Below are 72,089 nucleotides of genomic sequence, written 5' to 3' on the forward strand. Positions count from 1 at the left end.
TTTCGGTTACATACATAACCATAAAAGTACATAAAAAAATGTTAAAATTATTTGAAAAACATATAGTTATATTTTCTGTAAAATAATGGACCAGATACATAAACATTATTTCATTTCTCATATTGTCACGTCAATATCGATTTCCTACACTAAAAAATATTATTTTTAAATGTGGTTACAGAAGCTATCACAAATTCTGTCTCTAGCTGTTGTAGGGCCATGAGTGCTGGGCGGCATTGCCTCGTACCATATGTTTTTTAAAACAGGGATAATCCATAATTTCCTCTGTACAGAGTAAAATTTACAAAAAAATACCACATGTATAGTTGATTGTCCAGAGGTATCATCGCATGGGCATTTACACAGTTCTTTCGATCAATCATTTAAGGAAAGCCTATTGATCTGTGCGGGATGCCCAAGCGGAAGCGCATTATTAAAAATCTGTCAAAATCATGTTATTAAACGTAGGTATGCCTGCAATTTAAAAGTTGTCAGTGTGACTTAACCAATAATTGGCTCATCGCATTCTGGGAAAGAATTCAGATTTTCCTTTTCATTTCAAACGACTGAAATTGGAACATTTCCTAAAATTGACACTTTCGTTAGAAAAGCATGGCCTTCTAAACCCTTGTAGGGGATTGAATTGTATGAACAAACTCGTTTTGGACTTTGACTTAAGGAACAATTCAAAAAACTAATTTTCAGAAAAGTTTTTTCCCCTTTTTTCACTATTTTTTAAAAGAGTTTAATGTTTTAAAAATGTTTGTACTGGCTCACTGATAATTTTCTGTGCTGCAACCTAGTAAAAATTAGTGTTGACTATTGGAAGAAGAGTGGGTGTTATGTTTCATGTAGGTATCTCCTAATATAGGCCCGGGTAACATCTTACCCTTTCGCCTACATCACCTCCCCTACACTACACAGTAACGAGCCTTTTAGGATTCAACCTTAACCTAGTTCTAGTCCTGGGCGCAGAAGGAGGATTTCCCTAAACAATAGCGTTCTATGACTTCTTCTCTATACTGACCCAGTATGAATGAATATTCATAAGAGTTCTTGGAAACCAGGCTGGGGCTACATCCACCTTCATAATATCTACGTACAAGGTTCATCCCTTAAGTCATCCTCAAACCCAACAATGGCTAATACAAGAAACAAGGGACAAAGGAGCCCTAGATACTTTTCTTTTTCTGTGTAAATACAGCACCTCTTGCTAGTATTAGTCAGAGGGAACCGAGACTTCCAGGCCGACACACTGACTAGAGACTCAGGCTCCTGCATGCAGACGCTCCAGCTGACAGTGGTCTAAACATCCCTTGCAGGGTGTCCAACTTGAGACCAGGACAGGGTCCCGCACTCTCTTGCTTCAGGTAATGGGGTCAGATTAAATACAGAGGGATTCTTGGCTTTACACCTGCTCACATGCTAGGTACACTTAGATACATCTAGATAGGCATCATAGGAGTATGCGCACTTTCTTTTATCATGCATTTTATATCCATGTATGTGTTCATGACTATTGCAAAATGGTGGAACTGAGCTATCCTTTTATATTCACTGTACTACTGATCATATATCTCTGCTACTGTCTAACGGATGTTACAGCACATATATTATACACTAGAAGAACAACTGTGCAATGAATACTTATTGTAAACACGCCCAACTTTTTCTTCTATGTAACTCTCTGAGGGAAACTAAGTGAGCACGAGTGACTGAGCGAAAGGTAGTAAAGGTAGTACATTGTTTCCACGATCCTGGGGGATCAGGGGTGTCATGTTCCAAAGTTGCCAGAACCTATTCTCTCCCCGATAAGAGGAGATTCTAGTGGCACTTTGAGCTAGCTAATGCAAATAGGCTAACATATTCGGTGGGGGTCCTACAGTTTATGTTATCCAAATGTGCAGGTCCTGCAAGGGTACTATAGGAACTACATGACAGTTTCCCTGGCCTGTCAACCTCATATGCTGATGACACTCAGCGACTCTGGACTAATCTAGTCACTCTGCCTGTGATTCTGCTATTTCTACTGGATGAAAAACAATCTTCTCTAGTGCAATAGTAACAGAATCAAACTTCCTAACCTTGTCACCTCTCTCTACAGCTTCTGCTTGTGGCAGGTTGCGTCACATCATTCTCACACCCTTCATCCAATTCCCATACATTTGTTGCTTTGCATTTCTCATAAAATGCGAGCACAAACACATCATGACTTCTTTATCAAGGCATTGGTATACCTTACACATAGTAACCATTTGTGAATCGGCAATTAAAAAGGGTGATGGGGCTAATCTGTTTCACTTTCCTTTAGCTCCTTTATGGCGATACGTGTAGCGCCACATGTTGACACAAGATGGCATCTGGCACAGTGGTTGAAGGTGGTGGGATCTATTTAGAATAACATTCCTAATATTATTTTTTTAATATATTTACAAGAACAGATCCCTTACTTTTTGTTGAAAAACAAACATTCCAGAATGGTTAATGCTGACCTTGAGGTGCCTCTCCCTGAAAGGGCAGGGTGGGGATGTCCTGTACTGTGAAGACAAGGGATAAGCATTCAACTAAAAAACAACAAGCCTTCTTATCAGGGTGCCTGCTACCTGAAAGACAGGTAAATGTGTGCAATTGGTTAATCAATAAATGTAAAGGCTGCCTAGGGGTCGTAATACTACTTCATTTGTTGGAATCATTTGAATCTTCATGTTGACAAAAATGCATTATTTTTGGGAGCTAATGTAAGAGTGTTACCAGCGGAGTTCTGGGTAATGTCCCTCTGAATTGGGACTTTAAGAAAAAAGGTTTGCACTCGGTGCAGTCTGGCTGTATAACACAAAAAAATATATATATGGAAGCACTTGTTTTTACAAAGGCTAAAAACGTTTTGCTCAATTTGCAGCAGCCTATCTTATATTGTGTGAAACACAATTTTAAAATAATGAGTTGCATATTCATAATGGTTTCAATCGCAGCGCTATACATACACATATCACTATTCCCCACTGCAGTAAGCAAGATTCAGTACTGTGACTGACACACAGTCACAGGCATCTCCTGTGATCGCATTAACCAACTGAGCTTTCATAACCTAATGGAGGTGCATTTCTGAAAGATGACAATAACTTGCATTTATTTTCCATATACAGCATGTGTGTGTTGTATGATATGCATTTACCTCCAGGTGAAAGGCCAACAAGACAGTCACAGAACATCTTGTTATTTTTAACCAACTATCTCAAGCACACGGAAGCCGCCCCCACTGCACTCAGGAGGATCACAGTTTTCATACTACGTTTTTTTACGCCCGCTTCAACCGCTGATCTGGTAGCAGATGAAATAAAATGGCTGCTCTGTACCACCACTTGAATTATATTCTCATCTATACGGGCTCCTTACAGCTCTCTTACGCGCTCGCTAAATGAAAGCTCTCTTCAGAGAGGACATTTTCAAAGAGAATCTTTCAATCTTCAAGTAACAGAAGACCCCTTCTGTTCGTTGTGAATGACATGTATCCTCTAAGAGTATTTCAACTCACTTCTTATGTTCTGAATCACTAAAAATGTTCTTGCTGTATGTTTTGCCCCTTGTTGACCTTGTTCAAAATAAATACTTTTTTTTAAATGCGATAGCAATAAAAGCATTTCTGAATTGTAAGTTTACGATTTCACTTTTAAATTCCCAGTCACATTCAATATTTGTATTTAATAATGCATTGCTTACTTGTTCTCTCTAGGTTACAAACAGGAAGTTATGCTCGTTGTCGTTATTTACTACGAAAAGCCGGCCAGCCAACTTAACTAGTGTTGAATACATACTCAATACAGTCAGCGTTTGGAGTTATGAAATCACATAAACGAAATGTCCACGTTTCTTCCGAGTGCCATATTCTTTAGTGATTCTTATAGAAAAATAATAATAATGTATAATCTCGTTGTAATGTTGTTCCTTGCTCTCCCCTTCACAGATGACAGTACATATCCCTGAGCCAAACCTTTTATTAAGGTAAACAGGTCGCGCTATAAACAGAGCGCCGAGCGTGTAACATGCCCCAGCTCCGGTCGCTTCTCGCTCCCGTCTGTCCTTCGCGCTCTTTCTCTCCCTCTTGCGCGCATGCACTAGTGTTCCGCCCAGGTTCCGGCGCGCCACGTCATGACGTCGGGCGTCGGAGTCTAGAGCGCAACACTACATATCTCCTTCTTTTCCAATAACAGAACCAGGACAAAGCCCAACCATCAATAGTCACTCATATCATAGTCCTTGAATCGAGGTGGCATGGTGACCGCCCTTCCGACTCGGGTTCGCCTTACCGGTGTGAGCTCTTCTCTGTTGTCATCACAGGGAAGACCTTTTTCTCTCTTGGATGCGTCCGCTTCCTTTTCTCCAGCTGGGGTCGCGCTCACCTCGGTTTCATCTGACCGTGCTTCTTCCTTCTCTTCTCTGCTTCCTAGGGTAGGTCTTTCCTTAATTCCCTCATTCCCTATCACACTCTCTTCATCATAGTAGGCTGGCTCCTGGCCTTCTTCCTCTTCTTCCTTGGCCACGGGCCACTGCATGATCTTGTTAACTTTTGCCATGCGGTCTTGGGACCACACTCTCCCATCACTGAGCAAGGCAGCTCTTCCATGTACTTCTTGCACTTGTAGAGGCTTGCTGTACTTGCTTTCGCCTTTTCTTTGGAGAGTCGCTAGCTTGACCCTAACCCACTCCCCTTTCTCCAGAGCCGTGTCCATTGTGTTGTGTCTTTTATTGTAATGGGCGGCATACACCCTTTGAGCCCTCTCCATGTTGTGCTGGACTACTGCCGGTGACCATTTGCTCGTCACGGTTTTTTCTCTCCATGCCACATTGTCTCTCGTGAAGGGGAGCCTGCCTCTCAGGATTTGGAAGGGGCTGTACCCTAGCGCTGTAGGGGTGATCCTGTACGCCCACAGCATGCTCTGCACTTCTACTTCCCAGTCTTTTCCTTGCATTATGGCTGCCTGTATGGATCCCATTAGTACACGGTTAAACCGTTCCACCTGACCATTACAAGCAGGGTGATACACTGCCGTGTGTTTCGACTTTATTCCGTTCCTCTCCATATACTCGTTCCATTTGGCCGATGTGAACTGCGGCCCATTGTCGCTTAATATTGTTCTCGGTATCCCTTCCCTCAAGAACAGTGAGGTGAGGAATCTCAGTACCGTGTCCGTGTCCATAGTTTCATGCACATCCGTCTCGGGCCATTTAGAGTATTTGTCTATGACTACACATACATACTTGGCTATGCCCTTGTTGTCGAGTATGGGTCCCAAAATGTCTACTGCTATGTCCTCCCATGGATTCTGGGGTTGTTCGAATTTTCCCAATGCTGGTCTCAAGGGTCTTAGGATTTTATCAGCTCCTTGGCACTGGCCACATTCCCTCACTTGTCTTTCGATATGGTTGTCCAACCCCGGCCACCAATACATTTGTTTCGCTCTCAACTTTGTTTTGACAATGCCAAGATGACCCTCGTGGAGTTGCTTCAGAAGTAGGGGAATTAAAGCCATCGGAGGAATCACCTTGTCCCCCCTGTACATGAAAATGCCTGAGTCACTCATCGACAATTCCTCCCGTATTTCATAGTACTTCCTCAGGTCCTCTTTGAGGCGTCTTTTCTCTGGCCATCCCGAGATCAAGTATTGCTTTACCTCCTCCATTTCTCCGTCTTTCTCATATGCCAGGGCCCACTCCTGCCTGCTGATGGCCTTCTCTGCGTCCTCCATCACTGCCACCATCTCGTCAGAGTCAGGAGGAACCGCCGGTGCATCCTCCATGGCTGAGGCTCGGCTCAGATAATCCGCAACCTTATTACGTGTCCCTGGTAGGTATTCCACATCATAGGTGTAGTCGAGGAACTTGAGTGTCATCTTTGCGATGCGCGGAGTGGCCGTGTCATGTCCACTTGAGGTCAACACCTTGACAAGAGGCTTGTAGTCAGTTTGCAATTTGAAGCGGGTGCCCCAGACAAATTGTCTAAATTTTCCCATGGCCCAAGAGACCGCCAGCATTTCTTTCTCGATGACACTGTATTTTTGCTCCGTGGGTGACCGCACTCTGGACGCGAAACTGAGCGTCTCCACAGTACCATCCGCTCTCTCTTGAGCCAGCACTGCTCCCAGACCTTTTTCGCTGGCATCCGTGGTGAGGATGGTGTTGCTCTTGGGGTCAAAGCCGTGCAGCGGCACTGCGCCACTGATGTCAAGCTTCAACCTTTCAAATTCACTTTGTGCCTCTTCATCTCATGCGAATTGTGACTTGTCCCTGATGAGCTGGCGGAGTTTGTGAGTCTTGGTGGCGAAGTGTCTTACGAATTTACTATAGTACTCCGCCATCCTGAGGAATGACCTCACTTCTTCCTTGTTGACCGGGGCTCTCGCATCACAAATGGCTTTCACATTTTGTCGTTTGGGAGATATTCCTTCGTTTCCAATTTCATGCCCTAAGTATGTGACTGATGACATGCCCAGCCTGCACTTACTCCACTCAGCCGTGAGACCTCTCTCCTGAAGTACCGTGAGCACTTTTGTTAGTTTCTCATCATGATCTTCTTGACTGGTGCCCATGATCAGGATGTCGTCCTGAAAGTACTGGACACCCGGTGAGTCCTTAAACAGACGGTGCATCAATTTTTGGAACACCGCTGCTGCAGAGGCCCGCCCAAACGGCATGCGTCGAAATTGATAACACCCAAATGGTGTGATGAACGAGGTTAGTTTCCTGCTCGACGGGTGCAAGTCGATCTAATGATACGCCGACGTAAGGTCGATTGTGGAGAACCAGGATACCCGCTTTGTTCTGGCCAACATTTCCTCAATCCTTGGTAGGGGGAACTTTTCTACAATTAAGCATTTGTTGAGCTCGCGAAGGTCCACACATAAGCGTACCTTGCCATTGGGTTTCCTGGCCACGACTAGAGGGGCCAACCATTCGGAGCTGTCTATTGGTTCTATAATCCCTTGTTCTTCCAATCTTTGGAGTTCCAGCCGGACTGCCTCTTTCACAGCAGTGGGAATGTTTCTGACTTTGTGGGAAACAGGTCGGGCCCCTTCCTTGAGGAGTATTTTGTGCACAAACTTGTCCAGCTTGCCAACCGTCCCTCCGAATACTTTAGGGAAGGCCTGCTTCAGTTTGTCTTGCAGTGGCCATGGGTAGTCTTCCGTCAGTAGGATTTGCTCTTTGCCACCCGGATCCAACTTGATGCCCAAGTCGCCTTGGTCTCTCCAGCCTAGCACTGAGGGACCCCTCTCTGCCACATACAGCTTGCAGTTCGCAGATCTGCCTCTGAATTCAAACTTCAAGGTGCGGAAGCCAAGCATGGGGATCGCATTCTCTGTGTACGAAATGGGACGTATGTCCGGAGGATCCAGTCGGGCACCCAGGGTAGGTACAAAGTCTTCTTCCCATACTGACCGTTGGACAATGGAGTACGGGGAACCTGAATCGATTGCAATGTGAACTTTCACTCCCCCTATCAACATATCTGTGCGAGGCTTGTCTGAGCGTCCGCCTGCTACCTCCAACACGTGTTCCTCGATGCACAGGATCATGTCGTTTTCCACCAGGTCGTCCTCATCTGGGGCCTCCAACGAGGACTGCCCTATGTATTTCACCACAGTTCTTTTTCCTTTCTTGCGGCACACTTTCTCAAAATGTCCGACAATGCCGCAGAAAGAGCATCTGGCGCGAAACGCAGGACATCTTTTGTCTTGTGCTGAATGATCTGTACTCCCGCACCTGTAGCAGGAAAATTTGCTTTCCGAGTGTTGTCTACTAGGCGTAGCTTGCTCTCCTGCCCATCTTGGGTCTTGCCTTCCTTCTCCTGTTGCGCCTTTGTACCTCGTGGATGAGGATGCGTCATCTATCTTGTTCACCATCTGTCTCTGCGCGCACTCTTTTTTTGCGGAGTCTGCACATCGCTTCGAAAGTTCAGCCTTCTTTACCATGGCGATGACTTCTTTGAGTGACGTCTCTCCCTGTGCCCACAACTTGTCCTGAACTGACCTGTTCGTGGTGGGCATGACTATCTGGTCTTTGATATATTCATCCTGTAGCTGCCCATATTTGCACGTGATGGCTAGTCGTCTCAGAGCTGTCACATAATCATCTATTGACTCTCCGTGCTCTTGTTTCCTTTGTTGGAAGTTGTACCGGTCAACCGACACGCAGACCGCCGGGCAAAAGTGGTGGTCTAGGTCTTCTAAGGCATTCTTGAAGTCGTCATCGGCCGCAGCTGGCCTCTCTGCCGGCACTATGTTCGTGTACACTCGCACCCCTTCTGGACCCAGGTTGTGCAGCAGTAATCTTTTCTTCCTAGCATTGGAGAACGGCTCACCATTTTCATCCTCTAAGGCCTCCACGTAGTTCTTGAAATACTCCCTCCAGTCCTCCCATTTCATTAGGGGTTCTCCTGGTCTGGGTAGGAAAGGGACAGGGGCTGTGAGGGATGACATTTGGTTGCTCATTCTGGGCGCTGTTTCTGGCTCTCCGTCCCTGTTCCCTGGGCTGCCGGGAGCGCTGGGATTACTTTCTCTATCTGCGTTGTCCCCTTGGCTATTGGGACTGCCTGGTGCATCGATTGGGTTGTCTTGTGAGGTGCTGGGGAGGTGCACTTCTCCTTCCTCCCTATCACTGTCTCTTTTTTCTGCCAGGGTCTCAGCTGTGTTATCTGCTGCACAGTGCTGGCCTTGTACTGCCCTGAGGTGGCAGGGCTAATTACTATGCTGGGTACTGGCGTGTCGTGCTGCTGCCACGCTCTGTTGTGAATAGCGCTATTTTCTGGGCCTGCTTTCAGGCTTATGGCTCTCTTCTCCCTCTCTGACCTGTGGCTCCTTGTGCTCCTGAAGCAGCTTCCTCGGTGGTGCTGTGTGGGGGGTGGGGTGATCCCAGTCCTCGTTGCCACTGTAATGTTGTTCCTTGCTCTCCCCCTTCACAGATGACAGTACATATCCCTGAGCCAAACCTTTTATTAAGGTAAACAGGTCGCGCTATAAACAGAGCGCCGAGCGTGTAACATGCCCCAGCTCCGGTCGCTTCTCGCTCCCGTCTGTCGTTCGCGCTCTTTCTCTCCCTCTTGCGCGCATGCGCTAGTGTTCCGCCCAGGCTCCGGCGCGCCGCGTCATGACGTCGGGCGTCGGAGTCTAGAGCGCAACACTACACTCGTCTGTAGGACTTTGCTTTCAAATTCATTCCTTACTAAAATAAGGGTCTGCGAACTCCACGTTCATTATGTAAGTGGCGTATGGAAGGCGGTGCTCTGTGCTACTAACACGCACTTTGGCACAGGTAGATCTTAAGGATTTTGGGGGCCCCCTTCTGAACAGCTTTGAATTTATGATCCAGTTTCAGCTGTTCCATATCCTCTTTGGGCAGGTCACTGACAGTGCACAGGCAGACTGGTCCATATTCTAAATGTGTTTACATCTAATATTTGGGGATAGTGAAGTGTGTTTCAATATTTAACACAGCAGAAGCTCACTAAAATCACTGCAAATAATCTCTGTGACCCCCTTCCTTTCTCATATCTGAGGTCCCGTTTTGATCTAAAAGAATTTATTTTATGGATGTTGCATAGAACATACACACAACATTTCTCTGCAAAATGTCTGCAACAGACTCCCACACATAACCCACATTAAAAATAAATGAAAGGAAAACAGTATTTAAAACAATCTGTTTAAGAATTGTTCAAGGTCATCAGGGAAAGATTCTCTGCAGAACAGAGCTGGCTCCTTCAAGGGCCGCCCTGAAAGGGTGGGGCCTGGACCACAGCCCGCTTTGCCCATGCCTTAAAAGTATCTGCTTTAGCAAGCTCTGGAAAGCGACATGGCCTGCTCGGCGTTCCTACGACTCAAAGCCAGTGCGTACCACTATGCGTGCGTGAGACCCATCTTATAAATATATTAATGTGCATCAGGTTGAAAGAGGCGCCATCAGCACTTGCAATTGAACCATTTACTTTGGAAACCCACACATTGAAGGTGGGGGTGTCACTGGAAAGAGGTGGAGTCACCGGGGCGCAGTCATGAAAAGCAGAGTCTGGCAGTCATCATCGACTCATTTTAAAAGAAACAGTTTTGCAAAGAATTTAGAAACATATACAAATGTAACAGTGAAACTGTTCTGTCTTACTTATTTTGCCACAAGCAGGCTGCATTTTAAAATATGTTATGGATTAAGACACCTGCTGCAAGATTTTTGTATCTGCTCAGCAATTTTCAGGGGATATTAATGATAGTAACATAACTCTAGTGGTTAGTGCACTTGCTGTAGAAATCTGAGTTTTGTCTAGTCAAAGTTTTGACTAATAAAGTAGCATGGAGGGTTACTGCGCCTGCTGCAAAATATATTGTGCTACATGCAAATCATAGATTTCTATTTTATGCATACTGCTCAGTAGGTTACCGTTTTTGTAAAAATAAATAATTTTGTTACTTGCCATTCATAAATTGCAATCCTTTTACTATAGCACAGTGAGCTATGGCCCGGCATCACGATGCTGCATGCAAACTGAGAAGCATGGGGTTTTTCAGACTCTCAATAGTCAAAGATTGCTAAAAATCATTCATTTCGCAGTGGTAGCTCCTTTGTAATGGCGGAGGAGCATTGCCCCACTGCTGGAACCAGCAGACACATGTAAAATGAAATGAAAATAAAGCAGTCAATAAAATTGCTTTATTATCAATCTATTTTACTCCAGAGCCGCTGCCGAATCTTGAGGGCTGGGCTATCAGTAGCAGGCGGGGTGGTTGGCTCAGGGCACTGCCAGTGCGCATGTAGGTTGGGCCAGCCATCTTAGGATGATCAAACCGGCATGTGCACTTAAATATCTCCAGGCTGTTTGTTGGAGATATAGACAGGTTCTGGAGCACAGGCTCCCAGTCCCTGCTGGAGTGTTGAACCAGACCACTCTGCCCAATCTCTACACTTCTTTCATGCAGGGTGATACTAGCATAAGTAGCGCCTGGATTGTCTTAGGGGGCTCTGGGAGCCTGTGTGAACATCTTCTGAAGAGGCAGTGAGGCAGCGGACGTCAGGCTGCAGGTAAGTGTTTATTTTTTTATTCTCTCCGTAACCCCCTCTGCTGCCCCCCCTCCCACTGCACCCCGATTTCCCCAGCTAGTGGCTGCCACTGTCCTTTGGGTAGTAATAAAGTTATATTGTTAGAGAACACTCCAACAACTGTGTTACCTTTCAAATCCTGAATTTGTGTTTCTCCAGACCACACACTCTTAATATATAATGCCTACCAGTATGGATGGTGTGCGACTCCTACAACGTGTAACCTTCGTTGACTTATGTAGTATTTCCTGTACATTGATTTACACACTTTTGTGGTTTATTGTGTCTGTATGTATTTATGTGTGTGTGATGTAAAGCTCTCTCCTGCTCTGGGTCAAAGTCTGGTGAGGTGATGCTTATCAAAACTGAACAGCGGTGGCCGGTGCAGGTAAACGCAGTGGGGTGGGGCGCGGCCGGGGGAGTGGGGGGGAGTCGTCAGACGACGCAAGAGGTATTATTTATTCATTTAATTATAACTATTCCGTTGTCTGTAAACTTCCCCCCTCCCATCCAGCCCCGCCCCACCTCACCGCCTCACCACGCTTACCTATGCCGGCTGCCACTGAAAATGAATGCCAGTTGAACAGACCAATGGATTAAGAGGTCTGATAAAAAGGCCCCTTAGGTAAGTGAACATTTATTCATCTTATTCATTAATTTGTTTAGAAACACTAAGGGTAGCGAGTAAGTTACAGCTGTCTGTAGACCATACTCCAAAAAAAGCATGAGCGTAGTTTGGGATATTTCCAAAACATCGATTTGCAACTACTTTTGCCGGGCCACAAGCGCCACACTAGTATTGTTTCCCCCTTATATGTGATACTGCATAGATGCCTAATATTCCACTCAATAGTGAAAATAAAAAATGAAAGATTGCCATCTTGCCTACACTTCAGCACTCATGTCATGTTACATTAGGCACTGTCACACAGCATTAACCGTGTAATGAGACATGATCACTTAAATGTAAAGAACACACATTTTTAGATGTGACAGAAAGCTATCAGTATGGCTCATCTGGCAATGAACAAGCAATCTGTTAAACTGCAGACGACGGGAGTACAGGGTTACAGAAACTGCTCACTGGCCCATTGCAATGAATACCTTCAGAATAAACTATTATCAGTGCTGAAGTAAAATTCGTTGAAGTGGGCACCAAAGTGAAAAGGACTAGAAAAGAAACCTATTTTTAACGAAAGACAATGGCACTTGGATGGCACATATTTATATATTCATGCTGAAGGCAGCGTTCTCATCATCTGCTTTTCCTGCATTTCTGAAATAAATGCATGCAAATTTGCAGTTTATTCCAAGGCTTAGTGTGCGGTATATCATACAGAAAGCATTGGAGCACTTTAAAATAAATACCATTAGTGAAGAAGAAATGTATCTAATTTAAATATACCTGCCATTGTGAAACACACACAATCATACAGGATGACGTGTCACAGCACCACCTCCCACACTGCTCTTGCCAAAATCAAAATACGTAACAAATAACTCATGCCCTGATACTTTCCTTCATCTTCCTCCAGGCGTCATTCCTCAGTTTAAAAATAATACAAACTTGTGTTGGATTCTACAAAAAATTTAAATTTTCTCCCCTGGGTTTATGTATACAAATAGAGTCGATTTATAGACATTTTTGGATTGCACATAAATTCCGTCATTACTCTTGCGCAGTTGCTATGTTTGAAGATTCTACAAGAGTTTTCGGCTACATAAAAATGGATTTAGTACATTTACAGAACAGGGGACATATTTATCAAGGGTTGCATCGCTTTTGCACCATGCAACGGGGTGCAAAAGCGATGCAACCCGTTAGATATGACTTATCAAGCCATGTGGCATGATACGTCCAGAGTAATGCAATGCACTGCGAATCACTGCATTGCGATACTCTGCCCCAGGAATGCGTTCCATGGGTGGTAAATAGGTGTTCCCAGTCAAAACCCATGAATGTTGATGCATTCCTAGATTTACTACAAGTGGTGGCACTGGAAATGCACCAAAATTGCCATGCCTCTCCAGGTGAGGTGTAAAGAAGAGAAATATGTTTATTTCGCCTCATTTTTTCCTATTTCTATATATGCTGAATTCTGCAGCACAAATAGAAAGAGGAAAATCCTCAGAGGATTGTTTTTATATGGGAAGGTGCTTCTTACTGCACAGAAACAATTCTAACAACTAAGGCACTCTTGCACCATGGTACAAGAGTGCCTGCATTAGCACATTGTGCACCAGTGCTGGAAAAAGGCAGGAATGCACAATACAATGTTAAGTATGGTGCATTTCTGCCCTTTTCCTATTACACAGCGAAGCGCAGCAAGGTGACTTGCTACATTGCGTGATAAGGTGATAAATATGCCCCTAAATACTTAGCACAATTGTATTTGCCAATGCTTTCTTTTTCTCTCTTTTTCACTACCAGCAATATTTTACATTGTGGAACACCCCTTCAGTCGCCCTACCATCAATTTTGGAAGGGTTCCCTCACCATTCACACTCTGGATAGCGATTTACTCCTACCCTTAAAAATGTATTCTAGGGTGGTGTTGGTGAATACCCATAAACTTGCAACTCTGGGTGTGTTTAACAGATTGCTTGGCATCCTCCTATACAAATTCCTGCCCCAAGCAGTTTTAAGTCCAGTTAATAGTTTGCATTACTAGTGGAATGAACCGCTTGAGTAATTTGATTGAGAGGTACATATTAAGATTTTATAAATTGAAAATGTGAATTTGAGTTTGTAATGAATGTAATTTGCGAATATCATCTGCGCAAAGTTCATTATACATTTTCGAAACCTGTCCTGGGTTGCGTGTGCTTTGGTTCAGGAAGCCCTGGCCTGACAGTTCAGGCTGGATAGTTCCTATTGGTATGATCTAAAAACTGATTTGCATATGGGTGGGTCCAAACTGAGGTGAACGATGGGTTGGAATGCTACCCTGAGCGATTGCCAGTGGTTAGAGTTATTGCAAGCAATCCTTCCACTACCTTTTGAGTGTTTGATATAATGCCCTAAGTCACAAAGGGTATGCCCAGACTGGGTTACTTGCTCGATGTGCCACTGGAAAGAAGTTACACCTGACTGAAGAACACCAATCAGGGTGAAACCGGTCCTAGGTTGCTTTTGCTCTGGTTCAGGGAGTACCTGGCTTGGCAGTTTGGGCTGCACTTTCCCCATTGGAGCAGTGGTCAAGACTGAATTGCATATGACTGGGTTCAACCTGAGACGGCATGGTGTGAAAAATAAAGATGAACCGGGAAGTGACCTGAGTGATTATTAGTGGCTGACATTAATTCAAGTATTCCATCCATGACTTTTATTTATACAATTTAGTTTGTCTTTCAAATACAGCAGGTCGGTTTGCAAAGGCATTTCGAAGTAAATAAAGTAATATTCTACAGTATTGTTTTATTCACACTTACAGGCCAATCTGAATTTGTCCAAAAACATCTAAAACAGGAACAAAATGTGACTATTTATGGACTATACAGTACGTACAAATAAAAAAGAAGGGAGCTCTCTTTGCACTTTTATAAAAAAAAGTATTTGGACACTTAAAAGCCTATTCACAGAGGGCCCAATTTAGATTTTGGAAGACAGGGTACTCCATCACGATCATGATAGCGTAAGTGAACCTTTCAAATTTTCCTGATATCCCTCAGGTACGCGGTGACCTGGATAAAGGCAGCTGATCACCACCCATCAGGCACGGCCAGATTGGCCGTAGCGGGCATCTGGCATTTTCCTTGGAGGCTGGAAGGGTGGGGGCCGGTTTTTCAGCAGTGGGGGCTGTTTTTTTTACTGAGGGCCAGCTTTGTAGTGGCACTGCAATATCGTCCCGAAGTAACAAAAGCAGCAGTGCACACTTGCTCAGTCCCGCTTTCACCCATCCCATCCCACCGGGGCTGGTCCATCAAATTGCTGGATCTGCTTTAGGTACCCAGGGGCAGATTTGCAAGCCCCCTGTGCCTCTTTTATGCTGACGTTGTGTCACTTTTGTGACGCAGCGGCGGTGCAAAAGGTGCGCCATGGTGCGGGGTATTTACAACGTGATGCATCTATCAGATGCGTCACGTTATAAAGCCCTGCGCCAGAAGGAGGTGTTCCATCGCAGGGGGGGGGGTCGTTCCGGCGCAGGAATGCCTCCCAAAAGTGGCTGGGTTAAATCTACAAGATTTCACTCAGTCACTTTTGGGCCCATGCTGCGTCAAAACCCTGTGCCTGACGCAGCATTGTGGAGATAGGACCCCCCAGAGCATTGCTGGAGCTGTGTCGCGCTTGCAACGTGACTCCAGGAATGCGTCGTTTTTACGGCACAGATGCGTGACGCATCTCTGCCGTTTTTGGCCCAATGTGCGACGCATTGTAAATGCGGCGCATCCACGGTGGCGGAGCTGCGGCGCACAATAACTGGCACATCCTTGCTTGCAGGGATGCGTCAGTTATTGTAAATCTGCCCCCCAGTCCGGCCGTGCTGCCAGAGCATTGGCTTTCACAGCCCGCTGAATAACCTGATTCGAAACCCATGTCTGCAACCCATAACACTATGTTGCATGTGTTCAAATTTATCACAAAGGCATTTGAAAGATAGATGTCCCTCTGTAAGGCCACCTCATTGGATCCTATGTTGCTCTTTGGTACAGGCACGTGCTGCCACTTTCATTTCACGAGGCTGTCAGTTATGCCCAAGAGCTTGCGTCAAAATTCCATCTCAATTATTTTTATGCATAGTACTTGGTCAAATGCGAGTTTACTTTTCAAAGCTACTTGGAACTCGGCATGCAGCACTCTTTCCGTTGAAGGACTAAAGAGCCTCCAGTTGCTTATTACAATGCCAAACACTGACCATATCCGCGGACATTTCGAATTCAGCGATGCATCAACAAGCTGAATGGATTTGACACGGGTCCCAATGTGCTATTTTTTATTTAGTTTTACACTTTCATAGCTTTTTAATAGGCCTTGCCTTGGAGCCTGTACCTCAATAAAACTGCATTTATCAGTCTGGCTCCATGGCTCATTAGCAATGACTGACTGCGCGCAGCCACGCGATGAATACACGGAAGTGCTCTTTCTGGTGATGCCAGTAATGTTGGAGATATTGTCTAAAAGGCCTGGTGAGTAAAGGAGTAAACAAGAACAGATGCACACATGCCAAGCAGGGCACACAATCTGCTTGCCAACCAGATGTTTCCCTCCATGCAAACTTTCTGAAGCCCCCTCCACTCAGATTAAAAACTAGGGGAGGTAAATCCTTTAGATGCTAGAATCCAAGGCGAGGAATTCCCTGCCTATCCATCTGCGTTTTACGGAAAAAAGCTTCGGAAGACCTGGCTCTTCCAGGCCCCTGATGCACTCTGCTATTCCCTTATTAATTCAATGGCTGTTTTTCTCTCTTCCCCCCTTTTCCTTAGTTTCTGCATTTGCACTTCTAGCGCCAGGATGCTCAATTGGGAGCGCTTTATAAAAAGCTATATATGTACATACATTTACATACATATATTCTCTATGAAGGCTATGAGTATGGAGTAGGAAGAGGGAAAAATGAAACATTTTATTTGTGTAAGACCTGCACCTGTCCTACTTCTACGAGCCAAAACATTAGATGGCAACATCCAGTGCTAAGGCACCATACAAATAGCCTTTAAGACGATTTTGCAATCCATATTTTGTATTGCTACAGAGCCTAGAGGCAATAATGTACTGTGTTATGATTTTGAATATTTTGCTATTAGTTTGAAAGTTGATCCAGTTTACAATGAACATTTCATTCCTTTTTGGCAAAGGTTTTAAATGGTTTGGGACATCATTTCTACATTTTCTAACTGGATACAGGGCATCAGATTAAATTGCTTTTGTGGTAGAAATGTATTATAAATTATTTGGAGCAAATATGCTTTCATCATCTAGTTCGATATTTTAAATCACGAAAATGGAAATACATCTAATTAGGACACTGCTTGTGTGTAGGCAGAACGAAAAAGTGCAGCTATTGAAGTTTATTTCCTAAAATCCAGAGAGTAGCTAAGCGATATTACACATGCTTGAAGTGCCGAATGATTTTAGACAGTTTATAATTGTTTTGCACCCTCGCAGTGACAGGGGCTGCCCTGACCACTGACCTTCACAGTGGAAAGTGGGTGTGTGCTGTGCGCAAAGGCAATCTATTGCCGGCTGCTCAGTTCTTCTATCTAGGGGGCATCACTGGGTTCTCTCGCTTGACTGGGCTCCGTTGCTCACCTCTCCTAGATCCTAGGTGATAGCTAATGTTCTGTGTCTATTCAGGTCCGTTCGGTGGAAGCAGCATGGTGCCTTCCTCTCTTCGGCCATGACAGCCACTGTGAAAAGTGTTGCAGATCCTTTAAGCATACGAAACCGAAATGGCCAAAATTGCCATTGCTGAACATGAAGATTTACCAACCCAAGATGGCTGCCTTTTTTCCCACAATTTCTTTCTTCATCCTGCTTCAATGGTACAAAAGAAGTGCAGAGCTACCCTTCACTGTGTCGATCAATCAATCAATTAATCAATCAATCATGGGAATTGTAAGCGTGCTACTCACCCGTGAGGGTATCAAGTCCCTTGGGGGAGGGGGGAGCAGCTCCTTTAGTCGAAGAGCCAGATCTTGGGCATCTTCCTGAAGATGTTCAGGGAGGGGGCGCGTCTGATGTTGATCGGGAGCACGTTCCAGGTCTTGGCCGTGATGTAGGAGAAGGCTCTTTCAGCTGTTCTGGATCTGCAGATGTGAGGGGTTCGGCAAGAGCGAGGTCAGCGGATCAGTGGTTTCTCTTGGGTGCTTGGAAGGAGATTCTCTCATTCAGATATTGGGGTCCTTTTTTGTGGAGACATTTGTGGGCGTGGGTGAGTATTTTGAAAGCAACTCTCTTCTCAAAGGGGAGCCAGTGCAAGTTCCGCAGGTATTTGTGATGTGTTTGGGTCGAGGGATGCCCAGGATGAGTCTGGCTGGAGTGTTCTGTATGTTCTGGAGTTTGCAGAGCAGAGACTTGTTGGTCTCGGCATAGAGGGTGTTTCCGTAGTTCAATCTGCCGGTTATGAGTGCATGGGTGATGGTCTTCCTTGATTTGGGGGGGATCCATTTGAAGGTCTTTCGGAGGATGCAGAGGGTGTTGATGCAGCTGGCGGCAAGGGAGGAGTCAAGTATGATGCAGAGGTTTCGGGCATGGTCCATGGGGGTGGGAGGGGTGCCGAGGGCAGTGGCCCACCAAGTGTTGTCCCATGCTGAGGGGGAGGGTACTAGCACGAACACCTCTGTCTTCTCCGAGTTGAGCTTTAGACAGCTCTGCTCATCCAGGATGCGATGTTCTTCATTCCTTCCTGGAAGTTGAGCATGGTGGTGATGGGGTCCTTGGGGAGGGAAAGGATGAGCTATTTGTTTTTCGGCATAGGATACTTATATCAGTGTGATATGGTTGAGTGTTCATTTTTGGATTGTATGCATCTAATCTCATCACTGGACTCTCCGTTGAATGTGTAAGTGTGGTCATGATATTTTAGTTAGCATGATTGTTTGTGACAGGATACCTTGGATGTGAGCACAGTAAATTTGCATGGATAACAGTGGGGCAAGTAGGAATTATGGCCTAGTCTAGGGGCAGTCGTTTGTGAAGTTCTATATCTTAAGTGCGACTCACGGAGTTGGCCAGCACATTGTTGGCCTTTTACAACACAACGTAGGGGCATGGAATTGAGAGGAGATTGTGATAGCTACTGTTATCCATCATGGAGATGGATGTATGCGCAGGGTACCACAGACTGCATCATTGCCCACCCTCTCACATGCTCCTTGCACATTGTCCATCTACATTGCACAGGCCTTGGCACACTTGCTGCGTAGTGCAAGGGTGTCAAATTCATTTTATTTACATGTTCCTATGCATGGAGGCTGATCCTCAAGGACATGCCAGTATGAGTATTTCTGTGGGCCAATTGAAAAGTGCATGTGGCAGTCCAGTGGGCATGTTTCACATGAGTCATCTGAGAGTAAGTAATGAGTTAGCGTTTTCAAGTATTCACAACTGGCATCGAGGAGTACGGCAGTTCGATGTAGTGACTTTACTTCTCATAAATGCCTTTGAGGAATCTCAAAAAATATGAAGTCATAAATATTTAGTCAGGGTGAACTTTTTTGTACGTGCAGACAGTTCTGCTGCACACAGGTGGGGAAATATTGCATTGCTCCTTGTAGTGCCAATGTTATGGCCACTTCTCCCATGTTACCTTTTGGCATTGGCTCATAGTGATGCCACCCTTGAAAATGTTGCACTGCTTTAGACTGTATGCTCAGTGCAGTACAACACACATTCAACACACAACACACATCCACAGTTTCACGGTCCTCTATGTTAGTCATATATCTTTTATTCCTTTTGTATGAATTGACACTTTTGAATGTATGTATACCACCTCAACCATTTGTGTTCTTATACTGTAAAGCACTCTGATACCCTCGTGGGTCACGTTCGCGCTATATAAAACTTTATAAATAAATAAAATAGTCACATTGCCCTATGAGTTCACAGTGGTCATGGCAAGTTAGTGTTTAAAAGTCAGTAAGCATTGTACATCCACAGAAGGGGCTAACTGTAGCCTTACATTTTGGTGTAAGTCCCTATAGCTAACTCTACTTCACTGAGGCAGACATTGTGGTTCAATTAGTGGGTGGTAGACATTTGCCCTTAGGTATCTTCATCAATGTGTATATGGTGTGCATCATCCTGGGATGTAACATGAAATGTGCACCATCACAACAGGCTTCGTCCACCCTGTAGAGTGTGAACAGATATGTGAATAGATATTCTATTTGCAATAGTAACGGGAACACTACTTGTGTCCTGCAACAGACTTTGAAAAATATTACACACATTCCTATTGCCTTCAGGGATGTTGGCCTAAGTTGGGATCTTGATAGATTATTGTATTGGAGCAATGGGGGCACAGCTAGTTCACACATACCCGTTCATCTCACTGCCCATCTGGATCACAGTTAAAAGTGTACTTTTGTGTCATTTCCCTAGGTGTACTTTCAGTTGTATTCGCTGCTCCTAAATTTTGACAGACTGCTATACTGGATTGGTCATGGCAAACAGACAACTGTGTGACTTCGAAATATTTATTCAAATGTTCGTCGATATAGTTGGAAACTGGACCAGTACTTGGCCATGCAATCCCCACATTACATTGATGCCCAGTGGAGGGCCAGACAGAGTCCTTTAGGGTTGAGAAGTCCAAAGGATGAGGAAGAGTTCAGTCAGCAGGCTGATTGCTGTGTCATTGGTAACCAGAAAATATTATGGCAGTCCATGTTGAGGTCCAAACTGAATGTCACAGAGTGTTTCGGGGGACAGTGGAAGGTGATATTAGGGGGCATGATGCTGAGCCCAGAACCAAGTTTGAACTGGCCATTTGGCATGGATGAATGCTTCAGCTTCCTTCTTTGCAAAAAGGCAGAATCATCCACATCTTCATCCTCTGATGTGTCATGTGTCTCACATGTGGTTGGTGGTATATTGGCTACAGCACTGTGAGGCACTAACACATCAGGGGCGGAGATGTGGATGTAGAAGCAGCTGCAGCAGCAACATTCATCTGTGCCAGTACTTGCTGCAGCAAAGCAGTGATGATCTGCAGGACCTGAAAAATGCCTGCTACATCTCGCTGATGTGCAGCCGCGGCAGCCATTTGTCACGCCTGCATCCGCTCCATGTTCTCCATTATCTTCCGCATGCGGGCCAACTCCTGGCTGCCATTGCTGGAGCCACTCTGACTAGACAGGTTTTCCTGTCTCTAAGTCAGGACTCCAGCGATGCCAGCCATGGAGTGTTGGAGAGCCTTGAGTGGAGTGTGGGTGTCCATGATGTTTTTGAGGTGGTCCCGGATGGAACTCAGACACCCACTTACGGAATCAGGTTTGGCCACCAGACTGTCAAACCCCACCCACACCTGATGAGCCATCTCCTGCTGGACCTCTAACACACGACGTTGGAATGCCAGGTGTGGGTCCTGGAGGTTCTGGGAGACAGCCGTAGGTGCTTGCAGCTGTGTGGTTTGTGCAGCGGGTGGGGTTAAACACGATGCAGCTGGGTCGCCCTGCTCCTGGAGATGGGGTGCTGATGGAGTCTAGCAGCTGTTGGAGGGTGTCCGTGTTGATGGTGGCGAATTCCTCCTCTTCACCAGTGAAGAGTGGGACAGGCTGCTGTTCAGGAGGTGCTGTACCTCCCTCTGCAATGTAAAGGGGAGATGCATTTTTACAGTGTGTTTCATGTGTGATCATGCATTAGATGTGTTTACAAGCAGACTGCATGACAATGCACAATGTGACTGTTTGGGAGGAGATGCATATTTCTTGTGGGTTGTAGACTTTTTCTACTACGTCATGGATTAGAGCTTGTACTTGTACATTGTCATTTAACATTTTACAGCTATGACAAATGTGATTGGCAAGTTTACACACACAAGCAGCACCAATTGTGACCTCTGTTCAGTTGAGGAAGTGATACAATTTGTCCCACATTCTAGTCAATGTTGACGAGCTCTGATTTAGATGTGTGTGCGCTACATTGTGGGATACTCGCATATTCAGCTGAATTTTTAATACCCCTTATCCCTTTCAGGCAGTGAGCCTTCACCTCTGTGCATTTACAATGCTGAGATGTAGCAACCTGGGGTATATATGTGTCTTCAACAGAGTTAGGACACTGGTGCATTTATTGTCAGCAGATGTCTTGTTTACATCAGGGGTTGTATGTACACGAGGATGTGTCAGAGTATGATCTGCTCCTTTAAGGATGCGCTCCACACTCAGCCACCTCAGTGACGTGGCCTGCACCATGTTGAGACCTTTGGGGACGGGCGTGCTATACATCATGCACTGTCACTTGCCTTGTGAGTGTGGCTCACAGACCTGCACCTTTGCTGGGTAGTGCACATGTGCATGTGTTAGTAGCGAGATTAGTTATGGGTGAGGAGGGCCCCGTTGCTGGATGGACAGACAGTGTCAACACACATTACCCTCATTGGTGACACCACGTGCAGTGTGTGAGTGGGCCTGGATTTGTGGATGTAGATTTCCTATTGCGTATTTGTGGTGCTCAGACATTGTAACCACCAGCCTACCAACAGTTGCAAATGATGTGGGTTTGTGTATGTGCCACACAGCTGTTCACATGGTTGAGACATGCTGTCCTGGCTCAGGTATTTCAATGCATGGCTTTGCGTGTGGGTGATAACAACCAGGACTGCATATTTGTTAACTGACACCATTGACTTAACAAACAGATAGGTTTACATGCACATTATGTTGTGATGTGCAACTCACCCCAGGACTGATGTTGAATGGTGTTTTCTGTATGTCATATGTGTACACTTGAAAGTGTAGGTGTGCAAATCAGGCTAAGGGGTGAGAGTGCCATTTGGCTAGTTGTCATTATTAGTTGAAACTTTACACTCCCTGCTTGTTGTCATACTTTGGTTGTCATACTTCTTTACAGGGAAATTGTAATTTTGTGAGTCTGGCACACAGACAAGTCATGCAGTGCATATTTCGTTGATACATTCCTGATAGGCATTGTCCCTGCACTGTGGTGTTGTAGGCATTGCTGCCCTGCTCATTGTATTACATCATATTTTATGTGTACTCTGCTGTTTGTGTGCATTGTGGGATATGCACCTTTGAGTCAGTAGGCTCTTTGCTCACTTTATCGTGACACTGCATGTGTTTCTAGTATGCAGACTCAATAGATGTTTTCTCGCATGGTGTACACACAGTGATGGCTCACGGTGGGAGTGCTGCAAAGTGCTGGTGCGATGTAGTGGTAAATGTAGCGGGAGAGGCAGGATGGGGTGTAGTGGATTTGGACATACAAGGACTGGAGTTAGGTTAGTGACTACATGATTTTAAGTAGTTACCTTGCACTTGCGGAATCGCCGAGTTGGCAATGCAGCAAGCGCAAGGTAATTAGTTCGATTTATTTGTGGACTTACCTAACTCAAACCCGTCGTGTGTCCAACTGCACTACCCCCATCCGGCCCCTTCCCCGCCCCTCACCACCGCCCAAACCACTGCCCCACAGCACTCCCACTGAGAGCTGTCACTGTGTATATAGGACTACATCCCATGGACAAGTGGGCAGACACATTTACTGGAGATGTGGCAGGATGTCTACTTGGCCCCTTGCCTCATCAGCACACATATACGTATCGTCTGCACAGGGCCACATCGCTCTGATACTAAACATGGGGATGCAGTGTGTGTGTGTGACTGATCATGTGCATGAGTTGGCTTGCCACCACCAATGTCAGCAGACATGCGCCATTGTGCACATGTGTCTCGGTTGTGTGCAAGATTGTGTATGTGCAGTTGTGTCACCCTTGATGCACATGCACAATCTTGCACACAACTCCAACATACGGGCACATGCATATGTATGGTGTTGAGGTGAGAGGGCCTTTTTGACAGCATACCACATCTCAAATTAATGTGTGCCTTTGCTCTTTCAATTAGGCCTTAATGTGTGGAGTGAAATTATACTTTGACTATATTTGTTTGACTTTTCAGAGCACATTTCCAGGTCAGTGAGCCCTCCAGTATGTTGAGTCGGGTGTTATGTGCAGGGGCGGTGCATCCATTTGGGGCACTGGGGCGTTGCCCCACTAATGCACGTGGCCCCAAAGTGTCACGTATAACTAATAAGCAGCAGACGTACAGTATTAGTTGAATTCCGTGCCGGTCACCCTCGATCACAAGGCCACGCCCGAGCAATCATCAGGACAAGGGGGTGGTGGTGACTTCGGGTCTAGCGCACTTAGTGCGCATGCTCAGTTCTGGGCTGGTCATTTTTCTGACCAGCCCGAACATGAGCATTAGCCTGCACATTAAAAGAGTAGAGGTTGCTTCATGGCGCAGCTCCCGGTCTCCTAATGGGCGGGGGTGTACCCCTGCCCAAGCCAATCCTGGCGCTGCTGGAGCAGCGTCTAGATAGGCTTAGGCAGAGCGAGGCATGGGATTTGGAAGCGTTCACTGTAGTACGACTGCTGCGCCACACACACGATGACGAGGCGACAACGACACACCTCGTGTTCTGGTGCGAGGGCCGAGGCTGCTACTACTGCTCATCGTGGGTGGCTTGAGTCATGCGGTGCTCCGGTAAAGAAGAGATTGGACGAGACTTCACGACGTAAAGTAAGTATTTAAAGTAATTCAAAGTTTGAAGTTGCTGAGCTGATGACCATAAATATACTATTTTCCTTTCCACCAAGCTGATTGTTGTAAGTAATAGTACATTTTAAATTATTTACAGCAATCTGCTTGGTGGCAAGGGTGAAAGGAAAATAGTATATTAATGGCCGGCACTTTGCTATTGGCCTGAGTGGGGTGGAGGGGGGGAGGAGGGGGACTCCCACTCACTTGAAGTCAACCGAGGCCCAGGTCTGGGTAGTGGGCTTCCAGCCCTCACCTTAGGCACTCCAAGATCTCTCCATGCATGTCTTCTCACTGTATACTTCAGCCTCTCGTCAAAAATCAGATATTGCCAGAAAAAAAGACGACAAATTAAAGTCTCTCTTAACTGATGGCTGACTCGCTTCTGAGGTATAATTGTATACACAGAATGGTTTATAGAGACACTGCTTTGATTTGCAAAAGATTCGTTTACAAATCTTTATATATGTTTCATGGATTATTACAGGAGCATGAACACACGTCCAATAAATGTGAACTATCGTGTGTGGACTTTTATGCAGGAAAGCGCCATCTTGGAATATATTTTAGATACCACGGTAAAATGCATGGAGACTGTGGTGTTGCCACACGAAAATAACCCACCAAGAAGCGCCTGTTGCTCTCTTGCTCAAAAGGTGTCCTGCCCGCGTGCACATATTCCGCAGTACATTTGAATTGTGGCTATTTTCTGGAGAATGTTGAAGTGCCATTTTTTTCGCATAATGCTAAATTTTAGGGAGGAAATTTTACTAGGGGTACACGGACGCCACTGGTCAAACTCAGAGGTATATAGATATATAAATATTGAATTGATAATGTTAACGTTGCTCTGCGCTCTCTAAAGTGCACAATCTAAGCTTGGGCATCTACCTTTCCAATGTGGGCATTTTATGTGAAGACGCTTGACTTTGGTTATGCAGCCATTGCTAACACACGAGAAGCTACACAAAACATCTAAACAAAATTAGACAAGAGGATCGATATTGTTACACCCAGATATTGCCTAAACGCAGCAAATCAGAACGACGGTAAACTCCAAATACACAGGGGCAGATTTATGAAGGCCTTGCGCTGCCGGTGCGTCACTTTTTCCCATGTTAAAAATGACGCACCGGCGGCGCAAGGCCTTCATAAATCTGCCCAAAAGTCTTTCCATTCCCATTCATGGGTACCTCTTTGGTGTTAAGAGGCTCTCCATTTCATGGGTCACCAGAAATCAGCTTTATTTGCCCAAAAAACCAAACCTGTACATACCTTTTAGATATAAGTAATTTCAGGGCATTAATTTGGCCGGGTCTCACCGGTGCTGAGCACCGGCGATTTTTTAAAGGAGGCCTCAAAACGCTCTGTTTTGTGCCCTGGCACAGGCGATCCGTTTTTTACGGACTGCAGGCACATCCTGTGCGCGTGCTGACACTGCTCACTTCTCACTAGTGGAGAAGTTACAACATGAAGTCAGGCCAGGTGAGTGTTGTAGGGGAAGGGAAATCCTTTAAAGAGAGTCATTTTCTTTCTGGATTTCCCTTCTCTTTTTTAAACTCAGAAGCAGCAACATTGTCGTAATGTCACCAGGGCTTTAATGACGCTTTTTCAATACTATATACAACACACAGTTGCTGCTTATTTATCTTATGCAACTAACACCCATTGACAAAGCCAACAGTCCAGACTTGTTGTTGGTATGATGTTACTTGTTGTATCGTATAGCAGGATGCAATGACAAAAACAGCAAAATACACATCAGGCAGCACACTATGCTAAGCACAGAATTTTAGCTTATGTGTTTTTAAGCCACGCCCTTAAATACATTGGGCGCGCCTTTTGAGAGACCCCCCTGTTTTTTCATGCCACTTAAAGCCCTGAGTAAGTTGTACATTATGCAAAAGGTGATGGCATGCATGATGCTTATGTACGATAACGTGCGGTCTTGCAACTCACACTCCCTCAAGGAACAATGGGATTTCATCTCTGTGTGTTGTAACAGCAAACCTAGCAGTTCACATGTTCATCCTTTGCAATTCCATTTTAACATTGACCGTGCACATCACTTGCCCAGCACACGCTGCACGGGCGGTTTGGAAAACTGTGGCCCCATGCAAAATATGTTCGCTCGCTACGGTGCTCTATGAAATTCATTTTCTGCCCTAGCACTTCTAAATGTCACCAGCCACCACTGGTTATGTGTCTATGCTATATAGGCCAAGGGGATCTGTGACAAGTTCAGCATTCATTGTGGGTGTGCACTGCAATGTATATAATTGTGCATGGGTGCCATTTGGCCCATCCCCCCATCCCCCCAGTTCCTGGTTGGTACTCACCCTGTTGCTGTTGTGACTGCTCCTGTTCAGCAGTATCCTGTCCCGAAACTCCAACCACTGTCCCCTTGCTGATGACAGCGGACACCTGTTCCTCCAACGGATCCAGCTCCTCCAGTGGTGCTGGACTCCCACCTCCAGGCTGCATTGCTGTAAGTTTCAACATGGTTTTGCGCTTGACCTCATGCCAGCGCTTCTTGCAATCGTCCACTGTCCTCCTCACCTCTCCGACAGCATTCACCTTGGATACGATGGACTACCATATTGCATTTTTTGTTGCCAATGACACAGTGGAGGTGACAAAAAGTTGTTGTTGGTGTTCGGTCACCTCCGCTATCAGTACCTGGTTTTCCTGCTGACTGAACCACGTCTTCCTCTTCCTCTTCTCCTTGGACTTCACCTGGGAATATGGCTGGTACTCCTGGGTGTTTGTGGGGTTGTTGTTGGCCTCTGTGCTTGGTCCAGCTTCCTCCATGGCTTCTCTCAAAACTTCTGGCTTTTTTTATGGGTGTTTGGCCTACTAAGCGGGGGTTTTGTAGTGATTTTTTCAGCTTACCTTGGGAAATACAAGCCTGGGGCTGGTTAGCGATCCGTTTGCATTAGTGTGAGAATGTTTATCGCCGTAACGATAATCTTATCGCTTGATTTTTGGCCTGGTACAGGAAACTATTGCCTGCTTTGTGGTGCGTTGTGAATACACCGCTAACATGGCGATAATTTCCAGCATTACACAGCGATAAAAAAAGTCACGCTAACCGAGCTTAGTGATAATTATCGCCGTTTGTTGTGAATATCCCCCAAAGAGTCATCGCTGCGTCCAACGGTTAACACCTTTGTACCACTCTTAGTCACCCCATAACCTCCTATTTTCTGCTGGAGACTGAAAATGGAAATACGGATAATGTAGGTGGTAAATGGATCTTTTAGAGCCTTGATTCATTTTTTGTTCTTCATCTGGTTTAACTTAAATTACGTCAATGGCTGCAGCATTAATGTGCTTCTTAAATGCCACATTTAAAATGTTTAGAAACAGTAAACCCTGAGACCAAATTATACAGTACTGAACCAATCCAATAACGGTTTTACTGGTCTCAGGACAATTAAGTGTAAAACTTATTTTATGCACCAATCTAGCAATGCAACTATCACTTTCACGCAGTTCTGTTGGCACAAATTTTAGTGTAAAATTGCAATACCCTGAAACACAGCTTACATAGTCTGGCCTCAATTTTACTTTACTAATAATGCAGGTTAAACAAACTGAAACACATAAAGGTGCTACAAAAATTTAGAAACAGTAAATTGACACATTAAAATACCTTGTAGAAACACAAGAGAAATAAAAATACAAGCTACTCATTAAAAATGTATGCACTTTTGATATTGTTTTTCGCAAAAAGGTTCATATTTTAAATTACAAACAATCGTCTTCAAGTGCATGATGCTTCCTAATAAAGTAGATAGAGCTATCATCTAAAGCCAGGTTCCCAAAATATACAATACACACACCACAAATAATTAATTAAGTGTGCCTGGTTAGCATTTAATTTTCTAAATTATCCTAAGATTCCAGCGGCCACTAATATATTTTGATCCGCAGACCAGGCAGTCAAAATATACTTTGCTTCAGCATAGTCACTTGGAAAACTTCAAACCATCCCGGTGGACGGAAATAGAGTGGGTCTTTCCTAACCTATATAATCATTTGCTTCTGATTGTACAACCCTATAGTCAAAGAGCATTTACAAAATGTCATATGAACAAAAAGCTGAACTAGTAAAGGGTACTTAAAAAATAGAATATTTGTTCATAACATAGTCCAGGGGAAGAAGTTATTGTGGGAAATTGGGCTGCTTCTTGAAGGGGGTGGGAAGTGCATCCTGTTCCAGCAACAGCCACAATCCCCTTCAGGGTGAACCACAAAATTCCCTAATTTAACCTGTGCTTAACCTTCTGGGAATCTGGCACAAAAACAATCAGGATTAAATGAGAGGCAATGTGCAAAGTATTTATGCAGCACAGAGCAAGTATAAAGTTAAAAAATAGCACAAGAAACATCCCACACCAATTTAGAAAAATAGAGTAAAATGTAACTAATTATTTGACACCAAAGAGATAGAAATGCAATCATTAGAACTGAAGTTATGATTTTTAAAACATTGAAGTAAAATCCAGCACCTCAAAGATCAAAGCGGCAACTGAGGACATCTAGACGACCGAAACCGAGTCACGGCTACAAAGAGTGATTTGGGCCCTTCAGTACTTACTTTTGGACTTAGAAGAAATTCTGGGAAAAAAATTCTGAGAATGTAAAGTTCAGCAGGGCAAGGCTGCAGATGGTGTCTGAGGAGGGAGCATTTTGTCTGGGAGCCACAGGACGAAGTCGCAGGAAAGAATTCTGTGTTTGGACTGATAAAAAGTTAAAGACTCTTGTGCAATGTTAACATGCGATTTATTATGAACTGGCACAACCTTAAAATGTGCAAATTGTGTGTGGTACATGAACATTTTTATTAGTACTTGGCCGCAAAATGTTAAAGCAAGCTTCATTATTTCAGAGACAAAGATAAATGTGCTAAGACGTGCACAAAATGCATAACAATTGGCCTTACCTTGGCATTTCTTTTTTTGAAAGCCTCACACCTCATGTATTAAAGAATGTATTTGATTAATAATAAAGGGTCTGATTATGATGGTGGTGAACCAGCCATCATCAGGAAATTTCCAGCCTGCCATATTATAATGGGAAGTTACCTAGGGGGTCCGAAACTCCAGCTGCCACGCATCCAAATAGGCTCCTTGAGCCTGCCGGCACCCTCGTATTCCCTAAAATGGCGACGGTGGCTGGTAGGGATTACAATGGACCATCCCGCCAGCCTTTCCATGGTGGTTCACCCACCATGGAAAGGCTGGCAGGGATGGGCATTGGGGGCCCATAGCGGGCCCCCTTTCATCCAGGGCACTCTCATTTGGGGTGGGGGACCTATGGTGCCTCCTACTTTTCCCTGCACCATGTGGAAGGCATCACATGGTGCCTGTCACATAGTGCAGGGAAATGTAATAAGTGCCTTTTTAACATTGCGGCGGGTGCTGCAGCCAGCAGCACCGCTGTAATGTTAACTACGGCAGGTGTGACCGCCGTGGTGGCGGTTGCATCGTTATTCCCCCTGTGGGACCACCGCCTTGAAGGCGGGTGGTCCCACTCCCCGAGACGTAGTCCGTCCGCCATCGTAATCAGCCCCAAAGTTTTTTAAATGTTTTGCTAGAAACACTTTATCGTTGAATAGAATGGCTTCATATTATTTCACACACCAAACACAATGTATGCATAGAAAATATGAATAGTTTATTCTATTTCTTTTCTGATTTATAATGAAGAAATGTGGCCCTGAATAATATTCATTGCAGTTGATGTTTCTATTTCACATGTCTATTCCTTTAACACACTATTTATTTAACTAGAAAGTTAGAATGTGCTCTTACCTATTGAAAAGGGTACCATTTTTCCTTTAGCTCTTGCCCTAACCACCTGCCCGCACTGAAGCTGAATGCTAACAGCTTAATGCTGAAGGTTGAATGCTGGTTTGCTATCCTACCTGATCCGTTTGCTGATTGCAGTTTCCACTGCATGATTATTTTTGCTTTTTGTAAACCTCTCTTTATGGGAAGTTCAGCTAATATTGATTGACTGAATTTGAGCTTCATGCTCTCTCTCACTTTTGCCTTTTGAACGTGAACTCTTTATAGATTCCTCCTAACACACATAATGCCCCATTCTTTAGAATTCAGATTCCTATATGTATTGAATGTCCTGTATTCCTTATTTGATGACGCGTTATAACCAATATATTTTACTACCAATTCTGTAATCTGACAAATGCATTTTATACTGATTAAGAAAAAAAGAGATATTAATACACCTCTAAATGAAAATAAAACCCTTAAAAGTAATCAAAGCTCTCATTATTTACTGAATTTAGAATTAGTATTGTAGTTTTGGGATATATAGCTCCTGATCCCCTCATACACGACAGAAAAGGTTTGCAGGGAGAGCAGTGAGACATAACCCACACACACACACACACACACAGAGCTGGGATCAATCCTGTTTGGTGTGAGATTGAGACAATAAACCTTTTCTATACATTGATTTTTGCTCCAACGCGACTTAGGGCCTCATTACGAATTTGGTGGTGCAGCACCGGGACCAACCCACTCCCGGACATCCAAACCGATGATTGAACCGCCCACTAGATTAGGATTTTTCTCCTGTCTGGTGGGCGGTTCTCTGGTGAGCCCATGGTATGGCCTATGAAATAAGCACCACAATGGGAACATCAAAATCAGTACCTGTGCATAAGGGGGCACAACATTTGTCCCCCTGCATGCACCCCATGGCCCTGAGACAAAAGAGGGCTCTGCAGGACTCCATTGTTTGCTCTCCGCCACGGTTTTCATGGCAGGCCCACTGCCATGAAAACTGTGGTGGAGAGGAAACTTGCAATATGCTTTATCGTACCGTGACATACCACAAAGCATATTGCGGCCTCAAGACCACCGTGTCACCATGAGGTATTTGTGCTCCCTGGTGGTTGCTGCCGTCCCAGGGCAGCCTGATCACCCTAGTTGCAATAGGGCAGCCAGAAAACCGCCACTGTAAAGCCTGCATGAGTCCTGTGGTCCGTGGACCACCTGACTCGTAATGAGGCCCTTAATCTCTTTAAAGTTGAAGATGTACAGCAGGACAATTCAGGAGGGTGTAGGTGATGAGAGTTCCAGGAGGCCGAATACCCCTTTGCTAAGGGACAGCTGAACAACATTTGCTGCTGTGGAGAACAGTATAGTAGGAGCTGCTGTGAAGTCAGGCTGACTGGCGTTGTACCTTGGGTGTATAGAAAAGCAGGTTGGCCCTGGTCTTTACTTGATTCTAAGAGCAGTTTTTAGCCAAAACCTTTTTAAATCTCAAATTCTGGAATTTGGTTTCGCGGACACCTTTAGTACCACCACCTAGAGCATAGGACTGGAGGGGCACCACTTGTGGGATTTTCACTCATACAGTATCCATGTAAAGGTTAAAGATGGTGGGAGCCACTGATGTCCCTGTGGCTCTGAAAAGGAGGTGAGGAAACTAGCCTTGGGAGTCACTGGGGTAGTCCTGTTTTCAAGCAATGAAGCAGGACTCAAGCAGCAGGGCAGGCCTCTGAGGGGTTAAGGCAGGATCCATGCAACAAAACAGTCCTTCCATGTGCAGCAAAGCAGTCTTGTGAAGTACAGAGCAGGCCACAACAGCAGGTCGTTTGCTGAGAGTTATTTTGCAGGTCCAGAGATTAAATGGTGGATTTCAGGGTCATATTTTTATACCCGAAGCCTTCTTTGAAGTAGGAGAAGTTTCTACATATTTTTTTTTTCAGTGCTTTGAATTTCCTGACTCCCCTGCCCTGACTCCAGGGGCATTGAAATAGAATGTTGGAAACAGAAATATCATGGGACAAAATAGTGTGTAAAAAATACAGTGGCCAAAAATATTGTGAAGGTAAGTTTCTATAGGTAAGTAACGTTTTACTACATTACATACACATTCATTACTATAAGGAGAGATATATATATGTATATTTATATATATTGCAACACATTCAACTGTAAAGTCGAGGAAATGGCAAGCACACTGGAAGCCGATTTCAGTAATTTTTAATGCAAACCCTCCATCAACCCTGACAGACGCGTTTCACTATTCCAGCTTCGTCAGTGTCAGTTTGTTTGTGTAAAACAGCGCCATTTTAAACTTTGTGGCCAAAGCTGCAATCATTGACATCGATGATGTTACAATTTGTCAACGTGGCGGCCATCTTTGAATGTATATCTATCCTCTACTTACAGTGTGAAAAATGGCGCAAGAAATAAAGTGCATAGTGCTCATTTAAAAACATTGCAACAACAAACAATACCTAATTTATGTACATACATTAGATTTTGATACCTCCTGAGATATATAATGGCAAACAGGTGGTCCTGATATAACACTGTATTTTTCTCAGTTTATTACCTTTTAGTGGTGTATCCCCCAATGAAAATCTCTTATAACTACCAAAGAAATAAATAATATATATATATATATATATATATATATATATATATATATATATATATATATATATATATATATATATATATATATATATATATATATATATATATATATATATGTATATATAATGTATGCATATATATAATACATATATATATATATATATATATATATATATATATATATATATATATATATATATATATTCACTGAAAAAACCATATGTTATAGACCATATATAGTTAGGAATTAGCATTTAAAAAACCTTTTTTTACTCACACAAAACCATTGAAATTCCATATATAGTTAGTTGTACTAACTATATATCGCGCACCCGCAATCCACTGCTGATCATGTCACATATTACATCATTCATGACATGGTCAGTGACATCACTGATGACATCACTGATGACATCTCAAATGACATCACTGATGACATCACTGATGACATCTCAAATGACATCACTGATGACATCACTGATGACATCTCAAATGACATCACTGATGACATCACTGATGATATCTCAAATGACATCACTGATGACATCTCATTTGACATTACTGATCACATCACTGATGACATCATTCATCTGATAATACGATGAACCTCTTCAGACTCTAATATAACCTTAGATACACTCAGTGTAAACAGACACTCACAGACTGTCACTCATCCATGGAGTTACTCAGACACTTAGTCAGTCATGCAAAGAATCAATCACACCTCCATTTCCTCAACTATACAGTTATACACACCTTACTTATTCAAACATATACTAACACATATTTACTCTCTTTTACAATGCCTGATACAAGTACACAATGATCCATACAGCCACTCACACATTCACTGGCTCTTATGCACAGTTATTTATATATGTCAACTGTCACATGTACTGTGTTTTACATATGTACTTACTTTGACATGTAGCACTGAGATATCCATTCACTCACCAATGCACTCAGTCAACCGCCCATACAGGTGTTTCCACATGCACTTTTGAACCCATACATCTATTGAATTAACTGCTAACACATCTATGCACAGAGTCATACACCTCCCAGCCACCCACACACACACACTCAGTCTCCCATACAAATACTTGGGCAACCAATCAATAACCCATATACTTACTCATATAGCTACTGATCAACACATGCAGCAGTTTACAGAACAACAGACATAATGATGCACAAATTAAGACAGTTTAGTCACTAACTCATGCACTCAGTGAAACACATTTATTCACTCACTCATACAGTCAATCATGCACCTAATAAATCCTTCATCCAGACACTTATACATCCACTCATTCTTCAATATGTAAGACATATTTTAACTTTACAGAAACATACAGTCACTGGATGTTGTCATCAGTGATGTCATTTGAGATGTCATCAGTGATGTCATCAGTGATGTCACTGACCATGTCATGAATGATGTAATATGTGACATGATCAGCAGTGGATTGCGGGTGCACGATATATAGTTAGTACAACTAACTATATATGGAATTTCAATGGTTTTGTGTGAGTAAAACAAGGTTTTTTAAATGCTAATTCCTAACTATATATGGTCTATAACCTATGGTTTTTTCAGTGAATTTTCAAGGTTTTGTAAATGCTAATTCCTAACTATATATGGTCTATAACCTATGGTTTTTTCAGTGAATTTCATTGGTTTTTTAAAAGCTAATATCTATAGCTGTAAAATGTATTTTTCTTTAAATCAAAAAATTTATTTTATATGTTTATTAATATTTTTTTTTATTATTATGCTTTGGTTCGCTCCCGGTTCAGGATGACGATAAGGTGTGGCCTCTCCAGAGGTTTGTTTAAGGTGAGGCCTACTCAGGGTTGCAGATCAAATTTACGCTTGTTGAAGAATACAAAGAAGATAATACATGTGAAAGCCTACCAATGAAGTAAGTCATGTCCACTTCACTCTTGAACAAAGGCCAGACCTCTTCTGTGTCCGTGGACAGACCTAAACTTCATCTGCACAATGTCATTCGTAAACTTAGGAAACACAGGTGATGAAAGTGTTTTTTTAAAGCCTTTGCACCATTTTTGGGTCACTTTTAACATGGCTATGTAACTCAAAGAATCAAAATCTAAATTTGCCAAGCACAGGTGCGAGCATATTTACAAGGAATTTGCACCACGGGGAAAGGTCTTAAATTAAAATGGGAAAAATAACATCAGAGACACTCAAATGCCTTATAAATATGCCCCAAACAACCTATGAAGCTCTAGCAGTACATATCCAGAAATGTAATTGATTTCAAAAAACGTTTTTAAACACAACATATAAATCAATTGTATACCTACATTCATGGGGAAATGACTTAAAATGTCCTTAAGACACATGAAAGCGTTTTTTGATTGCCCTTGCACCCTTTTTGGGTCACTTTTAACATGGCTATGTAACTCAAAGAATCAAAATCTAAATTTGCCAAGCACAGGTGGGAGCATATTTACAAGGAACTTGCCCCACGGAGAAAGGTCTTAAATTAAAATGGGAAAAATAACATCAGAGACACTCAAATGCCTTATAAAGAAGCAGACACCATTATTTCCTTGTCATAAATTTTAAAAGCATTCCTTTTCCTCAAAAACGATTTTCAAGTCATAATTTGAAAACACTGCACAGCTCCTATGTACAAAAACACCCTGTCAGTACTAATACTTCACATTATCTCCAATTACAATTTCTCAAAGAAACAAAATCTATTTGTAAAACACTTGAGACAAAGCAACATTTTAAAAACACAACTTTCTTCATAATTTTCTCCTTAAAGCATACTATTCTCTATCTAAATTAAATAAATCTTTTCTCACCTTAGCAAATACTTTATGAGTTTCAAAACAGTCTCAGAAATACACCAATTTGTCTTCAGCAGAACAAAGGGTATGCACTCCAGAGGCTGCAGCTATAGAAAGCACAGAAATGCTGTAATTCATCACACATATCTCTCATGTCACCCAATCAAAACTCTTCCCTCACTTTTTTCAAATCAAAACCCTTCCCCCCTCTGCCCTCTCTGCCTTTTTTGCATAGCAACCACCTCCTGGAAGACCTCTGGTGTTTGCAAGTTCACACAACAATGTTTCAATTGAACTCTGAACTCTCAGTGCACCTGCGTATCCAGTGCAATCTTTCATTAAATGATTTTTTCTTGACCATTCAAATTACATCTTTCAAAGAACTCATCCATGCACCCTAACTTTCTGTTTTCAGCAATCAAAATCCACCAATCACTGTTACTGCTTCATTAACACAGAAACTCCATAGTTTTTTTCATTTTAAACTCTTATTTTTTCAACTGCCATTTCATTACCACACTTCATTTGACTGCAGCAGAACCTTCTCTCAACATGTTTTCTGTCTGGATTGTTGGACATAGTTACATCTATTGGGCTCAGAGGTATGCTGAGAACAGAAATTTACCTAACCTCAATTTACAAGATGTGGAAATTAAGTGGTTTGGCCACAGAGGATTAAAATGTCACCAATTGATACCATTGGTGAAAACCTTTATGCATTTGCCAAAACCTGACCTGTTAATTGTGCACTGTGGAGGTAATGATTTGGGCACTTTGACTGGAGTAGGTCTGGAAATGCTTTTAAAGGACACCTTTGAGCAATTAATGGCACTTTTTCCTCAAACTGCCTTGGTATATTCAAATATATGCCAAAGACAGAAATGGAGGTGGTCGAACCAATTTTGTCCACAAATTGAGAAGTCGAGGAAGCATGTAAACAAATCTGTTTCAGCTTACATGAGAGACCATGGAATGGGCTCCATGTACAACAATAACTTGCGTTACTACATGCAAGATATCTACAGAGGAGATGGAGTTCACTTCTCAGATGAGGGCAACAGAGTTTTCATTTTGAATTTAAGACTGTGCATTGGTACCACTTATAAGTACCTAAATGTACCATAAACCCAAAAGCTCTTCTCAGAGCTACCCTACATCTGATCACTCACAATTATTATTTTACTCTAACTTTTTTCACAAATTTTCATTAAAGTACGCTCCCCGGAGCGCTACCCGGTACGCGAACCGGAAGCTAACCACGCGAATTTTTTTTAGAAAATGTTTTTTTTCTCGCACATATGGGCCTCCTCAGCCATCCTCAGAAAACCTAGGGGGTCAAAATACATCTACAGTGTCCCCTTCTACCCATTCTGAACATTATTTGCCCTCCATCTTGTATCTTAATTAGACCGAAACACAAAATGGTGGACTCCCGTAACGCTTAAGGTTCGCGTACCGGGGCGCTCGCCAGTTCGCGTACCGGGGCGCTCCCCGGGAAGCGCTCCATTAAAAAAGGTGGGAAAGTAATTTACAGAAGAAACCCATGAGACACTTTCACCAAATATAGATTTGCTCATACTACATACCAATCCCTACCATTTTCACAAATTTGGTTGAAATTCCATTTAGCCATTTAGCCTGTAAACCTCTCTAAATACCCTGAGGTAAATTACTTCACAAAACACATCTGAAGTGTTGGAATTGACAACCAATTAAAATGTTACTTTCATTTTCTATTTTTTTTTTACCTAACATTTGATTGGTTATGTACCTGAATATATATAAAGGAAGAGAAGGAAACACAGCCATTTTGACTACTACTTCCTGGTGTACATTTCAATAGGATTTTCACTAATCACTTCAACTTCTTTGTAAAGGTAAGTTGTTATTTTAAAAACTGAAGTATATTGTGCACTATAAGTTAATATGGTAAACTTTTTCTGATAGTTATATACTATCCCTCTGTAGTAGTTATAGATTTAGATAGACTTCTCTGTTATAGTTATGGATGGAGTTAGGTTTCTCTTGTATAATTATGAATTTACTTACGTTAAATCACATACACTTTTTTATATTCCTACTTCCACTCTGATACTATACACTGCCCAAAGATAAATTCACTGTTAAAAACTGCCTATCTAAAATTAATCCCAACAGTGCCCTATCTCTACTAATATATTTTTTATCCAAATTTCAGACAAAATGGAAGGCGAACACAAAGTTTCATTTGAAATTGTCCTGCAAGAGACCAACCAAGAAATAATTGATCCAAATTATATAGAATTTATGGATGAAACTTGGGACCAAGAACTACTGCAATGTATGCAAGCAGTAGATGTCCTCCTTGAAAATGAGGAAATTTTACACACTCAAACATTACAAGCTATGTTCAATGAAAATAACGACATTTCAGACAGTGAAATGTTAGACATTTTATTAAATTTTGAAACACAATAAATAATTGCTTAAAAAATAAAGAAATAAAAAAATAATCAACAAAACCAACAATCAATTAACATACAGTATTTGAAAAGTCTATCATTCTTTTTTCCTCATAGTACGCTCCCCGGGCCGCTTCCCGGTTCACGAACCGGGCGCTATCCACGCAAAAAAAATAAAAAAAATTTTTTTGTTGCCCCGCGGGGACCTTTTAAAGCCTCCACATCAAACCTAGGGGGTCAGGGAGGATCTACTATGCCCCCTTATGGTCATTTCCCCCTTTGTTTTGGCCTCCTCTTGTCTCTCGATCCTACCGAGAGACAAGATGGCGGCCGCTCCGGACTGTTTAGAATGTTGACAGACACCGAAGAGACAATCAGCTTCGCTTCGCGAAGTTCCGTTACGCATCAGGTACGCGAACCGGGGCGCTGCCCGGAGCGCGCTTACAGATATATATCTTTTTTTGAACGTTAATTTCTCAAAATCCACTGGAGCACATATATTGAGACCTAGCAAAGGCACATCGGGCTAACAGTCCCTACAATTTTGCCAAGTTTCGTGTAAATCCATTCAGCCGTTCGGGCTAAAAGTGAGGCCAACCGCCCTATGGAAATTAACATGGGAAAAACGCGTTTTGGGACCCCCCTTTTTTCTCGGCCCCCCCCTTGACGAACCCCCCCCCAAATTTTCAGGGCCTGCCCAGAAACAAAATGTTCCATTTTCCTGAAAATTTCAGCCAATTCCGTCCACAAACGCCAAAGTTATTAGACATAGAATTTTCAAAAATCCCATAGAGAAAAAATCCTAACTATATATACCTACTGGCGACCGCCAGTAGGTAATATATATATATATATATATATTCACTGAAAAAACCATAGGTTTCACACCTGTTATAGTTAGCTGGAAGTTTTACTCGCATAAAACCATTGAAATTCCCACGTTATAGTTAGTTGGACTCACTATAACTTGCGCGTGCAATGCACTGCTGATGACATCACATATTACATCACTCATGACATGGTCAGTGACATCACTCATGACATCACTGAAGACACCATCCAGTGAATGTGTGTATTTTTAAAAAAGAAATATGAGTTATATATGTATATGTAAAAGTTGATGGAAGAATAAATGTTTAAATAAGGGTTTACATGGATGTTTTTAAAAAAAAAATTGATTGGTTCACTGGCTTATTAAGTGTATCTTAGTGTATACATATATTAGTGAGTAATGTTTAAATATTTAAATATATGGATTAGTGTTTCACTTTGTGTATAAGTAGCTGCATGGGTTGGTGAGTAGCTACATGTGTATGTATATGGGTTATTAGATGTTTTTTTTAATATCAATATGAGTCTCTATATGTTTGGTGGGGGTATTACTTAGAACATAGATGCATGAGTGACTGACTCTCTGTATATGTTTTGAAGACAGCATATGTGCAGGACTGTATGGGTGGATGACTGTGTATATGTGTGTGTTACTGACTGAATGACTGTCTCACTATTGTCTTTATCAGTAACTACATATGTTTTAATGTAGTATATGTGAATATTGATGTATATAAGTGACTATATGTGAGAGTAAGGGATTGTAAGAGTTCCTGTTTAAGTAAGTATGTGTTTCTATAAGTGATTGTTTAAGAGAGTGAGTATGTGTAAGTTTCCTTAGGAGTAAGGTGGTAGTGTGTGTACAGCTGTATATGCAAATAAATGGATGTTCAATAGTTTATTTGCATGTGTGAGTATGTGTGAGAGTATCTTTTGGATGACTGTCGGTGTGTAACAGGATGTATAGGTGTATCACTACATATGATGAGTGAGTATACGTATGAATGATTATATAGAACTGTTGGTGAACGAGTGGATGTGTATATAGATGGTTGAATTATTGAATTGGTTGTTGTAACTGGTATGGGTATCTCCATTTTTTTGAAAATTCTAGTTTCTATTTTTGAATATGTGTTTCAAGGGTTACATTACAGTGAAAGGAGGTCTGTCACTTTGTCACAAGGATGGTGTCATCAGTGATGTCATGAGTGATGTCACTGACCATGTCATGAGTGATGTATTATGTGATGTCATCAGCAGTGCATTGCACGCGCAAGTTATAGTGAGTCCAACTAACTATAACGTGGGAATTTCAATGGTTTTATGCGAGTAAAACTTCCAGCTAACTATAACAGGTGTGAAACCTATGTTTTTTTCAGTGAATTTAATAGGTTTTTTAAATGCTAATTTCTAACTATAACTGGTGTGAAACCTATGGTTTTTTCAGTGAATTTCAATGGTTTTTTAATAGCAAATCTCTATAGGTATAAAAAGTAAAACATTTTATAACGAATTTTATATTGTATAATTATGTAATAGTTTTTTTTTTTTTGCCCCGGGGGGCTCCCGGGGCGCGTACCGGTGAACGCACGGGTAAGCGCAGTGCTTTGGCGCGCCCCGGGGCGCGTACCGGTGAGCGTCCCGTTAGCGCTATTCTCGCAAACGAAAACAACATCGTGACGTTTCACGTAACCGCGTGATGCGTCATATGACGCACTGCGTAAGCGCACCCGGAGGCACGCGAGCGCATACGATCGCGCAACATCCTGACGCGCTTACGCTACGCGCCCCCGGACGCGCCCCGTGGCGCGACTACGGGCGCGCCCCGGGGCGCGTAGCGTAAGTGCGTCGGGTCATGTGATCTGAAAATACCACTTTTCATTGGTGCAGATCAGTTTTGGTTTCCAAATGATGAAAACTCGGATCATGTGACTTGAAAATAACACTTTTCATTGGTCCAGAACAGTTTTGTTTTCCAAATGATGAAAGCCCCCACCTTTTTTCCTTATTCTGACTTTGCCCTTTGACTGAGGAAGACCTGTTTAGAGATCTCTCTAATCTTTTCTACTTTAAAATGGCTACAGTAGCAGCAGCAGCTGGAGCATCTGCACCACCACCACCACCATCACCACCAAGAGGACCACCACAACATCACTTTGGTGGTCAGGAATAAGAAGAGGAGGAGGAGGAGGAGGGGAGAAGGACATTCCTCCAAGAAGACAATACCCCATATAGGCCAAAGGAGCACATAGTATGGGAGTTTTTTCTATTCCAGAGGGCAAAAAGAAAGTCAATGCACCAAAGGTGACTTGCCTAATCTGTGGCATGAAACTTTCAAGGGGGAACCCTAATCGAAAATATTCATTTGGTAATTATACCATGATTAGGCATATGCAGCGCAAGCATCCCAGGAACTATGCTGCTGCAGAGATGAGAGAAATGGCCAGTAACCTTCCCCAATCTTCATCCCGCACCTCCAAAAGAAAGCAACCCAGTCCATCGGGACCAGACACAAGGGAGACGATGCCAATCATCCAACCACCGTTTGGTGAATTTAGGGTCACTTGTATTTTTTGTGGTAAGATCATCAGCTATGGTGAGCAGGGCATAAAGCTCATCGTTCTTGCTGGTGACAACCACAATTGCCCCAAAAAACCCAAATTTTTTCCTGATTTATTTTTTGCTCCAGTTGAGCCATTTACAATTCCCTGTTTTTTGTTTTTCCCCATAAAAAATACAAAAAAAAATTCAAAGTGGTCAGAAAAGCCAAAAAAGTAAAAAATGTTCAAAAAAACAATAAAAGAATATAAAACAACAAAAAGAATAAAAAAAACAGTTCTTTTTAGAAGTACCTTTAATTTATAAAAATAAACCTATATTTTTAAAGAATCTCTGTCATTCTTTTTTCCTTAGGGTACACGCACCGGTACGTGCACCGGGGCGCGCTCCGGGGCGCGCACTCAAAAAAAAAAAAAAAAAGAAAGAGTGAGCATGAGGGAAGAACACAGAGAGAGTAATGTTAATAGAAAAAGAGCTAGAGGGAGCAAGCTAGAGGGATTGTTTATTACATAGTAAAAAACAGAGAAGGTGTAATAGGGTGTAAGTGAGAAAAGGAAAATGAATAAGGGAGCGAAAGAAGGGAAGAGAGAAAAAGAAGACTAAAGTAGAGGTACTGGTAGAATGTGAGTGGGTGTTGAAAGTAAAAGGAAGGACATTAAAGAATGGGGAATGAGGGGTAGTGACGGAACCGGAATAAATGAACAACGGTGAGGGAGGGTGAGAAAAGAGCAGTGAGTGTAAGTAAAGAGGGGTGAAAGAGGGTGGATAAAAGTGAATAAGGTTATGACATGGGAAGTGACAGAGAGAAAAGAGAGAGAGAGTAAAGGAAGGAGTGACTGAAAGAGTCTGAGTGAAACAGGAAAGAAAGGTAAGTAAGGCAGTGTGGGTGACTTATAGGGAGTCAGTGGGTGTAGGTGGGGTGTGGGTGTGTAAGGTGTGTGTGTGGGTGTGGGTGTGTGGGGTGTTTGGGTGTGGGTGGAGGTGTGGGTGTGTGAGATATGTGTGGGGGGGTGGGTGTGGGGGGTATGTGTGTGGAGTGTGTGTGTGTGTGTGTGGGATGTGTGTGTGTGTGTGTGTGTGAGGAGTGTGTGTGTGGCTGTGTGTGTGTGTGTGAGGTGTGTGTGTAGTGTGTGTCTGGGGTGTATGTCAGAGGTGTGTGTGTGTGTTGGGGGAGGTGTATGTGTAGGAGTGAAGTAAATGATTAAGGGAAAGAGAATGAGTGAGTGAGCAAAGGAAGGGAACAGAGGGTAAGGGAAGTTAAGAATGGGGACTGAAAAAAGTTGAATGTAGGAGGGGAAATAGGGAAAGGGGAGTAAACATGGAGAATATGAATAAGTGAGGGAAGCAGAGTAAAGAAACAGGACTGAGGTAGGTTGAGAAAATAGTAGTGAGGCTAAAGCAAAGGGTGATGAAAAACTACATTTTTTTAGTCACACTTACCATATAATAAATGTAACTTTAATTACATTTTTTTACTACATTTTGTATCTGTAAAGAGAGAAGAAAAAATAAGTTATAATTAGTAAAATATGTATTTAAAATTAAAGATACAAATGAAGAGGTTAAACATCATAACAGTGTATTTAGAAATAAAGTAAGGTAGAAGGACAAAAAGAGGGAAAAAGAAATAGAAGGAGAGCAAATTAATAAGAGTAAGGCATATAGATTCACTGACAGAAAGGAAGAGAAGACGAGAAAAATGAACTGAAGGTAAGAAAGATACTAAAAGAATATGAGTTAGCAAAACTAAATCAGGAAACATGAGTAAGTAAAAAGATAATGACTGAGAGGGAAAGGAGTCTAATAAAGGATGCATTTAGAAGAATGAGGAATGGAAGATAACTGAGAGTAAGTGAAGAAGAGTCATAGAGTGAAGGGATGAAGGGAGAGAGGATAATATAGAAGGATTGAGGGAGAAGGAGTGAAGAAGTTAGTAGACAGAGAGACTAAGGGAAGGACTGAGTGAAGTGGAATACAATGAGTGAGGAAAGAAAAATGAGTAAGGGAGCAAAAGAAGGAAAGAGAGGAGAAGAGGACTAAAGCAGTGGTACTGAGAGAAAGTGATTCGGTGATGAAAGTAAAGAGAAGGACACTGAAACATAGGAAATGAGGGGTAGTAATGAAACCGGACTAAAAGAAATAGGTTGATGAACGATGAGAGAGGAGCAGTGAAGTTGTTGTAAGAGAAATGATAGAAGGTAGATAAACACAAGTGAACATAACACAAGGAGAGTGAGGGACTGAGGACATAGAGGTAGTGAACGGAAAATAGAGAGAAGAGGTCAAAAGAAAGGAGGAAACAAAGATAAGCGAGGGAGAGTGGATGATTTATAGTGATAGAGTGCGACAATACTGGTGAGTGAGTAAAGAGGAATTACTAAAAGAGCAAAGGAAAAAAACACGGAAAAGGAAAGTAAAGCAGACAGACTGAAAGCTGAATAGTTATGCAAGGGAGAGAGGGGATGCAGACAGTTGAAATGAGAATGAGGGGTTGTGAAAGAAGTAGACTAAAAGAATGGGGTTGAAAGAGAGTGAAAGAAAGACATTATAAGTGAGTAAAAAGAGCTGAAAGAGGGTGGAAAAAGGAAAGTGAGTGTGAGACAATGGGAATATATTTTAAATTACAGAATACAAACTATAGATTAACTTGTACAACATGTTACATATTTTATTTTTGCTGTTCTCAGAATATATTGAATTTCACTTAAAAAAGTGAGTTCAAACTACTCATCATATGACAGCGGGGAAAAAAACACAATCAAAAAGATTGTGTTTTAAAAAAAAACATCTAAACTTCAAAATAACAAATGTACACTAATCTTTGATTCACTTACTTTTCCTTTAGGCCAAATAGTATATCATGAAGGTCCTTTTCATTGGAAAGTACTCTGCTGTTCTCTAAAAATTCCATTTCATCGACTTTCTAGAAGAAAACCTCGAAGAACATCTGAAATATTTTCATTATTTTCATATACTCCTTCTGTTCAGTCATAACTCTTTGCTCATTCCTTCACCATTCCTTAAGGCCAAATAGTGTCAGATGTATCAGTATATTTTCAAATTATTTAAAACAAACTATAAAATTACAGTTTTTCCGACGTTCTGAAAGAAAGGCTCAAACAACATTTTCACAATATTTAAATTTTCGTAATTCCATCTCTGACTCACTCATGTTCATCATTTCCTATAATACTGATATCACTTACTATGAGATCCACTTACAGTACCTATATGACAACTCAATTTTTTATATTATCTTGATCAGTTTTACTCAGAATATAATTTTAAACAGCAAACTAACCTTTATTAACTGCTCCCGTCTTCATAGGCCAATTACCTTTACTTAAATTTTGGTTCTAAAATCACTAGATATGAATTTTTTAAGTCAAAAGGCAAACGTTGTTTGAAAGTCCATGAGTGTCATTACAAAGGGTCCAACCTTTACAACTTTTTAAATAGCATGTGTAATGCCCTGATGTTGTTGAAGGACCGTCATGATAAATAATAGCTACAGTTGCAAAGGTTCTTCCTGAAATTGATAACTGAGAAGCCACAAAATGTTTAATAGAAGTTGACAATTTACTTCCATCAGGTCTACATCGTTGGAACATTAAAATCACATATTTACCATAAGTTTGTAAAAATAATGTGGACAGCATTGCAGACTTACATTGGGTACACACCATATTGTGATCAGCTGCTTTAACTAAATTATTAAAAGGCACTGATTTGCAGTCTGGTAAACTCAAATATATAAATCTTTCAGTGTCTATTCTAGTACTACTTGATAAAGTACAGTTGTCGCAGTCATGCTGCCATTGATAAGAAAGGCTAAAAAGATTTTTTATATCTACTCCCTCATCTTCCAATACATCAAACATATACATTAAAAATTCCTGACAATCCTGCTGAATAATCTGTGAAAATTGATTTTGACCAGAACATATGTCTAGAAGATTTCTAATTTCTGAAACACTTTCTATTTTTGCTCTATCACTGCTACATTTCTCAAACACAGAATTCAATAAACAGCAGAATGTTTGATCCCGATTTTCAGCAATTTGTTCTTGTAAATTTTCAAGAAAAAAAAACAACATTAACCACTACATTAGCATAGCAGTTGACACCAGAACTGTTTTCAAACTGAAATCCAACAACATCTTCAACAGAATCCTTTTTCTTCTACTTTTTGTCTTTTTGCTAGTACCTCACTGCAATTATTCTCATTTCTTCTTTTTCGGCCTACCACACGATATTGAGGCAAAAGTGGAGCATACTCTCTTCTTAACCTATTGTATTCTTTAACACAATCTAGATCAGCACAAATCTTTGTTTCATCACACTCAATCAAGTACAATCCTGATAAAGTTCTGACTCGTGATAATGCCACATATGCCATACCCTCTTTAAACACAGAACTTCCAAAGTTCACCAAAGCACTATCTACACTTAAACCTTGAGATTTATGAATTGTCACTGCATATGCCAAACAAACAGGAAACTGTTTTCGGCGAACATATAAGTCTTTCACAAGCAAAAATCTAGCTGAACAACGACAAATTTGTTCTATTTTGTCAATGCCATCAAATTTAATTTTTAAAATTTCAATTCCATCTCTATTTTTGTAATTCACAAAACCAACAACATGACCCATTGCTCCATTTACCAGACCTCTTTCAACATTTAAATTCCTTCTCAAAATGATACAACAATTTAAACACACATTCAGAGTCTTTTCAAAACCAGCAGTTTTAGATATAGTCTTCTCTAATGAATCCAATTTTGATTTCAAATTTTCTGACAAAATAATTGTTGCTCCCATATGCTCTATTTTATCTATAGCTTCCAGTTTCACTATCTCTTCATTTTCTAACTTTAACATTTTGTTGTTGAACATGGTACATTCTTTCAGAGTAGGCATCAAACATATGCCAGATTTCTTCTCGTTAATTTTCTTAAAAATATTCTCTGGAATAATGTTTTCATTTGGGTACAAATTTGAAATTAATCGTCCATGTAAAGCTTCTTTCCCATGCTGACTTACTTTTCCGATTCTTACATCTTGTAGAATATTTTTATAATCTTCATCCTTTGCCTGCCTCATATTTTGGAGTAGTTCTGCATATTTGAAATTTAACCATATATTAACATTTCCAATGCTTCCTAGGCACTTCCTGGTATCTTCATGCGGACCATTTTAAACACAGGTTGTCCTTTCACTGGAGTCAACTGCAGTAGATCTCCAAAAACAATAATGTGTTTTCCTCCGAATAACACATCATACTCTGTTCTAAGAATTTCTTGCATTCTCAAATGCACAAAAGCAAGCATTAGATTTGAGACCATTCTTACTTCATCAATGATAAGAAGTTTCATTTTCTTCAGGACTCTGGAAACTTCGGAACACGCATCTCCAGATAGCTTGTGGTATTGCAATTTGTTATCATGCTCCACTGGCAGCATCAGTAAACGATGTAAAGTAATCCCTTTAATAATATGTGCTGCCAGCCCAGTTGGAGCGGTAACAACACAAGACAGCGATGATTCAGTCCTTTTCTGCAGATAAGTTGCAATTGCTTTAATCAAAAAACTTTTTCCAGTTCCCGCTTCTCCACTCACGTACAGTTGGACAGGCTTAAATGATGTACATGAGCACTCTTTCTTCTCATGACTGAATCCATGTTCAACCTGTTCTGTGACTTCATCATATATCTGTTTCTGCTCAAGGTTTAATTGTTTCACCAAATCTTGTAAATTAATTACATCCTCCTGAGCTTGCTCCATAGCTCTTTCCACCTCATCCATGGCAGTGGCAGCTTCATTTTGGATAATTGGTCCTCCTAGTGGATACTGACTCAATAAAGCAGAACTCTGACTGTCTTGAGAACTGTCTCTCCCAATCTCTGCAGCAATTGTTGCTTCTTGCTCTATTTCTTCATTCAACATTTGCAGATAATTTGGAAAAACAGGACATTCTATGGTATCCTTCGTTGCATTAAAAGAGTCTTCGTAACAGAGAAAATCTCCAAGTAGTTCCTCTTCTGTACGCCATGGTTTAAAGAGTTGCCAAAGAGCCAAATAGTAAAATTTTCTTTTGTCTGGATTTTCACGACTCAATTTTCGATGATTAATCAAATGACCTTTTCTCTGTTTCACTAGACATCCTTCACATCCAATGACAGCATATATTCCATTATTGATATCTTCTCTGATGTTCCTCTTATAAATATATCTTTGCAGAACTTCATAGAGACAAGCGTTGTCAAGATAAGGACTTCTATTTGGATAGTATGTATCCAACATGTTTGTCTTCAAAATATCTGTACTTTCTGGTTCTTTCTCCGCCAAATGCTCTATTTCATGTACAGATTTCAAAACTCGGTTTCGTGTTGCAGCAAGACCTATACTCACCCAAATCATGGCTCTAGATTTGGCATATAGACTTGCTGATGACAATCGATCGGAACATTCATATGCTCCAATTTCTCGATGTGACAACATCTTTAGACTGTAACTGTATAATTTCTTGCTTATACTCTTTTCATGTGAAATGTCCTCCCACATTTCCTTCAGTTCTGTCTTTTCTTTTTTTGTGATGTAAGACGTCACATATCGAGCCACAGCAATAGAGTTGTCAGCAACGAACTGAATATCCATGTTAGCATTCCACATGGACAAAATCACTGGGTTGTAGTCGTTGATGTACTTGGACTCTTCGTTTCTTTTTAAATTGTATGTATTTTTGGGTGATTTCCTCATCACAGTATGTCGCAGAGAAGACATCAAATTATTTACTCTTCCTTTAGAAATCACTGCTCGTGGAAAACCAAAACGACATTTTGTGTAGAACTTGTCCTTGTTTCTGAATTTTCGACGACAGTACTTTCCACAACGATGGGATTGAAAGCGTAAAACTTGTTGCCTTCAACTGTTTTCTTCAGTAGTTTTCGGAACAGCACATGTTGAATACTCTTCAATGAAGCTCATCACTGTCTCATCCGAATCTGTTCCAAATTTGGGTGCATCTTTAATCCACAACAACATATGTATGTGAGGAGCACCTCTCGCTTGGTACTCCTTTCTCCAAAAGAAATCCAAAACCTCTCCAAGGGGAGGATTTTTTTTGTTGGTAATGAAAGACATCATAGCTTCAAATCTATGATTAAAATATCGGCATACATTCACTGGATCCAAAGAACACCGTTCTCCAGGTGTTTTTGAATTCTATATTTTGTATATTTGCATTTGCCTCGCGTATAAATTGAAGTAAGTCGTCCCATGCATACTCGGCACAGCTAAGAGTAAGGAACCATGTAGGAGTTCCTAAGTTTCTTAGCATACATTTCAATTCCCCATGACGACGGTACCAATACTCGTTTGTACCACGCTGACATGCCATGAGATTGATTAGATGAGATTCCAAAATATTATCTTGCAGAATAACTTTCTCCATAAAGTCCCTCGCCGAAACATTTAGGAGATGTGCTCCACTTTTCAGTATATGGTTTACTGCATAAGAAAGCCCAGACATGTCACTTTCATACAGTAGATGAAACAAATATGGGATGCATTGACGAAACCTTGGATCTTCAGCATATAATCTTAAAGTCCGGTATTCAGATGCTGGAATTTGAAGTGGTCAATCGTCATATCGTCCACCTCGACCTGTTGGAAATAGCTGTGGAAAACAACGAGCTTCCAAACTTTCTTCCCATACACTAATGGGACTTCCTTTTGCTGATTTCATTTGAAACAAGTCAATTGCATTCCCCATTACTTCTTTGGAATGCAAAGGATGAACAGTATATTGTTCATATATTTCTTCACTTCTAGACACATCAACTTTTTCAATTTGGCCAGCTGAACAATCACTGTCTTCATCTGCAGCTGTTTCCTCTGCTCCAACACATACATGTTTGTAGTACTCATTGTTTTTGACCAAATACAACGTTGCCTTTTTGACTTTCCTAACATCCACTAAATCTTGCCAGATTTTCTTACTCTTTGTCGGAACCCCATTAACTAGAATAACCAGAGGTTCCTCTTCCACTTTCTCTACACCAATTATATCAATATTTTTCTTGAAATCTAGAGGCAAATAAACAACTCTTCCCTTTAATCCTCTCTGTAAATCTGAAGGAGGCAATTTCCCTATCTTAGGCTCCATGCAAACAATTGCCTGAAAAGGATGGACACATTGAATCAAAATACACTCATATGTATTTAAATCCATCAATTCAGGAGGAATGTCTACCAACTCAAGATTATTATGAACAGCTCTAGCAGGCATTCTGTTTTGATTTAATTTATCATAACAATATTTACAAATACGCTGATCAGTACTCAAATCAAAAGAATTCTCCACCCACAAATAAGTTGCAAAATCCTTCCACTCATAATTATTTATCTTTTCACTTTTTACGTATAAATCAACTAATCTAGTTTGATGCTTATAATGAGTTCGTCGACAACACACACAAGTAAAATTCTGCCTTTCACTTGATTTCACCATAAGCCTGATAATTTCCTGGTCAAACTTTTCTGTAGTTGAAATCTGTACATTGTCTTCCACATTACCTTGAATTTCTGTGTCAATTTCTACACTGTCCTCTTTTTCACTAAAATAACAAATCTCAATTTCTTCACAAATCTTATTCACATCTAATTCAGTTCCATGCAAAAGAGCACTGTTTAATTGTTTAAGCTTAAGTGCTGGACTTTTTGCATAATACAACCTTCTCACTAATTTCCTCATTTTGTTATGATGCACTGCTAACATCATAAAATGATGAAAAACACTCTGACATACTTTTCTAGAAAGACAAGCCAGTGAATGCCCTTGCAAACCTGTGTTTTCTCTCACTCTGCAAGGATCTAAGTCTTGCAACATCTTCATTTTCTGTTTTAGAGTTTTCTTACTATATGTACGTAAGAAATTACAAAACAAATCGATTGATTCCTGTCGCACACTACTATTGCGAAACATTCATTTACGAATGTCCCTAAATTGATTTTGCTTTCTTTTCCTATAAATATTATTGTCTCCTGCTGCAGTAGTAAAAAAAATTCGGAATCTCTCCTTCCTCTTCAAAATTGCTCTCTCCTTCTCTTTTTCTACATACTGTCCAACATTTTTTTTGATCTACATATGTTCCGTAAGAAAGACTTAGTTGTCTTACCAGGAGCTTTTTTCCTGTTTTTTGAAGTATTTGTTGTAGGAGACTGCTTTAATTCCGTTGCTGTTTTTGATTTTTTCCGCTTACAATCTTTTCGTCTCCTTTCCCTTGAGGGCATATTTCCTTACTATTGAAATCTTGATTTAAATCTGTGGAAAACAAAAAAAAAAAATCATTATAGACCACTATTACCAAACAACAAAACAATGACAATAAGCAAACAATATAAACAATATAATACTTCTACATATTACCTCATCTCTGATTTTTAAATATAATTCTAAAAAAATATTTCGGGCACATGAATTACTTTTACATTATTAACAAGGATTAGATAGTATCTGCATGTTTAAAAAAATATATTTGCACATTTCACAATCATATCACCTGTGTTTCCTCAAATTAGTAAGCAGATTGTACACATGAGGTAAGGACTGTCCTGGGGAACATAGGTGGTGAGGCCGGTGTCTAAGAGTCCACTGGACTGCACTTCATGAAGCCTATCCCCCACTGCACTCTTAGACACAGCCCTCACCTCCTTTCCACCCCTGGACAGACCTCTCTTCCACTACACTCCTCAACAAAGGCATCACCTCCTATGCACCCATGGACAATCCTCACGTTATCTGCAACCCAGAATAGACCTCAACTCATCTGCACCATTAGACAGGCCTCAGTTCATTTACACCCCTGAACACGCCTCATCTCATCTGCACCCTGTTACCATCAATTATACTCAATGTATTGAGGCCTGTCGAAGGGCCACAGATTACATAATGTTTCTCTAAGGGTCAGAGGAGGTAAGTCCTCACAATTGCACTCATGGACACAGGCCTCAACTCCTTTGCGCCCCTGGACATGCCTCACCTCATCTGCACAATCCACTTCCTAATTTGAGGAAACACAGGTAACATACATTTCCTCTCTTTTGCAAACATTCCTTCCAAGCATTACCATAAAAATGACACAAACCAACAGCAAACAAGCTTAGTCTGCTTCCGAATCTGAGGTAACACAGGTGACATGATTGTGAAAGGTTCAAATATTTTTATGTAATCATGCACACACTATTTATTCCTTCTCAAAAATGTAAAAGCCATTCATTTGCCCCAAAATCGTTTTTTGAATAACATTTTAGAAACAGAGCACAGGTCCTATGTACAGGCATTCAAGTTCATTACTGAAACCTCACTATTTCACAAAATAAAAATCCTCTATCTTGCAAATGTAGATACAAAGCATTATCAAAAAGCATGACACAAACCAACAGCAAAGAAGCTCAGAGCCTAATTTATGAGGCCCTGCGTCAGTTTTCCGCTGGCGATGCGTCACTTTTTGTGACGCATCGGCAGCATAAAACATGTGCCTTGTTGCGCCATATTTAAAAAATGACACATCTAGGTAGATGTGTCACTTTTTAAACCCCTGTACCACAATATACCTGCGTCAGGTATAATGTATGCAGAGGGGGCGTTCCACCATAAAAAACCTTGTAATAGTGACGCAGTGAAATCTATGAGATTTCACTGCGTCACTTTTAGGACACTGTTATGTAAAAATCTTGTACCTGCCTCACAGCAGGCGTAAGACTGACGCAAACCCTTTCACATGGGGCTTTCCCCATTTGAAAACACGCATTGCTGGAGTTGCGTCATTTTTGTGACACATTCCAGCAATGCGTCACTTTTGCGCTTACAGATACGTCAGAAATACTGACTTATCTGTAACTCCTTGCGACATGATGTGTCATACATTAAATATGACGCATCATTGGTGTCGCAAGGAGTGCGAATGATTGTGAAAGGTTCAAATATTTTTATGTAATCATGCACACACTATTTATTCCTTCTCAAAAATTTAAAACCATTGATTTGCCCCAAAATCGTTTTTTGAATAACATTTTAGAAACACAGCGCAGGTCCTATGTACAAGCATTCCATTTCAGTTCTGAAAACTCACTATTTTACAAAATACATTTCCTCTCTATTGCAAACATTCCTACCAAGCATTACCCAAAAAATGACACAACCCAACAGCAAAGAAACTCAGTCTGCTTCCTAATCGGAGGTAACACAGGTGACATGATTGTGAAAGGTTCAAATATTTTTATGTAATCATGCACACACTATTTATTCCTTCTCAAAAATGTAAAACCATTGATTTGCCCCAAAATCGTTTTTTGAATAACATTTTAGAAACACAGCACAGGTCCTATGTACAAGCATTCCATTTCAGTTCTGAAAACTCACTATTTTACAAAATACATTTCCTCTCTATTGCAAACATTCCTACCAAGCATTACCCAAAAAATGACACAAACCAACAGCAAAGAAGCTCAGTCTGCTTCCTAATCGGAGGTAACACAGGTGACATGATTGTGAAAGGTTGAAATATTTTTATGTAAACATGCACACACTATTTATTCCTTCTCCAAAATGCAAAAGCCATTGATTTGCCCCAAAATCGTATTTCAAATAACATTTTAGAAACAGAACACAGGTCCTATGTACAAGCATTCCATTTCAGTTCTGAAAACTCACTATTTTACAAAATACATTTCCTCTCTATTGCAAACATTCCTACCAAGCATTACCCAAAAAATGTCACAAACCAACAGCAAAGAAGCTCATTCTGCTTCCTAATCTGAGGTAACACAGGTGATTAATTGTGAAAGGTTCAAATATTTTTATGTAATCATGCACACACTATTTATTCCTTCTCAAAAATGTAAAACTATTGATTTGCCCCAAAATCGTTTTTTGAATAACATTTTAGAAACACAGCGCAGGTCCTATGTACAAGTATTCCATTTCAGTTCTGAAAACTCACTATGTTACAAAATACATTTCCTCTCTATTGCAAACATTCCTACCAGGCATTACCCAAAAAATGACACAAACCAACAGCAAAGAAGCTCATTCTGCTTCCTAATCTGAGGTAACACAGGTGATATGATTGTGAAAGCTTCAAATATTTTTATGTAATCATGCACACACTATGTATTCCTTCTCAAAAATGTAAAACCATTGATTTGCCCCAAAATCGTTTTTTGAATAACATTTTAGAAACACAGCGCAGGTCCTATGTACAAGAATTCCATTTCAGTTCTGAAAACTCACTATTTTACAAAATACATTTCCTCTCTATTGCAAATATTGATACCATGCATTTTCAAAAAGCATCACACAAACCAACAGCAAAGAAGCTCAATGTGCTTCTTAATCTGAACTCTCTATCTATATTGAATGAATCATAACTCACCTTTACAAATGCTTTGGGAGATTGAGAACAGTGTCAGATACACACACCAATATTTCTTTAGCAGAGCAAAAGGTATGTACTCCAGGCACCGCAACCATGAATGGCACAGAAAACCTCTAATTCCACACACATATTCCTCATGGTAACCAATCAAAACTCTACCCTCTCTATTTTCAAATCAACACCCTTCCCCCCTCAGCCCTTTCTACCTGTTATCATAGCAACTCCCTCATCACTGAGCTCTCAGGGTTAAAAGTTTATTCTACAATGTTGCAAATGAACTCAGCAAGGATGTTTGACCTATCAATAAACCAGCTTATCAGGTGCAATCTTTCTTTTAATGACTTTTTCTTGACCATTCAAATGACTTCTTTCACTGGACACAACCATGCACCCTAACTTTCACTTTTCAACTATCTGAATCCACCAATCATAGCTTGTGATTCGAGAGCACTGAAACTCCACAGTTTTTTTTTTTGCAAACTCCTACTGTTCCAACTGCCATTTCATTCCTACACTTCATCTGACTGCACCAGAACCTCCTCTCACCATGTACTCTGTCTGGATTATTGGACATGGCTACATTCACTGGGCTCAAAGGTATGCAGCTATCAGAAATTTTCACAACCTTGATTTACCAAATGTGCACATAAAATGGATTGGCCAAAGAGGATTGAGATGTCATCAATTGATACCATTGGTGAAAACCTTTCCCCATCTGCCACACCCTGACCTTATAATTTTGCACTGTGATGGAAATGACCTATGCACTTTGACTGGGGTAGGTCTGGAAATGGTTTTAAAGGACACCTTTGGGCAATTGATGACACTTTTTCCACAAACTGCCTTGGTATATTCCAATATATGCCAAAGACAGAAATGGAAGTGGTCCAACCAATTTTGTCCACAGATTGAGAAACAAAGGAAACATGTGAATAAATCTGTTTCTGCTTACATGAGAGACTATGGAATGGGTTCAATATACAACAACAACTTGTGTTACATCATGCAAGATATCTACAGAGGAGATGGTGTGCACTTCTCAGATGAGGGCAATAGAATATTCCTCCTGAATTTAAGATTGTGCATTGGAACCTACTTGTAGGTACCTAAATCAGCCCCAGAACCCAAAAGCTCTTTTCAGGGCTACCCTACATCTGATCACTCACAATGATTATTTTACTCTAACTTTTTTCACAAATTTTCACCAAAGTACGCTCCCCGGTACGCTTCCCGGTGCACGTACCGGGCGCTCACCCCGCGAAAATTAAAAATAAATTGGTTTTTGTTGGGCCTATATGGGCCTCCAAAGCCCCCTCAGAAAACCTAGGGGGTCAGGGAGTGTCTACCGTGTCCCCTTTTACCCATTCCCAACCTTGTTTGTCCTCAATCTTGTGTCTCAAATCTACCGAAACACAAGATGGAGGACTCCCGTTGCGCTTACCGGTACGCGTACCGGGGCGCGCACCGGTGAGCGCTCCCAAAAAATTTTAAAAGTTAATTTACATAAAATCCTCTGTAGAGAAGTTCACCAAATATAGAATAGGCAATACTACATACCAGCAATGTTCCCTCTAATATTTTTCTTCTGTGTGCGGCAGGATAAGGTCTCTGTGCACTGCAGCCAAGGCTATGTGCGCCAAGAACCCAACCGCATGTGTGGGTGCAGCGACAAATATCAGTGCAAATATCACTCAAACATTTGCTTAATAAAGTGAAAAGACAGTGTATTTCTACACATACAGCACCCTCTCCCTCCCTCTGTCTCCCTCCCTCTCTCTCCCTGTCTCCCTCCCTCTCTCTCCCTCTGTCTCCCTCTCTCTGTCTCCCTCTGTATCCCTCTGTCTCTCTCTGTCTGTCTCCCTCTGTCTGTCTCTGTCTGTCTGTATCCCTCGGTCTGTCTCTGTCTGTCTGTCTCCCTCTGTCTGTCTCTGTCTGTCTGTCTCCCTCTGTCTGTCTACCCCCTCCCTCTGTCTGTCTCGCTTCCTTGGTCTCCCTCCCACTGTCTGTATGTCGCTCTCTGTCTCCCTCCCTCTATCTCCCACCCTCTGTCTGCCACCCTCGGTCTGCCACCCTCGGTCTGCCACCCTCTGTCTGCCACCCTCTGTCTGCCCCTGTCTGCCACCCTCTGTCTGCCACCCTCTGTCTCCCCCTGTCTGTCTCCCTCTCTCTCTCCCTCTCTCTCCCTCACTCTCCGTCTCCCTCACTCTCCGTCTCCCTCTTTCTGTCCCCCTCTGTCGGTCTCCCTCACTCTGTCCCCCTCTGTCTGTCTCCCTCCCTCTGTCTGTCTCCCTCTCTGTCTCCCTCTGTATCCTTCTCTCTGTATCGTTCTCTCTGTATCCTTCTCTCTGTATCCTTCCCTCTGTCTCAATCCCTCTGTATCCGTCCCTCTGTCTCCCTCCCTGTCTCTGTCTCCTTCTCTCTGTTTCCCTCTCTCTCCCTGTCTTCCTCCCTCTATCTCACTGTCTCCCTCCGTGACCAAACCTGAGAACTGGGGAATGTTACGCAATCTCAGCCCGAGCAGGTGCTTTATCCTGCGGAACTATATTACCAGCATCTGGGGGTACAGCGGGAAGAGCCGGCGGACTCGGGGAGAGTTGGGATGTGAAGGGCAGGCCTCTGTGCGTGCCTGGAGTCCTTCACACCTGTACCAGAGGGCAGTGCCCGCACAGCCCCGGGGTGCCCGGATGAGCGCAGAGGGGAACAGAAATAACACTACTTCTGGCCTCGGCCGGATAAAAGGCCTGCTGGGATTCGAACCCGTGACTCACCAGTCACACACAGACTCTCCTCAGTAGGTGCTGAGCACAGTTTTCAACCCAACCGTGATTCAAACACGCGCCCTGCAGTTTTACGGACATCTCTGCCACATCCGCATGACCCACTGAGATATCTTCCTGGGGCTGGAATCTGCAACATGCAGGCTAATCTCCGAAGCAACTTTCTTGCCCACTGCACAATGTATTCTTCATTTGAGACCCGGGATTCTTTCAAAGCCATATATAATAATAATATATATTAATAAGCCCAGAGTTGGAAATTGTGATCGGGTGGTCTCCATCGATGACACACGCGGTCTCCACTGCAGGGGCATTAGTCAACCGAGCTATATCTTTAAGTAGATGGCCTCCCTGTTCCGATATTCGACAACAGGCGCAGTGACCTGCTGAGTTATCTGCTTGTGTTAAACCAGCTGATGACAAGCATACCACGCCAGTAGAGATTCACCAACGGCGGCGTGTCACAGGCTGCGCTGCCAGTGGCTGTAGGTGCCGCAGTAGGGACTTTTAACAGTCATTTGCCGGCCTGACAGGCATGCAATATTGAGACATATGAGGGCACACGTTTTTTTTTTTAGCTTGTCAGTTACACACATTGCGGCAGGAAGGCTGTTAGAACAATACCCTATTTTGCACAGATTGGTTTTTTTTTCTTTCTTTAATGCGATTTTCTATAGCGCGAACATTACCCGAAGGTGTCTGAGCGCTTTACAAAAGAATCAGTTGCGATACATAAGAATTTAGCATTACATGAGTTACATAAAATATACAAACAGGAAAAAAAATGCAAATGTACAAGTTGTAAAGTCACTCAAGGAAGAGATACAAATGGATAAACTCTAGGCACACAAACTGCAGAGTTCTGTTAAGAAAAGGCAGTCAGCACGCACAACTTCACCACGTGTGCTTTCACAATCACTAATGTATGTTAATGATTGTGAAAGCACATGTTGCGCTTTTAAGCTTGCTGTCTGCCTTTTCCTGATGGAGCGCAGAGGGGGGCAGATTGCCTGCATTTCTTCACGTATTCGTGTTAATCGCAGCGCCCATCATGCTTCTACAGGGCGCTGCGATTAACATGAAAAATTGCCTCTGGCGGTGTGCGCGCTTCAAAGAGGTGACTGCGCGCTCAGATTAAACAAATGCGCGGCCGCACAAGCGCGCGGGTTAGTGGGAACAGTGCATACCAGTCCCTACCATTTTCCCAAATGTGGTGGAATTCCATTGAGCCATTTGGCCTGTAGCCCTGTCTAAATATCCTGAGGTAAATTACATGACAAAAACACATCTGGAGTGTTAGAATTTACAACCAATTAAAATGTTACTTTCATTTTCCACTATTATTTCCTGACATTTGATTGGTTATGTACATGAATATATATAAAAAAAGAGAGGGAAACACAGCCATTTTGACTACTACTTCCTGAAGTACATTTGAAAAGGATTTTCACTGAAAACTTCAACTGCTTTCACAAAGGTAAGTTGTTATTTTGGAAAGTGAAGTATGTTGTGCACTATAAGTTAATTTGGGAAAACATTTTCTGATAGTTATATACTATCCCTCTGTAATAGTTATAGATTGAGATAGGCTTCTCTGTTATACTTATGGATTGACTTAGACTTCTCTTGTATAATTATGAATTTACTTAGGCTTTATCACATACATTTTTTTATATTTCTACTTCCAGCCTGATACCATACACTGCCCAAAGATAACTTCACTGTTAAAAAATCAAAACTACCTGTCTGAACTTAAACCCAACAGTGCCCTATCCCTACTGATATATTTATTTTGTATGCAATTTACAGCAAGAAAATGGAAGGAGAACAGAATAAAATGAATATTTCTTTAGAAATTGTTATTGAAAACAACCCTGAAGAAAATATTGCTGAGAATGATGACTTTGACCTTATGGATGAGTCTCTGGACCATGAATTACTTGAGTGTGTGAAAGCAATAGAATCACAGAATGAAAATGAGGACATTCCAGACAATATATTGTTAGAAGTTTTATTAAATTTTGAAAAATAAATTTATATTTAATAATCAAAAATTGTTCGAGACATTATTCATTTTTATATGTAATTCATGAAGTAGTACCAAAATGATTATAATGTAAAGTGAGACTTATGGTATACGGTGCAACTTTTTTGTGTTACATAGTAATTTTGCTTTTTCTCCCACTTTATTATCTCCAATGTGTATTTGACATCTCTTTTTCATCTCCTGCCTCCATGTTGTTTCTGCTTTCCTGACAGACTATAGTATAGATTCCATATACCACAGTAACTTCTGTAACAACATGCAAATTATCTACAGAGGACACAGTCTACATTGAATTTAAAACTCAGCATTGGTACCTACATGCTGATACTTATATCACCCACACAACACAACAACTCTATGCAGAGCTACCCTACCTCTAAGCACTTTAAATTATTATTTTACTGTTTCACTTGGTTTTCCCCATGTGTGGGGGGGTGAGGTGTGTGTGGGGGATGTGTGGGGTGTGTCTGTGAGGTGTGTGTGTGTGGGGGGGGTGAGGTGTGTGTGTGGGTGTAGGTGTATGGGGTGTGTGGGTGTGGGTGGGGGTGTGGTTGTGTAAGGTGTGTGTGTGGATGTGGGTGTGTGGGGTGTTTGGGTGGAGGTGTGGGTGTGTGAGGTGTGTGTGGGGGGTGTGTGGGTGTGGGGGGTATGTGTGTGGGATGTGTGTGTGTGTGGGGGATGTGTGGGTGTGTCTGTGAGGTGTGTGTGTGTGTGTGGGGGGGAGGTGTTTGTGTGGGATGTGTGGGGTGTGTCTGTGAGGTGTGTGTGTGTGTGTGGGGGGGGGGGGTGAGGTGTGTGTGTGAGTGTGGGTGTGTGGGGTGTGGGTGTGGGTGTGGATGTGTAAGGTGTCGGTGTGGGTGTGTGGGGTGTTTGGGTGTGGGTGGAGGTGTGGGTGTGTGAGGTGTGTGTGGGGAGTGTGTGGGGGTGGGGGTGTAGGGTTATGTGTGTGGGGGGTGTGTGTGTGTGTGAGATGTGTGGGTGTGTGTGTGTGAGGAGTGTGTGTGTGTGGGTGTGTGTGTGGTGTGTGTGTGGGGTGTGTGCGTGTGGGTATGTGTGGGATGTACTTGTAGGTACCTAAATCAGCCACAGAACCAAAAAGCTCTTTTCAGAGCTACCCTACCTCTGATCACTCAAAATGATTATTTTACACTATTTTTTTCACTATTTTTCCCCATGATACGCTCCCCGTGCGCGTACCGGGCACTCCCCCCGCGAAAATCGAAAAAAAATTAAATTACATTTTTTTTTGTCCCGCGGGACCCTTTTATGGCCCCCACATCAAACCTAGGGGGTCAGGGGGGTCTACCGTGCCCCCTTTTGGTTATTTCCCCCTTTGTTTTTGCCACCTCTTGTGTCTCGATCCTACCGAGACACAAGATGGCGGCCGCTCCGGACTGTTTCGAATGTTTACAAACACCCGAAAGCCAATCAGCTTTTTGCGCGCGAACTCGCGGTGCGCGCCGGGAGCGCTCCCCGGTGCGCGTACCGGGGCGCGCCTATAGATATATATATTTTTCCACTGGATCACATATCTTGAGACATAGCAAAGGCACATCGGGCTACCAGTCCCTACAATTTTGCCAAGTTTCGTGGGAATCCATTCAGCCGTTCGGGCTAAAAGTGAGTCCAACCGCCCTATGGAAATTAACATGGGGAAAACACGTTTTGGGACCCCCCTTTTATCTCGGCCCCCGCTTGACGAATCCCCCCCAAACTTTCAGGGAAGGAGCGGACCACTGCAAGGCAAATTTGAGGAAAACTACAGGCAGATCCCTCAATCTGGGCCAAAGTTATTCCCAATAGAATGTTGCTGATTCCCTATGGAAAACAATCCTAACTATAACTAGCTACTGGCAACCGCCAGTAGGTGATATATATATATATATATATATATATATATATATATATATATATATATATATATATTCACTGAAAAAACCATAGGTTATAGACCATATATAGTTAGGAATTAGCATTTAAAAAACCTTATTTTACTCACACAAAACCATTGAAATTCCATATATAGTTAGTTGCACTAACTATATATTGCGCACCCGCAATCCACTGCTGATGATGTCACATATTACATCATTCATGACATGGTCAGTGACATCACTGATGACATCACTGATGACATCTCAAATGACATCACTGATGACATCACTGATGACATCATCCATTGACTGTGTGTTTCTGTAAAGTTTAAATATGTTTTACATATTGAAAAATGAGTAGATGTAGAAGTGCCTAAATAAAAGATTTAGTAGGTGCGTGACTGACTTTATGAATGAGTAAGTGATTAAATGTGTCTCACTGAGTGCATTGGTTAGTGACTAAACTGTCTTAATTTGTGCATCATTATGTCTGTTGTTCTGTAAAGTGCTGCATGTGTTGATCAGTAGCTATATGAGTAACTATATGGGTTATTGATTGATTGTCCAAGTATTTGTATGGGAGACTGAGTGTGTGTGTGGCTGGCTGGGAGATGTCTGACTCTGTGCAGATCAATGTGTTCTTGTATCAATGATTGTATAAGAGAGTAAGTATGTGTTAGTATATGTTTGAAAATGTAAGGTACTCTATGTTTAACTGTATAGATTAGAAAATGGAAGTGTGATTGATTCTTTACAGGACTGACTAGGTGTGTGAGTAACTCCATGGATCAGTGGCAGAGTGTGAGTGTCTGTATAGGTGTATGAGTGCATATGATAGTGTTGTAAAGATGAGTGATTGTATGTATGAATGATTGTATGGGTGAATGAGTGAATGTGTGTGTAGACGAAGGAATCAGTGAGTGCGTATGTAGTAACTAGTATTGGTGTGTCAATGGTTTAAAAAATTATATTCTGTATTTAACACTGGGTGTAACAGAGGTTATATTAAAGTGTGAGGAGATGCATTGTATTGTCACATGAATGATATCATCAGTGATGTGACCATTGATGTCAAATGAGATGTCATCAGTGATGTCATTTGAGATGTCATCAGTGATGTCATCAGGGATGTCATTTGAGATGTTATCAGTGATGTCATTTGAGATGTCATCAGTGATGTCATCAGTGATGTCATTTGAGATGTCATCAGTGATGTCATCAGTGATGTCACTGACCATGTCATGAATGATGTAATATGTGACATCATCAGCAGTGGATTGCGGGTGCGCAATATATAGTTAGTGCAACTAACTATATATGGAATTTCAATGGTTTTGTGTGAGTAAAATAAGGTTTTTTAAATGCTAATTCCTAACTATATATGGTCTATAACCTATGGTTTTTTCAGTGAATTTTCAAGGTTTTGTAAATGCTAATTCCTAACTATATATGGTCTATAACCTATGGTTTTTTCAGTGAATTTCAATGGTTTTTTAATAGCAAATATCATAAGCTGTCGAATGTCAAGTACGTGGTAAGTGAAAACATTTTCGTGTTTATGCACACTGATCTGCTTTGAATGGTGCCCCCCCCCTCATTTCTATTAGGAGTACTCTCTCTTTGCAGATAGTGAAAGGTAGTTAACGCAGGCCTTTGCCCCCATTGTAATCCGTCGTGCCTGCTTCTCTCTCCATTTGATTGATTGTTATCCAAGTATTTACTGTTTTAGAATTAGTTCTCTTTGGTTCATTCTCTATTTGCAAACAAACACAGAGTCGCAATACTCTGTTTAGTCTTTGCAGATAACGAAAAATCGTGTAAAAAAAAAGAAAAGGAATCGAGCAAAATCAGTAGGCCACTAATGGGATCTCTTTTTGACCTCGCTAAAATAGAAACATTAGGAACAACCCCTCATGACAAATACAAAACTAGTGAGATGAACTGAACTCCACACAATGATGGCTGCAAAACAGCTCGGCTCCGCCACCCACCCCGCCCAAAATAACGATAAAGAGCGGCTGCCATGATTGGTTGCGGAATGGCCACGACGGAGCTACGAAATGGTGCTGCTCTCATGCTAACCCCAGCTTCAGTCTGAAACATCCAGAAACACTGTAGACTACCAATTCGATCAGTTCCGGTAGCGCCCCAATGTAACCCGGTAGAGAAGAACTAGCCCTCCCCTCTTTGACTGATGGTTCTTGTTGCCTGTCCCTTCTGTTGTCATTTAACAGAACTATTTAGCCTGCTGAAAGGGGTTGTGTTCCGACCGCTGGTTGGTGGAGACATTTTGACTATATTCTGGACCTGCGTTGTCGCGTAATGCGTCATATGACGCACCGCGTTAGCGCATCCGGAAGTCATCCGGGGCGCGCAGCGCGTAACGTAAGCATAACAAGTCATGTGACTTGTTAATAAAACTTTTCATTGGTTCATTTTAATTTTCTTATTGTAATGATGAAAGGCTTGGTCATATGACCTAAAAATTACGCTTTTCATTACTTCCAAACATTATTTTTTCTTAAATATATGTTATAATGTTCCAGGCTAATGTACTTTCCCGGAAATTTTACAACTGTCCTGCAAGTAAAATATATTCTTTTTTCGAGAAAAAGAGCGTTTCTTCGTCCCATGACGGAGCCGTTGAGCAAAAGAGGGTCGACCTGCTGTCTTAGTCGCCGATACGCCTGAATATGAGATTCTTATCGATCACTTTATGTTGCAGGAATAGAAAACACAACAGCCCTAGACCATTTATCTTTACTGCGTTCCTTCGTATTATACCTTTTACCCTTCATGTAATTGGTCTGCTTTATTTCACTTGCCTTTTAATGATTCTAAAACAGTCACTATTATTAAAAACTTTACCAATGTATATACTACTACCATGTTTTCTTTTAAAAACCTTTATTGTGAAAATTTCATTATACAAATACGAGCCTATAACCACGTGGGCCTGCCACGGAGCAAACTGTAATCGTATATGATGAATAGACATTTACACTGTAGAGGAACGTAACGGGCGGGCCATTAGGTTGCAAGAACTAAGGTGTCTAACAGTTACGGAATCGGTGGACGTACATTTTATAATTAAAATACGACAGGGCCAGTTACAATAAAATTATCTAGATATACATTTGCGGGCAAGTACCATGGGTGACGTTAATTCGAACTTTCAACAGTACAGTAATCAATAACACATCAGAACTTAATATCAATAGGGATGTCGAAATATTCAATCAATTCTCGTCCCCGCCCGCCATGTGCTTCAAAACTGCATACGTATCTCGTGATTTCAAGGTTCTGCAACCAGTACACAACAAGGAGTTACGAGTCCCATTTATTCCGGCGCCATTTTGGGCGAGGACGGGCAGGTCCAGGATATAGTCAAAATGTCTCTACCAACCATCGACTATGATGATGTTCATATGCTGTATTTATTAGAGTAACACTCATCTGTCCACATGAAATTAATTTGCCACAATCTAAACATGTCATTTTAATCTTTCCAAAGTTCTTCTAAATATTTGGGACCGTTTCCCTTGCCTCTGAAGCTCTCAGTGCCACTTCTTTGATGAATGTACTAGCAGGTCAGGGGTTCTCCTCCAAATCTCTCTTTTATGCAGCACTATAACTAATTGGTGCCACCTCTCCATATGACGATGCATGGTATAGTTACCACAACTATATTTTTTTTCGGTTCCTCTGGAGAGTTCATCGTGGCAGATGAAGCGTGTAACATACCGGGCATTTACCTTTTTTTGCATGTACAGGAAAGGAAAAAAAAATCGAGCGTCCGAGTTCTAAGGTGTCCCAGTGCCATTTTAGTGGACCAGGCCCAAATCCAAAGAACAGGCCGCCATTTTGAGAGTCCTCTTGCAGCCGCCTGTCGCTGTAGCATCAAGAGCAGCCGAAACTCAGCTGAATGGCAACTGAAACGGTAAAGGGGCGCCCCACTACAGCAGACGAGCCTCCACCTAGGAAGGCCCATTCACGCCGGCTCCCCCCCCTTCGGGCACCCCACGCCGTTATTCGGAGCAGTATTGTAGGATGGCCACACCAGTGCGGCAACTTGCTAGACATCACCTCGGTGGTAACCGAATCTCAACGCCTTGTGGTGTCTTCTATTCAGAAAACATTGTTATGCTGCCTTTGACCTATTCGCCGCAAGTGCGCACACAACTCAACTGCATAGCTTGCTAGACACCACCTCGGTGCCATCCGGATCTTGGAATGTCAGCACCTTTTGGTGTCTTCTCTTCAGAAAATATTGTTGCGCTGCCTTTGGCCCCATTCGCACATCAGTCCGCTACTGACGCCATCTCACAGGCTAATGGGGCGCCCCACGCCGACTTTCAGCATTGTAGAATGACCACACCAGTACAGCAACTTGCTAGACATCAGCTCGGTGCCATCCGGATCTCGGCGCCCCACTACAGATGAAGTGCCTCTCAACTATGAAACCACCACGGTGACATCCGGATCTTGGCGCATTGTGCTGCCTTCGGCCTATTCGCACATCGGTCCGCTACTGACGCCATCTCACAGGCTAATGGGGCGATCCACGCCGAGTTTCAGCATTGTAGGATGACCACACCAGTACAGCAACTTGCTAGACATCACCTCGGTGCCATCCGAATCTTGGCATCTCAACGCCTAGTGGTATCTTCCATACAAAAAATATTGTTACGCTGCCTTTGGCCCCATTCGCACATCAGTCCGCAACTTAGACATCACCTCGGTGCCATCCGGATCTTGGCATCTCAGCGCCTTGTGGTGTCAGTCAGAAAATATTGTTGCGCTGCCTTTGGCCCCATTCGCACATCAGTCCGCTACTGACACCATCTCACAGGCCAACAGGGCGCCCCACGCCGACTTTTACCATTGTACGATGGCCACACCAGTGCCACAACTTGCTAGACACCACCTCGGTGCCATCCGGATCTTGGCATCTCAGCGCCTTGTGGTGTCTTCAAATCAGAAAATATTGTTGCGCTGCCTTTGGCCCCATTCGCACATCGGTCCGCTACTGACGCCATCTCACAGGCCAACGGGGCGCCCCACGCCGACTTTCAACATTGTAGGATGGCCATAGAAGTGCGACAACTTACTAGACACCACCTCGGTGCCATCCGGATCTTGGCGCGTTGTGCTGCCTTCGGCCTATTCGCACATCGGTCCGCTACTGACGCAAACTCACAGGCCAACGGGGCGCCCCACGCCGACTTTCAGCATTGTAGGATGGCCACACCAGTGCACCTTACTAGACACCACCTCGGTGCCATCCGGATCTTGACGCGTAGTGAAGCTGCAGCAGCTGCAAATAAGCTTCAGACAGTGTTACAACCGCTGCTCAGAACTCTCAACTATGACACCACCTCGGTGCCATCCGGATCTTGGCGCGTTGTGCTGCCTTCGGCCTATTTGCACATCGGTCCGCTACTGACGCAAATTCACAGGCCAACGGGGCGCCCCACGCCGACTTTCAGCATTGTTGGATGGCCACACCAGTGCGGCAACTTACTAGACACCACCTCGGTGCCATCCGGATCTTGGCGCGTTGTGCTGCCTTCGGCCTATTCGCACATCGGTCCGCTACTGACGCAAACTCACAGGCCAACGGAGCGCCCCACACCGACTTTCAGCATTGTACGATGGCCACACCAGTGCTGCAACTTGCTGGACACCACCTCGGTGCCATCCGGATCTTGGCGCGTTGTATTGCCTTTGGCCTATTCGCACATCGGTCCGCTACTGACGCCGCCTCACGTGCCAACGTATTTTCTCCGCATTTTATACCCTATGCCGCATAACAGGTCATGTGACTTGTTTATAAAACTTTTCATTGGTTCATTTTACTTTTGGTTTCCTAATGATGGAAGGCTTGATCATATGACCTAAAAACAACACTTTTCATTGGATGAAAACTTTTTTTTTTTCCCAAACGATGAAAGCCCCACCTTGTTTCTGGATGTTTCAGACTAAACTGGCGTCAGCATGAGAGCACCACCATCTCGTAGCTCCGTCGTGGTCATTCCGCGAGCAATCATGGCAGCCGCTCCCCACCAGAAGCCTGCAGGAGTCGGGGCCCCCAAAACTTTTGATGAATTCTCAAGGCGGAGGGGACGCTTTCGAGAATGGGGTCCAAGACCTAGCAGACAAGCGTCCGATTTCCAAGGTGTCCCAGGGCCATTTCAGTGGACCAGGCCCAAAAAGGAAAGAGCCTGCCGCCATTTTGAGAGTCCTGTGACAGCCGCCTATCGCTGCACCGCAAGAGTGGGCGCAACTCAGCTGAATGGCGGCTTTTGACACAGTGGACCAAAAACGGACGGAATGGCAACTGAAACGGTAAAGGGGCGCCCCACTACAACAGATGACACTCCACCTGGAGAGGCCCATTCACGCCGCCTCCCCCGGGGCGCCCCACGCCGTTATTCGGAGCAGCATTGTAGGATACCAAAACCAGTGCGGCAACTTACTGGACATCACCTTGGTGCCATCGTTCTGCTGCCTTGGAACTATTCGCACAACAGTTTGCTACTGATGACCCACCCCCCGCGACGCCCCACGCCGTTATTTGCTGGGTGGCAACTTACTAGACATCACTTTCGTGTCATCTAGATTTCGGCGCGTTCTGCTGCCTTGGAACTATTCGCACAACAGTTTGCTACTGATGACCCACCCCCCGCGACGCCCCACGCCGGAAATCTGGACGTTGTGCTGCGTTGGGACTATTCGCACAGCCGACCGCTACTTCGTTGTTTTTTCCTAAAAATGTTTATATGTTATTACTATTTTTTTTTTCTTGTATATATTTATAAATTATTAAAGTTTTATAATCTTACTACTTTGTCGGAGTGCTATATATTTTTAATGTGACACATAATTGTAAAAACTTTGATGTACAAAGAGTCATCCCTGGAATCTTCCGCTTCACGCTCGGTCCCCTCCCCAATCACAATACAGGATGGTTTTCAGATAATAGCAACGCTTCTGCTGTGACGGATCTCATCGAGTGTGGGCCTTGATCTACTATAACTCCTTTGAAGAGGGGTGATTCTTTACAGCTGGGGCCATAAACTACATCTGCAGGGCTAGCTGATAGCCTAGGACCGGCCTGGACAATCGGACACAGAGGAAAAGGAGTGTCAGAGGGTGCGGTAGTGAATAGGGCGAAAGGGAGGTGTCGGGCGGGCACAGGGTGTGATTCTCAGGGAAGAGCAGCGCAGATGGGGGAGGTTTATTACCCATGCATAAGACAGAGAGCGGGGGTGACCACTGCCTGGGTGAGATGCTTGCGAGGGTGGGGAGCCATGCTAAGGATCGACAGCGTGCACAGAGTGGGTCTGGTCAAGGCATCTAAAATGGCTGCCGTGCACGACAAAAGTGTGGCATTTGAAAAAAGACAAGATGGCGCAGACAATGTTTTTCAACACTTCCTGATTTCCTTCGAATCGAACGTTAACAGACGTTGGGGCATATTACCAAAGTTAAGCGATATTTATCCCTAACGATGCATTGCAAAGATTTTTTTACCGTCAGAAATTATCGCAGATAAACCTTGCTATTATCAAGGTTTATCGCAAATACGATAAAAAACGACCGCAATGCATTAATATCGCTGAAAACTCAGCGATATTCATGCATTACCGAGCTAATGCTCTTAGCCATGTTATCCACCTCCCATTGGATAACATGGCTAAGAACTGCTCAGGGCAGCTGTTACTTTTTGGAGATATTCGCGCTTATCTCGAATATTTCCAAAAGTTGATAATAGGAGATAGCGATGTTAGCGACTGTTTCCAGTCGCTAACATCTTGGCATGCCCACTTTCCATGTCATTAGTGATAAATATCACTCACATGCAAAGTGGGGCCCAAGATGGTCGCTATCTCCTACTAGCCGTCGCTAACTGGTGTTAGCAACAGCTAGGTAATACAGATATAATTTTATCTCCGCGAAGCGGAGCGCTGTTACAGATATATATCTTGTTTTTGAACGTTAATTTCTCAAAATGCACTGAAGCACATATATTGAGACCTAGCAAAGGCACATCGGGCTACCAGTCCCTAATATTTTACCAAGTTTCGTGCAAATCCATTCAGCCGTTCGATTATTATTATTATTTTTTTTTTTTGCCCCGCGGGGCCCTTTTAAAACCTCCACATCAAACCTAGGGGGTCAGCGAGGATCTACTATGCCCCCTTATGGTCATTTGCCCCTTCGCTTTGGCCTCCTCTTGTCTCTCGATCCTACCGAGAGACAAGATGGCGGCCGCTACGGACTGTTTGGAATGTTTACAGACACCGGAGAGCCAATCAGCTTCGCTTCGCAAAGCTCCGTAACGCGAAAAGTACGCGAAGCGGTGCGCTGTTACAGATATATATCTTTTTTTGAACGTTAATTTCTCAAAATCCACTGAAGCACATATATTGAGACCTACCAAAGGCACATCGGGCTACCAGTCCCTACAATTTTGCCAAGTTTCGTGCAAATCCATTCAGCCGTTCGATTATTATTATTATTTTATTTTTTTGCCCCGCGGGGCCCTTTTAAAACCTCCACATCAAACCTAGGGGGTCAGCGAGGATCTACTATTCCCCCTTATGGTCATTTGCCCCTTCGCTTTGGCCTCCTCTTGTCTCTCGATCCTACCGAGAGACAAGATGGCGGCCGCTACGGACTGTTTGGAATGTTGACAGACGCCGGAGAACCAATCAGCTTCGCTTCACAAAGCTCCGTTGCGCGAAAAGTACGCGTCCTGGAGCGCTGCCCGGTCCGCTGTTACAGATATATATCTTTTTTTAAACGTTAATTTCTCAAAATCCACTGTAGCACATATATTGAGACCTACAAAAGGCACATCGGGCTACCAGTCCCTACAATTTTGCCAAGTTTCGTGCAAATCCATTCAGCCGTTCGGGCTAAAAGTGAGGCCAACCGCCCTATGGAAAACTCAATGTTAAAAACACGTTTTGGGACCCCCCTTTTTTCTCGACCCCCCCTGGACGAACCCCCCCCCAATTTTCAGGGGCTGCTCAGAAACAAAATGTGCCATTTTCCTGAAAATTTCAGCCAATTCCGTCCACAAACGCCAAAGTTATTAGACATAGAATTTTCAAAAAACCCATAGAGAAAAAATCCTAACTATATATACCTACTGGCGACCGCCAGTAGGTAATATATATATATATATATATATATATATATATATATATATATAAAGTTCTAACCTTATTTTTCTGCATAATTTATGCGTCACTCTATGCCTGAAAGGGTTTTGTTTTGACTTATACTGCATGCTCCCTTGTGTCTGAATAAAGGTAGACCTCTCAGAAGAGCTCTAATTAGAGCAAAACACTGTGTCAGGGGTTGCTTTTACTCATTTCAGGTTGGCTTGAGTTGGTATTTTACCAATTCAAAGCTGTAATATTGTGCGGGAGTGATAAATGGCTTTTGTCATTTTACAGCTTGGCAAGGACAGCACTGTGCTAGTCCTATGCTTAAAAACTATGCTGTAGAAATGGCAAAAGACTGTGGGGCATATTACCAACAACTAGCGATAATTATCACTATGTTGGCTTAGCGGCTACAATTTTATCGCCTTGTAGCGATGATTTTTATCGCTTAGGAGCCCTAATATTATCAAGGTTTATCTCCTAAGCGATAAAAACCGGCCGAAATGCATGAATATCGCTGAAAAGTCAGCGATATTCATGCATTACCGAGCAAATGCTCTTAGCCATGTTATCCACCTCCCATTGGATAACATGGCTAAGAACTGCTCAGGGCAGGTGTTAGCTTTTGGAGATATTCGCGCTTAGCGCGAATATCTCCAAAAGTTGGTAATAGGAGATAGCGATGTTAGCGACTTTTTCCAGTCGCTAACATCTTGGCACGCCCACTTTGCATGTCATTAGTGATAAATTTCTCTGACATGCAAAGCGGGGCCCAAGATGGTCGCTATCTCCTACTAGCTGTCGCTAACTGGTGTTAGCGAAAGCTAGGTAATAGGGAGATAATTTTATCTCTGCTTTCTTGGCTTTTAAAGCCAAAAAAGTGGAGATAAATCCCATGATAATATGCCCCTTTGTCCTTTTCTATCTCGGCATGGATGGCACTGTGCTAATCCTATGCTTAAAGACTTTGATAGAAAAACAGACATTTGAGGTGAGCAGATCTAGAGTGTCGCTGGTGTTGAGAGTGCTCTAACAGGAGCTGCTTTCCACATAAACTTGAGAACTACCCAGAGTTCTATCCCTCTTTTTTGCATAATTTATGCATCAATCTATGCCTGAAAGGGTTTTGTTTTGACTTATACTGGGTGCTCCCTTGTGTCTGAACAAAGCTATGCCTCTCTGAACAGCTCTAATTAGAGCAAAACACTGTGTCAGGGGTTGCTTTTACTCATTTCAGGTTGGCTTGAGTTGGTATTTTACCAATTCAAAGCTGTAATATTGTGCTTGGAGTGATAAATGGCTTTTGTCATTTTACAGCACGGCAAGGACAACACTGTGCTAGTCCTATGCTTAAAGACTTTGCTGTAGAAATGGCAAAAGACTTTGTCCTTTTCTATCTCAGCATGGATGGCACTGTGCTAATCCTATGCTTAAAGACTTTGATAAAAAAAACAGACATTTGAGGTGAGCAGATCTAGAGTTTTGGTGGTGTTGAGAGTGCTCTAACAGGAGCTGCTTTCTACCTAAACTTGAGAACTACCCAGAGTTCTATCCTTTTTTGCATATATATATATATATATATATATATATATATATATATATATATATATATATATATATATATATATATATATATATATATATATATATATATATATATATATATATATATATATATATATATATATATATATATATATATAACTATATATATATATATATATATATATATATATATATATATATATATATATATATATATATATATATATATTCACTGAAAAAACCATAGGTTATAGACCATATATAGTTAGGAATTAGCATTTAAAAAACCTTATTTTACTCACACAAAACCATTGAAATTCCATATATAGTTAGTTGCACTAACTATATATCGTGCACCCGCAATCCACTGCTGATGGTGTCACATATTACATCATTCATGACATGGTCAGGGACATCACTGATGACATCACTGATGACATCTCAAATGACATCACTGATGACATCACTGATGACAACATCCAGTGACTGTATGTTTCTGTAAAGTTAAAATATGTCTTACATATTGAAGAATGAGTGGAAGTATAAGTGTCTGGACGAAGGATTTAGTAGGTGCATGACTGAATGTATGAGTGAGTGATTAAATGTGTCTCACTGAGTGCATGGGTTAGTGACTAAACTGTCTTAATTTGTGCATCATTATGTCTGTTGTTCTGTAAACTGCTGCATGTGTTGATCAGTAGCTATATGAGTAACTATATGGGTTATTGATTGATTGTCCAAGTATTTGTATGGGAGACTGAGTGTGTGTGTGGCTGGCTGGGAGGTGTGTGACTCTGTGCAGATCAATGTGTACTTGTATCAATGATTGTATAAGAGA

The sequence above is a fragment of the Lissotriton helveticus genome, chromosome 6, assembly GCF_964261635.1.
Source record: "Lissotriton helveticus chromosome 6, aLisHel1.1, whole genome shotgun sequence".
Classification (NCBI taxonomy): Eukaryota; Metazoa; Chordata; class Amphibia; order Caudata; family Salamandridae; genus Lissotriton; species Lissotriton helveticus.